This window comes from Mirounga angustirostris, unplaced genomic scaffold (assembly GCF_029215605.1).
Source record: "Mirounga angustirostris isolate CCGP_5_RB_7025 unplaced genomic scaffold, mMirAng1.0.hap1 SCAF_15, whole genome shotgun sequence".
NCBI classification, from domain to species: domain Eukaryota; kingdom Metazoa; phylum Chordata; class Mammalia; order Carnivora; family Phocidae; genus Mirounga; species Mirounga angustirostris.
Genome location: NW_026991723.1, coordinates 46,542,766 through 46,613,663, shown reverse-complemented (window position 1 = coordinate 46,613,663; position 70,898 = coordinate 46,542,766). Strand labels below are relative to the sequence as shown.

The 70,898-nt window shown below is 43.7% G+C and overlaps 7 protein-coding genes and 2 pseudogenes across 7 annotated transcripts; all 9 read right to left on the bottom strand.

Annotated features, from left to right (window-relative positions):
• Window positions 1–1,619: 1,619 nt before the first annotated feature.
• LOC123842457 (interferon alpha-like) lies at window positions 1,620–2,183 on the bottom strand. Its single transcript, XM_045871774.2, has one exon. It carries the CDS (start codon window positions 2,181–2,183, stop codon window positions 1,620–1,622), a length of 564 nt encoding a protein of 187 aa, XP_045727730.1.
• A 7,933-nt stretch (window positions 2,184–10,116) lies between these two features.
• Window positions 10,117–10,680, bottom strand: LOC135362644 (interferon alpha-1/2-like). Its single transcript, XM_064579013.1, has one exon. The coding sequence runs from the start codon at window positions 10,678–10,680 to the stop codon at window positions 10,117–10,119; it is 564 nt and encodes a 187-aa protein (XP_064435083.1).
• Window positions 10,681–16,047: 5,367 nt separating this feature from the next.
• Window positions 16,048–16,610, bottom strand: LOC123841998 (interferon alpha-1/2-like; annotated as a pseudogene).
• Window positions 16,611–23,864: 7,254 nt separating this feature from the next.
• LOC123842455 (interferon alpha-1/2-like) lies at window positions 23,865–24,428 on the bottom strand. Its single transcript, XM_045871773.2, has one exon. It carries the CDS (start codon window positions 24,426–24,428, stop codon window positions 23,865–23,867), a length of 564 nt encoding a protein of 187 aa, XP_045727729.2.
• Window positions 24,429–29,571: 5,143 nt separating this feature from the next.
• Window positions 29,572–30,135, bottom strand: LOC123842052 (interferon alpha-1/2-like). The gene has a single exon (XM_045871487.2). It carries the CDS (start codon window positions 30,133–30,135, stop codon window positions 29,572–29,574), a length of 564 nt encoding a protein of 187 aa, XP_045727443.1.
• Window positions 30,136–38,048: 7,913 nt separating this feature from the next.
• On the bottom strand, window positions 38,049–38,612 carry LOC123842597 (interferon alpha-1/2-like). The gene has a single exon (XM_045871870.1). The coding sequence runs from the start codon at window positions 38,610–38,612 to the stop codon at window positions 38,049–38,051; it is 564 nt and encodes a 187-aa protein (XP_045727826.1).
• A 5,360-nt stretch (window positions 38,613–43,972) lies between these two features.
• Window positions 43,973–44,536, bottom strand: LOC123842585 (interferon alpha-1/2-like; annotated as a pseudogene).
• Window positions 44,537–48,235: 3,699 nt separating this feature from the next.
• LOC123842164 (interferon alpha-1/2-like) lies at window positions 48,236–48,799 on the bottom strand. The gene has a single exon (XM_045871563.2). It carries the CDS (start codon window positions 48,797–48,799, stop codon window positions 48,236–48,238), a length of 564 nt encoding a protein of 187 aa, XP_045727519.1.
• Window positions 48,800–65,756: 16,957 nt separating this feature from the next.
• LOC123849361 (interferon alpha-1/2-like) lies at window positions 65,757–66,320 on the bottom strand. The gene has a single exon (XM_045881958.1). The coding sequence runs from the start codon at window positions 66,318–66,320 to the stop codon at window positions 65,757–65,759; it is 564 nt and encodes a 187-aa protein (XP_045737914.1).
• Between the last annotated feature and the right edge of the window lie 4,578 nt (window positions 66,321–70,898).

Here is a 70,898-nt window from a genome sequence, read left to right as displayed (position 1 = left end):
GACCTGGAGGCGACCCACCATGTCCCAGAGGAGATGTCCCTCAGTCAGGGGAAAGGACAGACCCTCCTCCTCTGTGTCGGAAGCAACAAGTCCTCCTGTGTAGCCACCTGGGCCTGGAGGCAGGTCACAGCCCAGAGCTGAGAGACTGCCACAGGGAACCAGCCGGAGCCCCGCAGAGGGGCTGGCACAACACCTGAGGGCTTCTGGTGGCCTGGGGGAGCAGTGGGGGCCGCCGTGGCCCCCAGATCCTCTCCTGTTCTTTCTACTAGTGACTCTTAAATAGAACAGGGTAGTTTTCATTTGCAGAATATTCCTGTACATTTGCATGTCTTTAATTTTTGTTTGCTTTTTTATATTTGCTTTTCATACATTAGAAGAGATTAGAATATCTCATTCATATCAATTATTTTTTCATTTTTTTCATCAAAGTTTAATTTGCCCAAAAAAGGTAAATCTCTCAAAACTATTTCCTATCTATACTCCCTAGCTTCCCTTCTGTTCCTCACCTTTCCTCCTCGTCCAATATGGTTTTTGGTGATTAATTCAGTCAAACCAGCTTGCACCTGGGTCACACCCCCTCCACTTCCAGCCTTGGGGCACTTTCCATTCACCTTTTGCTATGATGCAATTCCTTGAAGCATTTTTTGGCTCTGAAATACACTCTTAACCAATATTCGCTCTTACCCTACTGCCTTAGGGCCATTCCTCCTTTGTTTGCAGTGTGGCTCTTTTCTCCCTTAACCACTGGACCTTTGAGGCAACACTTTTAAGTCCTTTTCTTATTCTACACTCTCTGCCCTCGGGACCACTTCCCTTGCTGGGCCTTAAATGAATGGAATGGCTTGCAAATGGCAGACTCAAGGATCCATTTATAAAGAATATTCACATTTAGATGTCTACCAGTCTAATGTGGAAGTTATATAGCCCTTTTGATTCTATGTCCTGACATGTATATTTCCTCGTCTGCTTCGAGAATTCATATTTTCCCTTCTTCTCATTCTACCCTTTAACTTAACTGGTATTACTCCCCTAAGACTATCGTTTGGAGGTTGGTTTTCCTACAAAACTCAAAGATACAGACAGAGCATTGGATTTGTTATGTCCGCCTTTATCCTGATGACACCATACAAACTGTCTTCAGGGAAGTCTATGGTTTTACTTCTAATGTGAATCATTAAATAATGAGTCAATGAGTTCTACAATGCATTTCTTTCATCAGGTTGTAATTGGACTTGTTTCATCTTTCAATAAGAAACAAATGCAAGAATTTTTCTATACAAACATTTAATGAACAAAAAATAAAAATTGTAATAAATGTAAAGCACATATTTTTCTATTAACCACAAAAGGAAGGAACACCTATTATTTTACAATAAAAAATAATTTAAATCTTATAAATAGTGAAATACATATATAGTTAAATAGGTAGATCAGCATGGTCATCTGGAAGCGACAGGCATTTGTAGAGTTACCTTGATGTGCTTAATACTCCTGAGAACATGTAACAAATTCAGTCTATTCATGTCACCAGGACAGCAGAAGTGACAGTTTGACATGGCCGAACTCTGAGAGTGTGATATTATTAGTCAGAGGGAATCATTTCCATGTTGAACCGGGTCTCACTTCTTGCTCCTTAATCTTTTTTGCAAGGTTGTTGATGAATACAAGGCTTTCATGATTTCTGCTCTGACAATCTCCCAGGCACAAGGGCTGTATTGCTTCTCTTGCAGATAGAGGGAGATTCTTTGGAAGTAGTTCCTTAGGATGGAGTCCACCTTCGTGAGGGGAGTCTCTGCCCCCGCCGCCTTCTGCATGGTACAGGCGTCCAGGTCGGTGAGCTGCTCAGAAAGTCCAGAGCAGAATTCCTCTAGGAGGTTCTCATTCCAAGCAGCAGATGAGGCCTCTGTGCAGAAGAGGTGGAAGATCTTCTGGTTCATCACATGGATGACAGAGAGGGCTTGAGCCTTTTGTAACTGCTTGCCATCAAGCACCGCCTGGGGGAAGGCAAAGTCACTTGTGGGCTTGTCACAAAAGCTAGCAGACATTCTCCTCATTTGTCCCAGGAGCGTCAAGGCCCTCCAGGCGAACAGGCCATGGCTCTGAGGCAGGTCACATCCCACAGAGCAGAGGGAGCCACAGCTGAGCACCACGAGGGCCACCATGAAGGAAAAGGGCAGGGCCATTGGGGATCCTGCAGATGCTGCTGGCCTGGCTGGGGTGGGCAAGTCTGGGAACCGTGGCCCTGGGTTCTCTGAACATCTTCCCTTGTGTGTGTGGCTTAAGTAGAGGACATAGGAGTTTTCAATTTCTGAAACTTTGCCCTTACTTTCTACTTCTCTTTTTGCTTTCCTTTCTGCACTTTCTCCTTGGGTTTAGAACATGGTTTTCTCAACCATTTCTTATTTTTTCCAGTATTATGCCCTGCCTCCAGAGTCTTTTTCGATGTTTTTTAATTGAGCCTTTCAAGAAACCTTAATAGCATGGATACACCTTATATATAGTTACATATTGTATTTATATCCGTGCTTTATAGGTAAAAAAGAAAGTGTAAAGTTTCTCCACTTCAGGGTTAAGAATGGCTAAAAATTTTAAGCTAAAAGTTAAATTTTAAAGCTCTTGATGCATAAGTATAAAAGTAAATGTGCTGAGTGACTTGTAATTTACTTACATACATAAACTGTAATATGTAACATACATATGCAAATTAACAATTTCTAAAAAGACATAATGATTTTGGTGTACTTAAACAGGTAAAATCATTCCAAATTGCTAAAAGCAAATGAAAAATTAAATTATTATTAACATCTGTTTTTAGTATACTGAACTTTAATGTTGCCTCATATGACAGAATCATGTTTAACTTCATCTGCTACTACATACTCTTGAAGGCATTGTCAAAATATGTTTTCTGTTTAGCACTAGATAATTACTGATGTGTTGAATAAGTGTTGTACAACTAAATCATAAAACATAATCTCTTTGTATTTTATTACAAAGCCTGCATCACGTCAAGGCTCAGACAAGCAATATCCACAAGACATCGGATGGCAGCTCACAAGTAAGCACAGATCCCCCCTCCAGGTCAGACTTTGAGAGGTAGGAAATGATGGAGAGAAAAGTCCTCCAATCCTAAATTATTCCTCTTATTCCTAGGATTGTCGTCCTCATCTTGCAGACCGTTTGGGTATTTTCCAAGAATTCTATGTCATGGTTTCTTGTGTCATACCGAAGACAACCCAATTAGAGACAATAAATACTAAGGTTTTGTTAGACCGCTTCAACACTGTGCCAGTGTCCCCAACAGGAAGCCTGGTTCTTGTCTGGATGTGGAGGTGTGAAGGTTCTAATTCCTGGTAAATGGATTTTCCAAGCCACACCTCTCTGACAAGGTACTTATCACCTCTACTAACATTTTTCCTCTGGAGTGACTGACTGTCTTCCACCCAAGCTCTCCTGGACTCACTCCCTGAGGGCAGGCTCAGCATGTCCTGAGGACTTTAGATGCCCCTACTGTGCAGGGGCTGGTTTCCTTGTCAGCAAAGCAATGACTGGCCCTGGATCCTTGCCCTTGCCCCTGGAGTGTTTGTGCTGGGGACCCTAGCTCTTGGTGCTGACCTCCTCCTCTCCTGACCAGGTATCAAAAGTGTCAACAGCCCTCAGATACTGAGGGTGAACGTTTGTTTTCTCCACGTAGAGGAAATACCCCACTGTAATCCTTTTACCTTGAGTAAGGGAATACATTAATTTTGCCACCACCTTCCTTACTTTTCCATTTTGAAAATTTTTTTAAGTAGGATCCACACACAAGGTAGAGCCCAACATGGGGCTTGAACTCACAGTGTGAGATCAAGACCTGAGGTGACAGTATAAGAATCAGATCCTCAACGGCCTCAGCCACTCAGGCTCCCCTAGTGTGCTAATTGTACTTAAACTACGGTACACTACTTTGCCTCAAAATTTCCGGACTGGGCACGGGGGATTCACTGATTGTGTCTCTCAGGAGAAACTTCCAGCACAGAAAGTAATGACTTTCAGTAGTTCATTCAGGCTGCGTATTTCTATTAGGCATCTTAGTCTGGTCATCTGTCTGGTGCTCAGAGTGCAGGGGGGTGAGGCCCAGGCTATGATGTCAGGGAGAAACAGCCTTCTTGCCTTTCCTTATTCATGATATTGCATTTTCAGTTTAAATAACAACAACAAAAAGAATTTGAATATGTTCATTTTTCCACAGTGCGTTGCTGGACACACTCCGAATTGCTGCTCCCGCATCATGTTCTACATCATCGTGAAGATCACACAAAGGGAAGTATCAGAAAGGTCAAGGGGCTGCACCGGCTTTCTCTATCATGTTCAAGACATCAGTTTTCTGTATCTCATTTCAACTTTCCTAGAAAGCAAAACATGACAGTGGTGTATGGGGCTGGAGGGGAAGACGAATGTTACATCTGAATGTCAGAATGTGAAAGACTGGCCTCTGCTGAGAAAAATGACAGAGTGTACATCAGCAAAATTGAATGCAAGAACACTGGGGACCAGCAGCTCTGGCAGAGGGGGAGAATGAAGGCTGTACTGAATTACCCCAAGTCAGGACAGTGGCTGCCTCTGCCAGAAGCTCACACAAGACCAACTCCTGGGTCCCGAGCAGCCCTCAGATTTGCAAGACCAGCCACCTGAATTTTCTTTCATTCAATCCACATATGCTCAGCTCTGAAGAGAGATGGGGGGGGGGGCACATCAACCAGCTCACAAGAGAATGGTGAGCAGAACCCCAGCTGCTCACCCTCTGAGGAAGGAGAGGGGATACTCGCCCTGCCTGAGTGCTCTACCTAGTTGATAAATCCACTCAGGCCAGGAAAAGATTGCCTTGAGAAATCCAATATTAAGACAGAGGACACTGGATGATCCTAAAAGATTCTGCTCTTCATCTGGATAAGAATAATGATGATGATGTTTTATGATGATAACACCCAAAGCTGAATTCAGGCTAACTCTTCGGAGATCCTTGAAATCATTAACTCAATCCTCTCGATATCCCCATTTGCATTCCACTTATTTATACAGCTGTTTGGAGAGAAATAGAAAACCGGAGGGATGAATTATTCTGCAGCTACCAAAGATCCAAGGTTGAACATGAGCAGTTGTGAAATACTGGCTTGTCTGGAAGCTCCTGTTAAAAGGGGTGAAAGATAGAAATGGAGAGAGGTTTTAAGAACCAGGAGAGGCCATGGCATGAAATCAGTCAGGAGGGGAGGGTGAAGGATCAAGAAGTCCAGATTCCACTTCAAATGTAAAGTGCTGTGGATCTGGATGGCAACAGGGGGTGAGGAGTGAGTCCACTGAACTGATGGACTTGAAGTTCTCAGAAAAGTTGACAGAATCCCTTTTAAATACAAATAAGGCAGGAGACTTTTCTGCCAACGAAAGAGAACCTGCAGCTGGTACTGGAGTAACCCTCCTCCTTGCAATACGCTGCAGGCTGCTGTCGCGTCAGCGTCACCCATGCTTGGGACACTGCTGTGGGCCACGTCTGCGTAGGAGAACGCTGTGCTCACAGGGTCCACTTGAATCATCTCAGTCTCGGGAAGGATATGGACAGACAGTTGACTCAGTGCTGCCCATTCCTACTGTTCCAGCTCGTGAGGACGAGTCGCTGATCCAGTGGACACTTCCCCATTTCTCTTCTCCATCCAGGTTCCCAAGTTGTTGCTGACCTTCCACACCTTCAAGTTTCCAGATGTGCAGCTGTGGTTTTTTGAGCAAAGGAGCATCCTGCTCTTAGTTTGATCAGAGCATAGGAGACCTCAAGCACAGGAATGGCTGAGCTCCTAGATTTCTTGTATGTAGACCTGTGGGCAGGGTTCCCAGTATTTAGTGTATTTCTGTGCAGGACTGGATGTCCGGGGGACCTTCAGCTCCGCCGCGCACGAGTCAGCTGGCAGGCAGGGTGGAGGGAGGCCGTGCATGTTCCTTTGTCCTGAAGCTGCCAAACCTTGGCTGCTTGTGGCCGGTAAACTGCACGGTGATCTCTCGCAGCCCATCAGTGGGCACCTGGCCCCGAGGCCTGCCTCCCCCACATCCCCTGACAGGTTGACCAGAAGCACCTGCGGATGGAAAGTTGATGGTGGTGCTCACTCCCCTCACCCTTGCCCCTGGCCCTGCCAATTGGTTCTCCAACACTTTCCGGTATTTAATAATCCATAATACGGAGATTGAAACTGAAGGTGGCTGTAGGGTTTTTAGGACAAGACTTACTCTTTATCACAGACAGAGTAAGGAAACAGATTTATGGCAGCATTAGAATCTCTGCTTGTCAACAAGTAGCCTTTTTGTAGCTGAAAGGGACATCCTCAGGAAGAGGTCCCATTTCTGCAGCTATCCCAAGCCTGGCCTCCATCTTGGTCGCCACCGTGGTCACACATGGCACCAGCGGGCAGTCCTCCTGGAGAACAGCTTCATTAGTCCACCCTTCAACCTGATCCTGCTTTCTGTTTCCTTTTAGCCACAGCTGCTATTACATCACATTGGATGGAAATCAGAGTGAAGCCTGTCTTGCAAGTGGTTCTACAAAACCTAGAGACGTCATTTCAGTTTTGCATTCTACTTGCAATGTGCTGCTCTCCTGGGAAACCTTTAAGCTGAGACCACAACAGAACAGAAACCTGTTGTGTGAGGAAATGACAGATGTTGGCGAGGATGCGGAGAAAGGGGAACTCTCCTACACTGTTGGTGGCATTGCGAGCTGGTATAGCCACTCTGGAAAACAGTATATAGGATCCTCAAAAAGTTGAAAATACAACTACCTTACGACCCAGCAATTGCACAACTGGGTATTTACCCCAAAGATACAAATGTAGGGATCCGAAGGGGTAGGTGCACCCCAATGTTTATAGCAGCAATGTCCACAATAGCCAAACTATGGAAAGAGCCAAGATGTCCATCAACAGATGAATCGATAAAGAACATGTGTTATGTATATATATATATATATATATATATATATATATATATATATACACAATGGAAAATTATGCAGACATCAAAACAACAACAACAACAACAACAACTAAATCTTGCCATTTGCAACGACGTGGAAGGAACTAGAGGGTATTATGCTGATCAAATAAGTCAATCAGAGAAAGACATGTATCATATTATCTCACTGATATGTGGAATTCTTAATCTCAGGAAACAAACTGAGGTTTGCCGGAGTGGGGGGTGGGAGGGTTGGGGTGGCTGGGTGATAGACATTGGTGAGGGTATGTGCTATGGTGAGTGCTGTGAATTGTGAAAGACTGTTGAATCACAGATATGTACCTCTGAAACAAATAATACATTATATGTTAAAAAAAAAACAAAGAAGATAGCAGGAAGGGAAAAATGAAGGGGGGAAATCAGATGTGGAAACGAACCGTGAGAGACTATGGACTCTGAGAAACAAACCGAGGTTTCTAGAGGGGAGGGGAGTGGGAGGATGGCTTAGCCTGGTGATGGGTATTAAAGAGGGCACGTATTGAATGGAGCACTGGGTGTTATACGCAAACAATGAATCATGGAACACTACCTTAAAAACTAATGATGTAATATATGCTGATTAACATAATATAATAAAATTAGATTTAAAAAAAAAAGAAAGCTGTTGCGTGAACAGGCTGACAGGCCAAGAGATTGAATGCCAAGGATACTTTCGGGACGTCTGCCTTAGGAAGGAAACTGTTAGGAGGGCAATGTGTCCTAGAATGAGGAGGGGGAGGGCAGGGGCAGGGGCCAGAAGGTTAAAGAAATAGCATGTTCTTCTGCACTTCTGCCTAGATTTTGTTATCAACTCTCAGATATTCATACAAACCACCCTTTCATCACTGAATATAAATAAAAACCCTTCTTGGCAATGGGGAATGAATTGGTCAGCCTTCTCTAGAATTCACGATAGAATTCCGGTTGTGGAGGCTGCCCCCTTTGGAAGTCAGTTACTGAAGCATAGGACACACTGTTCCCAAGAATTTTGTAGAAAGACACAAACAGTATTCTCATATGTAGCTGTCAGAATTAAAACAAGAGCATATGTACCATATTTAAGTCGTTCCTTTATGGAAAATACAATGCTGGGTGCCTTTAAGTGCATGAGTTCTGTTAATCTTCACAATATCCTGTTACAATTGTGAATCATATCAAACACTGGAGAAAAAGAAATGGGGTATACTGCTGCTGTAGTAAACAGGGTCACAATGAGGAGTGAAGGAACCTAATTAATAAAGCCAGTCATTCCAGGAAACATTGTTTTATCAGTAGTAATACACTATTTGATGAAGGATTGAATGAGTTATCTATTCTTGAGCAGTGAATTTTTGAAGCTGAGCAGCTCGCTGATATACAAGGTAGTAAGAACCAAGACAGGATGGGCACCTGGGTGGCTCAGTCGTTAAGCGTGTGCCTTCAGCTCAGGTCATGAACCCAGGGTCCTGGGATCGAGTCCCGCATCGGGCTCCCTGCTCGGCGGGAAGCCGGCTTCTCCCTCTCCCACTCCCCCTGCTTGTGTTCCTGCTCTCGCTCTCTCTCTCTCTGTGAAAATAAACAAAATCTTAGAATAAAAAAAAAACAAGACAGGATAAGCCATTGTCAGTAATTAAGTCATGATTTAAAATAATACAGTATTAAACCCATTAATAAGATTTGCCAAAACATCAATTCCATGAAATCACTCCAGAAGAAACATACGGCATAAAAGGACAAAATATGCACAGAAAAACGAACCCCATTATTCCCAGATCCCATGCTATATTCTTCTCGACTTCAGACACACACTTCTCTTATTTATGCTCCCATTGGCTCCAGTGTGGTCTCTGCTTCTGATTCCACCCAACCGACTCTCATGAGGTCAGCAAAGGCATCTAGTTTTCTGACACGCCAGGCAGTTTCAATCCACATCTTCCAGGAATCCACTGATGGTCTTCGAAGCACATTTATGTCCTTAAATATACTCATTGGCATCCTCTCTTATTATCCATGTACTGTATGGCCATGAGTCCACTGTCTCCTTGTGGCTCTTCTCTCCCCTCCCTTCAATGGTTGGAGAGCCTCAGAATCAAGTTTATGTCTATCACACTACACGGTCTCCCCACATGAACACCTCTGTCTCTGGCATTCCCTGTAGATATGGACCTCAGCCATGGCATTTCTTGTCAAACGCAAGATCACCTCTCCCCTGACACTGGACATTTGTGCCTCCATGTCTACCAGTCACCTGTCGAGGGGTCCCCAGCTTTTATGTGTACTTCCTGACCTTCTCCATTCCAGCATCAGGTGAGAGAATTCACTTCCTTCCCTTCTTCATTATAACACTAAGTCTGAGGATTATTTTTAGATTCCTATCCCAACGACAACCAAACATGTACACATCGGGACCTGTATTTGTCATGCCTTCTAGCCCAAGTGCAATGTACAAGTTCTCTTAGAAAAAGTCAGTTGTTGCTTCAGATGAACATAATCTGATGGGTAAATGCATTCTGCTGAACACTTTCTTTTTTTTTTTTTTTTAGATTTTATTTATTTACTTGAGAGAGAAAGAGAGAGCATGAGAAGGGGAGAGAGTTAGAGGGAGTAGCAGACTCCCCGCCGAGCAGATTTCCCGACTCAGGACTCAATCCTGGGACTCCAGAATCATGACCTGAGCCAAAAGCACTCACTCGACCAAATAAGTCACCCAGGTGCTGCACTGCTGATCATTTTCAACCAGGCTGCAATTAGACTTGGAGTTACTCTTTGAACACTTTCCGTAGTAAAAGTTCAATAAAAAAAAAAAGATAAACTGATTAAATATCATGAGTACATTTTATTATATTGCTGATATATACAGCTGCATATAATAATATATTAAAATATAAATCCTATAAACATTTACATAAATAAATATTTAAATAGATAAATAGACATGAGCACGGTCAACTATAAGCGACGACTGCTTGTGGAGTTGACATGTCGCTTAATACTTCTGAAAACATTTAACAAATGCATTCTGTTGATGTCACCATAACAGCAGAAATGAGAGTCTTTGACACAGAAGAACAAGGGAAAGTGTGATATTATTAGTCAGAGGGAATCATTTCCATCTTGAACCGGGTCTCACTTCTTGCTCCTTAATCTTTCTTGCAAGATCGTTGATGAAAACAAGGAGCTCGTGATTTCTGCTCTGACAATCTCCCAGGCACAAGGACTGTATTGCTTCTCTTGCAGATAGAGGGAGATTCTTTGGAAGTAGTTCCTCAGGATGGAGTCCACATTCATGAGGGGAGTCTCTGCCCCCTCCGCCTCCTGCATGGGACAGGCTTCCAGGTCGGTCAGCTGCCTAGAAAGTCCCGAGCAGAACTCCTCTAGGAGGGTCTTGTTCCAAGCAGCAGATGAAGCCTCTGTGCAGAAGAGGTGGAAGATCTTCTGGTTCATCACATGGACGACAGAGAGGGCTTGAGCCTTCTGCAACTGCTTGCCATCGAGCAACTCCTGGGGGAAGGCAAAGTCACTTGTGTACTTGTCACAAGAGCCAGCAGACATTTTCCTCATTTGTCCCAGGAGCGTCAAGGCCCTCCAGGCGAACAGGCCATGGCTCTGAGGCAGGTCACATCCCAGAGAGCTGAGGGAGCTGCAGCTGAGCACCACCAGGGCCACCAAGAAGGAAAAGGGCAGGGCCATTGGGGGTCCTGCAGATGCTGCTGGCCTGGCTGGGGTGGGCAAGTCTGGGAACCGTGGCTCTAGGTTCTCTGACCATCTTCCCTTGGGTGTGTGGCTTAAGTAGGGGACATTGGAGTTTTCAATTTCTGAACGTTTCCCTTATTTTCTACTTCTCTTTTTGCTTTCCATTATGCACTTTCTACTTGGGTTTGGAGCACGGGTTTCTCAACCGATTCTTTTTCTTATTGCCCCCTCCCTTTACAGTCTTTTCAATGTTTATGTAATTGAACCTTCCAAGAAAGCTCGGTAACACGGACCTGCAGTCTATATAGATTTGGATGTATACTCTGCTTTATAGTTAAAAAAGAAAGTGTCCATTTTACTCTGTTTATTTTATTCAGGGTGAAGAATGACTAGAAAGCTCAAATAAAGCTCAATTTTAAAGCTCCTGAACCTTCACTGGATAACTAAATTTGATTAGTGACATCGAAGTTTTTACTTATTTCAATGGCAATATAAAAGTAAAATGTAAGTTAAGAATTTCTAGAAAGACATAATAATGATATCAATGTACTTAAATATTTAGAATCATTCCAAATTGCTAACAGCCAATGACAAATTAAATCATTTATTGGACATTTGTTCTTAGTGTACTGTATTTATGTGGCCTCAATGAGAAAATAATTTTTAACTTCACTTGCTGCTTGATACTCATCAAGTTATTCTCAAAATATTTTTTTCTAATTAGCACTAGATAGAATTACCGATATGTTGAAATAGTTTTGCCGAATAAAGTCAAAAGTATAATCTATTTGTATTTCTTTCAAAGCGTGATTCACAACAAGGCTCAAACATCAGCAGTGTCCACAAGATAGTCAATGGCAGCTCACGAGTAAGCAAAGATCACCTCTCCAGGTAAGACATCGATTTCCAGGAAATGATGGAGAAAAGTTCTCCAATCCCAGATTATTCCTGTTATTCCTAGGTGGACACTATCTTGCATGCATTTCGTGTATCTTCCACAAATTACATGTCCATGCTTCTTGTGTGATACCGAAGAAAACCCAATGACAGACAATAAATACTGAGGATAAGGTTTTGTGAGACTGCTCCAAGGCTGAGCTTTGGCATACCACACACCTTGGAATATTGAAGACTTGTTCCCAACCCTAAGAACTACTGGGTACATTGTTGGAAGCTACCGTAACAACTCTTCCCTCTGCTGCGGGGATGCTGGTGATGGGAGAGACTATGCACCTACAGAGCAGGGAGGATGGGAAAAAACTCAGGACCTTCTACTCACTTTGGCTGTGAACATAACTGCTCTTTTTTAGAAAAAAAAAAAGTATATTTTTGTAGAAGTTCATAAAAAGCCATGGAAATTGACTTATTCCACTCGCAGAGTCAGTTCATTCCAGGAAAGAGCCTTTTTTGCCCCGTAAGAAGCTATCCCACCAGGGACAGCCTTCTACACACAAGACAAGCCCAGTTTCCAGACTTGGTCACTGTCTAGCTCACCTTGCCCACTCGCTGGCAGCCCCCCTTCCCCTGGAGAGACTGCGACGGGCCACCGAACAGCAACCTTCCACTCCTGTTTCCCCTTTGCTACTGCCACTGTTACATCACTGCAGTGGGAACATTCCCTTGGGTCCAGAAATAGTCACCAGGAGAAAGGAAGAGAGTTTCAGAAAAGCCTAGAAACTTCAGACAACATTTGCTCTTCCTTGGTGGCCTTGTAATAGGAAGTAAAACGGCCAGACAGAAACCACAAAGGAAAAGGAAGCAGCTGTATGAATGGGCAGGAGAGGCTCCTGAGGAGGGAGGGAGGAGGGCAGAGCTCACTGGGGGTTTCTACCCTGAGGGAGAGGGAAACACTGTGATTTGGGAGTGAAACGATGGGGTCTGGGGAAGCAGGGAGGAAGGGGAAATGGGCTCTAACAGAATGTCTAGAGTATGTGTATGTCCATACAGTGTATATGGATACATATGATATTATTGTGTCTATAATTACATTCCATTCATGGGCCACCTGTTCCCGGTTTGGTATTTTAGAGAATCAACAGTTTGTAGTCAGTTACAGAGAGGCTAGGAGAAGATCACTTTGCTCTTAGAATTGTCATTGAAAAAATTAATAGTCATCATTTGTTAAACTCTCACTCAGTGGAAGATACTAGATACATTTAAAAGTGCTATTCCATTATTACAGCAACTCTAGGAATATTTCCACCCCACTTCACATTTGGGAAAACTGACCTTCAGAGTTCTCAAATGAGTTTCTCAGGGTCAAACACCTAGATCACAAGCAGTTGCTAGAAGAAGTGCATAGTCCTAGAGTCCATGTGATATATTACTACCAAAGGTTCATCTTGGGAAATTCTGAAGCCTCTCTTCTTCCAAACTTTCTGGAGATCATTCTTCCCTGGTTCTGTCCCACCTGCACTGGCTGCCCCATCTCTGTGCCCTTTGCAGGCTCCCCTTCTCTTTCTCAGCCTTAAAATTTAAAGGTGCTCCGAAGCCTTAGGGCATTTTCTCCTTCCACACTCATTCAGAGAGAGGGACTTTCAATAGTGAGCCTCGATTTCCAAATATGTAACAAACAACTGGGATTGAATGTCTCCAGGACGTGAAATGTTGGAGATTCCAGATTCACATATGCATCTACCAGGGGGAAGTCAGCTTTCCCCTCTTCTCGACATCCCTCCTTCAAGATCCTGGGGACACAATCCCTTGTCCTCTACTTCTCTGAAGAGGGAGACTCAGACTATTTTAGAAGTTTCCTTTCCCCCTCCCTCTGTTGGAAAAGCCAGCAGATTTTCCTCTGATCTTCACAGGGAGAGCCTAGTGGGATTCTGAAGGTAAAACTCACAAACCTGTGGGCTCCAGTAACTAGGGAGCCCTGGAGTTGGTCCCTCTCCAGTGTAAGCACACAGAGCCTCAAGCAATGCTTCAATTACAGCTCGTGTTCCTCCCAATCCCTGCTCCTGGTAAGGTGTGATTGTCTGCATGCTCCTTTTTCTCTGGTTGCCAGTGCTGAGGCTGGCCCTGGGACTTCAGTTGTGGATGGATCCAAGAAGTGTTGTTGTTTTCAATTGTCTTGCGATTTGTGGTTGTTTGTGTTGTTGTTGCTCCTGCTGTGAGGTCAGGAAAAAGTTCCAAGTGGTTCAGTGTTGGACAGGAAACCAAGGATCCTGCAGTACACGAACCCGTGAACAACTTCAGTATAGCTCTCACCTACAGAGGGATGCCCTTAGAGATACTCATGTTCACACACACATTTTAACCCCAATTTTCAATAATTTAACTCAATGCATTCTATGACTGAAGCAGAAAGAAGTGTCCTTAGAAAGATGGAACACGTGGGCAAGTGACTTAAAGTTGGAAGTGAAGAATATCATTTCCGGGTGCTTTTCCTGCTTTCTTTTTTGTTTTATTTTCCCTTTCCTTATTTCTTCATTTGAATATGAAGAGATGGGTCTCCTGATTTTGACTCAGAGTGTGAAGGTCTGCTGGAGCATCTCGTGAAGGACAGAGATGGGCCAGGCCTCCTGGACCTGGAGGCCACCCACCATGTCCCAGAGGAGATGTCCCTCAGTCAGGGGAAGGGATAGACCCTCCTCCTCTGTGTCAGAAGCAACAAGTCCTCCTGTGTAGCCGCCCAGGGCCTGGAGGCAGGTCACAGCCCAGAGCTGAGAGCCTGCTACAGGGAACCAGCCAGAGCCCTGCAGAGGGACTAGGCACTGCACCTGAGAGCTTCTGGTGGCCTGGGGGATCAGTGCGGGTCGCTGTGACCCCCCAGATCCTCTCCCATTCTTTCTACTCGTGACTCTTAAATACAACAGGGTAGTTTTCATTTGCAGAATGTTCCTGTACACTTGCATGTCTTTAATTTTTGTTTGCTTTTTTATATTTGCTTTTCATTCATTAGAAGAGATGAGAATACATCATTCATATCAATTATTTTTTCATTTTTTCATCAAAGTTTAATTTGCCCAAAAGATTTAAATCTCCCGGGCGCCTGGGTGGCTCAGTTGGTTAAGCGACTGCCTTCGGCTCAGGTCATGATCCTGGAGACCCTGGATCGAGTCCCGCATTGGGCTCCCTGCTCAGCAGGGGGTCTGCTTCTCCCTCCGCCCTCTTCCCTCTCGTGCTCTCTGTCTCTCATTCTCTCTCTCTCAAATAAATAAATAAATAAATAAATAAATAAATAAATAAATAAAGTTAAATCTCCCAAAACTATTTCCTATCTATACTCACTAGCTTCCCTTCTGTTCCTCACCCATCCGCCTCATCCATTATGGTTTTTCGAGATTAATTCAGTCAAACCATCTCCCACCTGGGTCACACCCCTCTACTTCCAGCCTTGGGACACTTCCCATTCACCTTTTGCTATGATGCAATTCCTTGAAGCCTTTTTCTGCTTTGAAATAGACTCCTAACCAACATTCGCTCTTACCCTACTGCCTTAGGGCCATTCCTCCTTTGTTTGCAGTGTGGCTCTTTTCTCCCTTAACCACTGGACCTTTGAGGCATCACTTTTAAGTCCTTTTCTCATTCTACATCTCTTCCCCTTGGTTCACTTCCTTGGCGGGGCTTTAAGTGAATGGAATGGCTTATAAATGGCAGACTCAAGAATCCACTTTGTAAAGAATATTCACTCTTGGATGTCTACCAGTCTAATGTGGACGGTATCTAGCACTTTTGATTCTATATCCTGACGTGTGTGTTTTTCCTCGCCTGCTTCTAGAATTCATATTTTCCCTTCTTCTCATTCTACCCTTTAATTTAACTGATATTACTTCCCTATGATTATCGTTTGGAGGTTGGTTTCTGAACAAACCTCAAGATACAGACGGCATTGATTTGTTATGTCCGCCTTTATCCTGATGACAACATACAAACTGGCTTCAAGGAAGTCTATGGTTTTACTTCTAATGTGAATCACTAAATAATGGGTCAATGAGTTCTACAAAGCATTTCTTTCATCAGGTTGTAATTGGACTTGTTTCCTCTTTCAATAAGAAACAAATACAAGAATTTTTCCCTACAAACATTTAATGAACAAAAAAATAAAAAATGTAATAAATGTAAAGCATATATATTTCTATTAACCACAAAGTGAAGGTACACCTAATATTATACAGTATAAAATAATTTAAATCTTATAAATAGTGAAATACATATATAGTTAAATAGGTAGATCAGCATGGTCATCTGGAAGCGACAGGTGTTTGTAGAGTTACCTTGATGTGCTTAATACTCCTGAGAACATGTAACAAATTGAGTCTATTCATGTCACCAGGACAGCAGAAGTGACAGTTTGACATGGCCGAACTCCGAGGAGTGTGATATTATTAGTCCGAGGGAATCATTTCCATGCTGAACCGGTTCTCACTTCTTGCTCCTTAATCTTTTTTGCAAGGTTGTTGATGAATACAAGGCTTTCATGATTTCCGCTCTGACAATCTCCCAGGCACAAGGGCTGTATTGCTTCTCTTGCAGATAGAGGGAGATTCTTTGGAAGTAGTTCCTTAGGATGGAGTCCACCTTCGTGCGGGGAGTCTCTGCCCCCGCCGCCTTCTGCATGGTACTGGCGTCCAGGTCGGTGAGCTGCTCAGAAAGTCCGAGCAGAATTCCTCTAGGAGGGTCTCATTCCAACCAGCAGATGAAGCCTCTGTGCAGAAGAGGTGGAAGATCTTCTGGTTCATCACATGGACGACAGAGAGGGCTTGAGCCTTCTGCAACTGCTTGCCATCGAGCACCTCCTGGGGGAAGGCAAAGTCACTTGTGTACTTGTCACAAGAGCCAGCAGACATTCTCCTCATTTGTCCCAGGAGCGTCAAGGCCCTCCAGGCGAACAGGCCATGGCTCTGAGGCAGGTCACATCCCAGAGAGCTGAGGGAGCTGCAGCTGAGCACCACCAGGGCCACCAGGAAGGAAAAGGGCAGGGCCATTGGGGATCCTGCAGAGGCTGCTGGCCTGGCTGGGGTGGGCAAGTCTGAGAACCGTGGCTCTAGGCTCTCTGTCCATCTTTCCTTGTGTGTGTGGCTTAGTAGGGGACATGCAAGTTTTCAACTTCTGAACATTTCCCTTACTTTCTACTTCTTTCTTGCTTTCCTTTCTGCAGTTTCCTTGGATTTAGAGCATGGGTTTCTCAAACATTTATTATTTTTTCCAATATTATCTGTTGCCTCCAGAGTCTTTGTTGATGTTTTTAATTGGACCTTCCAAGAGAACTTAATAGCATGGATAACAGTATATATAGTTACATATTGTATTTATTTCTGTTCTTTATAGGTAAAAAAGAACGTATAAAGTTTATCCACTTCAGGGTTAAGAATGACTAAAAATTTTAAGCTAAAAGTTAAATTTTAAAGCTATTGATGCTTAAGTATATAAGTAAATTTGATGATTGTAATTTACTTACATATATAAATTGTAATACATAAAGTACATATGCAAATTAACAATGTCTTAAAAGACATAATAGGGCGCCTGGGTGGCTCAGACGGTTAAGCGTCTGCCTTCGGCTCAGGTCATGATCTCAGGGTCCTGGGATCGAGTCCCGCATCGGGCTCCCTGCTTCTTGGGAGCCTGCTTCTCCCTCTGCCTCTCTCTCTCCCTCTCTCTCTCTCTCTCATGAATAAAAAAAAAAAAAGCTTTAAAAAAAGACATAATAATTTTAGTGTACTTAAACAGATAAAATCATTCCAAATTGCTAAAGCAAGTGAAAAAATAAATTAATATTATTTTTTAAAGATTTTATTTATTTATTTGAGACAGACAAAATGATAGAGAGCACATGAGAGGGGTTAGGGTCAGAGGCAGAAGGAGACTCCCTGCTGAGCAGGGAGCCCGATGCGGAACTCGATCCAGAGACTCCAGGATCATGACCTGAGCCAAAGGCAGTCGCTTAACCAACTGAGTCACCGAGGTACCCAGTTAAATTATAATTAACATCTGTTTTTAGTGTACTGAATTTTAATGTTGCCTTACATGACAAAATCATTTTTAACTTCATCTGCTACTACATACTCTTGAAGACATGGTCAAAATATGTTTTCTGTTTAGCACTAGGTAATTACTGATGTTTTGAATAAGTGTTGTACAACTAAATCGTAAAATATAATGTTTGTATTTTATTTTCAAAGCCTGTATCATATCAAGGCTCAGACAAGCAACATCCATAAGACATCGGATGGCAGCTCACAAGTAAGCACAGATCATCTCTCCAGGTCAGACTTTGAGATGTAGGAAATGATGGAGAGAAAAGTCCTCCAATCCTAAATTATTCCTCTTATTCCTAGGTTTGTCGTCCTCATCTTGCAGACCGTTTGGGTATCTTCCAAGAATTCTATGTCATGGTTTCTTGTCTCATACCGAAGACAACCCAATTAGAGAAAATAAATACTAAGGTTTTGTTAGACCGCTTCAACACTGTGCCAGTGTCCCCAACAGGAAGCCTGGTTCTTGTCTGGATGTGGAGGTGTGAAGGTTCTAATTCCTGGTAAATGGATTTTCCCAGCCACACCTCCCTGACAAGGTAGTTATCACCTCTACTAACATTTTTCCTCTGGAGTGACTGAGTGTCTTCCACCCAAGCTCTCCTGGACTCACTCCCTGAGGGCAGGCTCAGCATGTCCTGAGGACTTTAGATGCCCCTACTGTGCAGGGGCTGGTTTCCTTGTCAGCAAAGCAATGACTGGCCCTGGATCCTTGCCCTTGCCCCTGGAGTGTTTGTGCTGGGGACCCTAGCTCTCGGTGCTGACCTCCTCCTCTCCTGACCAGGTATCTAAAGTGTCAACAGCCCTCAGATACTGAGGGTGAACGTTTCTTTTCTCCACGTAGAGTAAAGACCTCTCACGTAATCCTTTTACCTTGAGTAAGGGAATACATTAATTTTGCCACCACAGTCCTTACTTTTCCATTTTGAAATTTTTTTTAAGTAGGCTCCACACACAAGGTAGAGCCCAACATGGGGCTTGAACTCACAGTGTGAGATCAAGACCTGAGGTGACAGTATAAGAATCAGATCCTCAACGGCCTCAGCCACTCAGGCTCCCCTAGTGTGCTAATTGTACTTAAACTACGGTACACTTCCTTGCCTCAAAATTTCCAGACTGGGCACAGGGGATTCACTGATTGTGTCTCTCAGGAGAAACTTCCAGCACAGAAAGTAATGACTTTCACTAGTTCATTCAGGCTGCGTATTTCTATTAGGCATCTTAGTCTGGTCATCTGTCTGGTGCTCAGAGTGCAGGGGGGTGAGGCCCAGGCTATGATGTCAGGGAGAAACAGCCTTCTTGCCTTTCCTTATTCATGATATTGCATTTTCAGTTTCAATAACAACAAAAAGAATTTGAATATCTTCAATTTTCCACAGTGCGTTACTGGACACACTCCGAGCTGATGCTCCTGCATCATGTTCTACATCATCATGAGGATCATACAAAGGGAAGTAAAAGAAAGGTCTAGGGGCTGCCTTGGGTTTCTCTATCGTTTTCAAGACATCAGTTTTCTGTTTCTCATTTCAACTTTCCTAGAAAGCAAAACATGACAGTGGTGTATGGGGCAGGAGGGGAAGACAAATGTTACATCTGAATGTCAGAATGTGAAAGACTGGCCTCTGCTGAGAAAAATGACAGAGTGTACATCAGCAAAATTCAATGCAGCAACACTGGGGACCAGCAGCCCTGGCAGAGGGGGAGAATGAAGGCTGTACTGAATTACCCCAAGTCAGGACAGTGGCTGCCCCGGCCAGAGGCTCACACAAGAGCAACTCCGGGGTCCCGAGCAGCCCTCAGCTTTGCAAGACCAGCCACCTGATTTTTCTTTCATTCAATCCACATATGCTCAGCTCTGAGGAGAGATGAGAGGAGTCACACCAACCAGATCACAAGACAGTGGCGACCAGAACACCAGCTGCTCACCCTCTGAGGAAGGAGAGGGGATACTCGCCCTGCCTGAGCGCTCTACCTAGTTGATAAATCCTCTCAGGCCAGGAAAAGATTGCCTTGAGAAATCCAATATTAAGACAGAGGGCACTGGATGATCCTAAAAGATTCTGCTCTTCATCTGGATAAGAATAATGATGATGATGTTTTATGATGGTAACACCTAAAGCTGAATTCAGGCTAACTCTTCGGAGATCCTTGAAATCATTAACTTAGTCCTATCAATATCTCCATTTGGATTCCACTTATTTATACAAATGTTTGGAGAGAATTAGAAACCCAGAGGAATGAATTATTCTGAAGATACCAAAGATCCAAAAAACATGAGCAGTTGAGAGATACTGGCTTCTCTGGAAGCACCTGTTGAAAGGGGTGAAGGATAGAAATGGAGAGAGGATTTAAGAACCAGGAGAGGCCATGGCATGAAATCAGTCAGGAGGGGAGGGTGAGGGATCAAGGAGTCCAGATTCCACTTCAAATGTAAAGTGCTATGGTTCTGGATGGCAACAGAGGGTGTGGTGTGAGTCCACTGAACAGATGGACTTGAAGTTCTCAGAAAAGTTGACAGACTCCCTTTTAAATACTCATAAGGCAGGAGACGTTTCTGCCAACAGAAGAGAACTTGCAGCTGGTACTGGAGTAACCCTCCTCCTTGCAATACGCTGCAGGCTGCTGTCGCGTCAGCGTCACCCATGCTGGGGACACTGCTGTGGGCCACGTCTGCGTAGGAGAACGCTGTGCTCACAGGGTCCACTTGAATCATCTCAGTCTCGGGAAGGATATGGAGAGACAGTAGACTCAGTGCTGCCCATTCCTACTGTTCCAACTCGTGAGGACAAGTCGCTGATCCAGTGGACACTTCCCCATTTCTCTTCTCCATCCAGGTTCCCAAGTTGCTGCTGACCTTCCACACCTTCAAGTTTCCAGATGTGCAGCTGTGGTTTTTTTGAGCAAAGGAGCATCCTGCTCCTAGTTTGATCAGAGCATAGGAGACCTCAAGCACAGGCATGGCTGAGCTCCTGGATTTCTTGGGTGTAGACGTGTGGGCAGGAATCCCTGTATTTAGTGTATTTCTGTGCAGGACTGGATGTCTGGGGGACCTTCAGCTCCGCAGTGCACGAGTCAGCTGGCAGGCAGGGTGGAGAGAGGTCACGCATGTTCCTTTGTCCTGAAGCTGCCAAACCTTGGCTGCTTGTGCCCGGAAAACTGCATGGTGATCTCTTGCAGCCCATCAGTGGGCACCTGGCCCTGAGGCCTGCCTCCCCCACATCCCCTGACAGGTTGACCAGAGCACCTGCGGATGGAAAGTTGATGGTGGTGCTCACTCCCATCGCCTTTGCCCCTGGCCCTGCCAGTTGGTTCTCCAACACTTTCCAGTACTTAATAATCCATAATACTGAGATTGAAACTGAAGGTGTGTATAGGGATTTTCAGGACAAGACTTATTCTTTGTCATAGACAAAGTAAGGAAACAGATTTATGACAGCATTAGAATCTCTGGTTGTCAACAAGTAGGCTTTTGTAGCCTGCAGGGACATCCTCAGGAAGAGGTCCCATTTCTGCAGCTATCCCAAGCCTGGCCTCCATCTTGGTCGCCACCGTGGTCACACGTGGCACCAGCGGGCAGTCCTCCTGGAGAGGAACTTCAGTAGCACACCCTTCACGCTCCCTGCTGTTTCCTTTTAGCCACAGCTGCTATTACATTGCATTAGATGGAAATCAGAACAAAGCCTCTCTTGCAGGTGGTTCAGGAAAACCTATAGCTTTGATTTCAGTTTTGCGTTCTACTTGCGATGTGCAAGGGAAACCTTTAAGCTGAGACCACAACAGAACGGAAAGTTGTGTGAACAGGCTGAGGGGTCAAGAGAGTGAATGCCAAGGGTGCTGTCAGGACTTCTGCCTTGGACAGGAAGGAAACTGTTAGGAGGGAAATGTGTCCTGGAAAGTGGAAGGGCAGGACAGGGGCAGGTTCCAGAAGGTTAAAGAAATAGCATGTTCTTCTACACTTCCACCTAGATATTTATTCTCAACTCTCCGATATTCATACAAGCCACCCTTTCATCACTGAATATAAATAAAAACCCCTTTGGAAGTCAGTTACTGAAGCATAGGACACACTGTTCCCAAGAATTTTGTAGAAAGACACAAACAGTATTCTCATATGTAGCTGTCAGAATTAAAACAAGAGCATATGTACCATATTTAAGTCGTTCCTTTATGGAAAATACAATGCTGGGTGCCTTTAAGTGCATGAGTTCTGTTAATCTTCACAATATCCTGTTACAATTGTGAATCATATCAAACACTGGAGAAAAAGAAATGGGGGATACAGCTGCTGTAGTAAACAGGGTCACAATGAGGAGTGAAGGAACCTAATTAATAAAGCCAGTCATTCCAGGAAACATTGTTTTATCAGTAGTAATAGACAATTTGATGAAGGATTGAATGAGTTATCTATTCTTGAGTAGTGAATTTTTGAAGCTGAGCAGCTCGCTGATATACAAGGTAGTAAGAACCAAGACAGGATGGGCACCTGGGTGGCTCAGTCGTTAAGCGTGTGCCTTCAGCTCAGGTCATGAACCCAGGGTCCTGGGATCGAGTCCCACATCGGGCTCCCTGCTCGGCAGGAAGCCTGCTTCTCCCTCTCCCACTCCCCCTGCTTGTGTTCCTGCTCTCTCTATCTCTCTCTCTGTCAAATAAATAAAATCTTAAAAAAAAAACAAGACAGGATAAGCCATTGTCAGTAATTAAGTCATGATTCAAAATAATACAGTATTAAACCCATTAATAAGATTTGCCAGATTATCAATTCCATGAAATCACTCCAGAAGAAACATACGGCATAAAAGGACAAACTATGCACAGAAAAACGAACCTCATTATTCCCAGATCCCATGCCATATTCTTCTCCACTTCAGACGCACTGAAGGCCTCCAAAACAGTAATTCTATTTATGCTCCCATCGGCTCCAGTGTGGTCTCTGCTTATGATTCCACCCAACCGACTGTCAAGAGGTCAGCAAAGGCATCTAGTTTTCTGACACGCCAGGCAGTTTCAATCCACATCTTCCAGGAATCCACTGATGGTCTTCAAAGCACATTTATGTCCTTAAATATACTCATCGGCATCCTCTCTTATTATCCATGTACTGTGTGGCAATGAGTCCACTGTCTCCTTGTGGCTCTTCTCTCCCCTCCCTTCAATGGTTGGAGAGCCTCAGAATCAAGTTTATGTCTGTTTCTCACACTACACGGTCCCCGCATGAACACCTCTGTCTCTGGCATTCCCTGCTAGATATGGACCTCAGCCATGGCATTTCTTGTCAAACGCAAGATCACCTCTCCCCTGACACTGGACATTTGTGCCTCCATGTCTACCAGTCACCTGTCGAGGGGTCCCCAGCTTTTATGTGTACTTCCTGACCTTCTCCATTCCAGCATCAGGTGAGAGAATTCACTTCCTTCCCTTCTTCATTATAACACTAAGTCTGAGGATTATTTATAGATTCCTATCCCAACGAAAACCAAACATGTAGACATCGGGACCTGTATTTGTCATGCTTTCTAGCCCAAGTGCAATATACAAGTTGTCTTAGAAAAAGTCAGTTGTTGCTTCAGATGAACATAATCTGATGGGTAAATGCATTCTGCTGAACATTTTCTTTTTTTTTTTTTTTTAGATTTTATTTATTTACTTGAGAGAGAGAGAGAGAGCATGAGATGGGGAGAGAGTTAGAGGGAGTAGCAGACTCCCCGCCGAGCAGATTTCCCGACTCAGGACTCAATCCTGGGACTCCAGAATCATGACCTGAGCCAAAAGCACTCACTCGACCAAATAAGTCACCCAGGTGCCGCACTGCTGATCATTTTCAACCAGGCTGCAATTAGACTTTGTGTTACTCTTTGAACACTTTCCGTAGTAAAAGTTCAATAAAAAAAAAAAGATAAACTGATTACATACCATGAGTACATTTTATTATATTGCTGATATATACAGGTGCATATAATAATATATAAAAATATAAATCCTTTACATAAATAAATATTTAAATAGATAAATAGACATGAGCACGGTCAACTATAAGCGACAACTGCTTGTAGAGTTGACATGCCGCTTAATACTTCTGAAAACCTTTAACAAATGGATTCTGTTGATGTCACCATAACAGCAGAAATGAGAGTCTTTGACACGGAAGAATGAGGGAAAGTGTGATATTATTAGTCAGAAGTAATCATTTCCATCTTGAACCGGGTCTCACTTCTTGCTCCTTAATCTTTCTTGCAAGATCGTTGATGAAAACAAGGAGCTCGAGACTTCTGCTCTGACAATCTCCCAGGCACAAGGGCTGTATTGCTTCTCTTGCAGATAGAGGGAGATCCTTTGGAAGTAGTTCCTCAGGATGGAGTCCACATTCATGAGGGGAGTCTCTGCCCCCTCCGCCTCCTGCATGGGACAGGCTTCCAGGTCGGTCAGCTGCCTAGAAAGTCCCGAGCAGAACTCCTCTAGGAGGGTTTCGTTCCAAGCAGCAGATGAAGCCTCTATGCAGAAGAGGTGGAAGATCTTCTGGTTCATCACATGGACGACAGAGAGGGCTTGAGCCTTCTGCAACTGCTTGCCATCGAGCAACTCCTGGGGGAAGGCAAAGTCACTTGTGTACTTGTCACAAGAGCCAGCAGACATTCTCCTCATTTGTCCCAGGAGCGTCAAGGCCCTCCAGGCGAACAGGCCATGGCTGTGAGGCAGGTCACATCCCAGAGAGCTGAGGGAGCTGCAGCTGAGCACCACCAGGGCTACCAGGAAGGAAAAGGGCAGGGCCATTGGGGATCCTGCAGATGCTGCTGGCTTGGCTGGGATGGGCAAGTCTGGGAACCGTGGCTCTGGGTTCTCTGACCATCTTCCCTTGGGTGTGTGGCTTAAGTAAGGGACATTGGAGTTTTCAATTTCTGAACGTTTCCCTTATTTTCTACTTCTCTTTTTGCTTTCCATTATGCACTTTCTACTTGGGTTTGGAGCACGGGTTTCTCAACCGATTCTTTTTCTTATTGCCCCCTCCCTTTACAGTCTTTTCAATGTTTATGTAATTGAACCTCCCAAGAAAACTCGGTAACACCGACCTGCAGTCTATATAGATTTGGATGTACACTCTGCTTTATAGATAAAAAAGAAAGTGTCCATTTTACTCTGTTTATTTTATTCAGGGTGAAGAATGACTAGAAAGCTCAAATAAAGCTCAATTTTAAAGCTCCTGAACCTTCACTGGATAACTAAATTTGATTAGTGACATCGAAGTTTTTACTTATTTCAATGGCAATATAAAAGTAAAATGTAAGTTAAAAATTTCTAGAAAGACATAATAATGATATCAATGTACTTAAATATTTAGAATCATTCCAAATTGCTAACAGCCAATGACAAATTAAATCATTTATTGGACATTTGTTCTTAGTGTACTGTATTTATGTGGCCTCAATGAGAAAATAATTTTTAACTTCACTTGCTGCTTGATACTCATCAAGTTATTCTCAAAATATTTTTTTCTAATTAGCACTAGATAGAATTACCGATATGTTGAAATAGTTTTGCCGAATAAAGTCATAAAGTATAATCTATTTGTATTTCTTTCAAAGCGTGATTCACAACAAGGCTCAAACATCAGCAATGTCCACCAGATAGTCAATGGCAGCTCACGAGTAAGCAAAGATCACCTCTCCAGGTAAGACATCGATTTCCAGGAAATGATGGAGAAAAGTTCTCCAATCCCAGATTATTCCTGTTATTCCTAGGTGGACACTATCTTGCATGCATTTCGTGTATCTTCCACAAATTCCATGTCCATGCTTCTTGTGTGATACGGAAGAAAACCCAATGACAGACAATAAATACTGAGGATAAGGTTTTGTGAGACCGCTCCAAGGCTGAGCTTTGGCATACCACACACCTTGGAATATTGAAGACTTGTTCCCAACCCTAAGAACTACTTGGTACATTGTTGGAAGCAACTGTAACACCTGTTCCCTCTGGTGGGGGGATGCTGGTGATGGGAGAGACTGCAGCTACAGAGCAGGGAGGATGGGAAAAAACTCAGGACCTTCTACTAAATTTGGCTGTGAACCTAACTGCTCTTTCTTAGAAAAAAAACAGTATATTATTGTAAAAGTTCATAAAAAGCCATGGAAATTGGCTTATTCCACTCGCAGAGTCAGTTCATTCCACGAAAGAGCCTTTTTTCCCCGGAAGAAGATATCCCACCAGGGACAGACTTCTACATACAAGACAAGCCCAGTGTCCAGACTTGGTCACTGTCTAGCTCACCTTGCTCACTCGCTGGCAGCACCCCCTCCCCCGGAAAGATTGTGACGGGCCACCGAACAGCAACCTTCCACTCCTGTTTCCCCTTTGCTACAGCCACTGTTACATCACTGCAGTGGGGACATTCCCTTGGGTCCAGAAATAGTCACCAGGAGAAAGGAAGAGAGTTTCAGAAAAGCCTAGAAACTTCAGACAACATTTGCTCTTCCTTGGTGGCCTTGTAATAGGAAGTAAAATGGCCAGACAGAAACCACAAAGGAAAAGGAAGCAGCTGTATGAATGGGCAGGAGAGGCTCCTGAGGAGGGAGGGAGGAGGGCAGAGCTCACTGGGGGTTTCTACCCTGAGGGAGAGGGAAACACTGTGATTTGGGAGTGAAACGATGAGGTCTGGGGAAGCAGGGAGGAAGGGGAAATGGGCTCTAACAGAATGTCTAGAGTATGTGTATGTCCATACAGTGTATATGGATACATATGATATTATTGTGTCTATAATTACATTCCATTCATGGGCCACCTGTTCCCGGTTTGGTATTTTAGAGAATCAAGAGTTTGCAGTCAGTTACAGAGAGGCTAGGAGAAGATCACTTTGCTCTTAGAATTGTCATTGAAAAAATTAATAGTCATCATTTGTTAAACTCTCACTCAGTGGAAGATACTAGATACATTTAAATGTGCTATTCCATTATTACAACAACTCTAGGAATATTTCCACCCCACTTCACATTTGGGAAAACTGAACTTCAGAGAACTCAAGTGAGTTTTTCAGGGTCAAACAACTAGATCACAAGCAGTAGCTAGAAGAAGTGCATAGTCCTAGAGTCCATGTGATATATTACTACCAAAGGTTCATCTTGGGAAAATCTGAAGCCTCTCTTCTTCCAAACTTTCTGGAGATCATTCTTCCCTGGTTGTGTCCCACCTGCACTGGCTGCCCCATCTCTGTGGCCTTTGCAGGCTCCCCTTCTCTTTCTCAGCCTTAAAAGTTAAAGGTACTCGGAAGCCTTACGGCATTTTCTCCTTCCACACTCATTCAGACAGAAGGACTTTCAATAGCGAGCCTCGATTTCCAAATATGCAACAAACAATTGGGATTGAATGTCTCCAGGACGTGAAATGTTGGAGATTCCAAAATCACATACGCATCTACCAGTGGGAAGTCAGCTTTCCCCTCTTCTCGACATCCCTCCTTCAAGATCCTGGGGACACAATCTCTTGTCCTCTACTTCTCTGAAGAGGGAGACTCAGACTATTTTAGAAGGATTCCTTTCCCCCTCCCTCTGCTGGAAAAGCCAGCAGATTTTCCTCTGATCTTCACAGAGAGAGCCTAGTGAGGATTCTGAAGGTAAAACTCACAAACCTGTGGGCTCCAGTAACTAGGGAGCCCTGGAATTGGTCCCTCTCCAGTGTAAGCACACAGAGCCTCAAGCAATGCTTCAATTACAGGTCGTTTTCCTCCCAATCCCTGCTCCTGGTAAGGTGTGATTGTCTGCATGCTCCTTTTTCTCTGGTTGCCAGTGCTGAGGCTGGCCCTGGGACCTCAGTTGTGAATGGATCTCAGAAGAGTTGTTGTTTTCAATTGTCTTGCATTTTGTGGTTGTTTCTGTTGTTGTTGCTCCTGCTGTGGGGTCCGGAAAAAGTTCCAAGTGGTTCAGTGTTGGACAGGAAACCAAGGATCCTGCAATACACGAACACGCGAACAACTTCAGTATACCTCTCACCTACGGAGGGATGCCCTTAGAGATACTCATGTTCACAGACACATTTAAACCCCAATTTCGAATAATTTAACTCAATGAATTCTATGACTGAAGCAGAAAGAAGAGTCCTTGGAAAGACGGAGCACGTGGGCATGTGATTTAATGTTGGAGGTGAAGAATATCATTTCCGGGTCCCTTTCCTGCTTTCTTTTTTATTTTAATTTCCCTTTCCTTATTTCTTCATTTGAATATGAAGAGATGGGTCTCCTGATTTTGACTCAGAGGGTGAAGGTCTGCTGGAGCACCTCATGAAGGACAGAGATGGCCCAGGCCTCTGGACCTGGAGGCGACTCACCATGTCCCAGAGGAGATGTCCCTCAGTCAGAGGAAAGGACAGACCCTCCTCCTCTGTGTCAGAAGCAACAAGTCCTCCTGTGTAGCCACCCAAGGCCTGGAGACAGGTCACAGCCAAGAGCCTAGAGGCTGCCACAGGGAACCAGCTGGAGCCCCACAGAGGGGCTGGGCATAGCACCTGAGGGCTTCTGGTGGCCTGGGGGACCAGTGGGGGCCGCTGTGGCCCTCAGATCCTCTCCCGTTCTTTCTACTCGTGACTCTTAAGAGAACAGGGTAGTTTTCATTTGCAGAATGTTCCTGTACACTTGCATGTCTTTAATTTTTGTTTGCTTTTTATATTTGGTTTTCATACATTAGAAGAGATTAGAATACCTCATTCATATCAATTATTTTTTCATTTTTTTATCAAAGTTTAATTTGCCCAAAAAAGGTAAATCTCTCAAAACTATTTCCTATCTATACTCACTAGCTCCCCTTCTGTTCCTCAACTTTCCTCCTCGTCCAGTATGTTTTTTGGTGATTAATTCAGTCAAACCAGCTTATACCTGGGTCACACCCCCTCCACTTCCAGCCTTGGGGCACGTTCCATTCACCTTTTGCTATGATGCAATTCCTTGAAGCATTTTTTGGCTTTGAAATACACTCTTAACCAATATTCGCTCTTACCCTAATGCCTAAGGGCCATTCCTCCTTTGTTTGCAGTGTGGCTCTTTTCTCCCTTATCCACTGGACCTTTGAGGCATCACTTTTAAGTCCTTTTCTTATTCTACACTCTCTGCCCTCGGACCACTTCCCTTGCTGGGCCTTAAATGAATGGAATGGCTTGTAAATGGCAGACTCAAGGATCCATTTATAAAGAATATTCACACTTGGATGTCTACCAGTCTAATCTGGAAGCTATCTAGCGCTTTTGATTCTATGTCCTGACATGTATGTTTCCTCGTCTGCTTCTAGAATTCATATTTTCCCTTCTTCTCATTCTACCCTTTAACTTAAATGGTACTACTTCCCTGTGACTATCGTTTGGAGGTTGGTTTTCCTACAAAACTCAAAGATACAGACAGAGCATTGGATTTGTTATGTTCGCCTTTATCCTGATGACACCATACGAACTGGCTTCAAGGAAGTCTATGGTTTTACTTCTAATGTGAATCATTAAATAATGAGTCAATGAGTTCTACAATGCATTTCTTTCATCAGGTTGTAATTGGACTTGTTTCTTCTTTCAATAAGAAACAAATACAAGAATTTTTCTACACAAACATTTAATGAACAAAAAATAAAAAATGTAATAAATGTAAAGCACATATATTTCTATTAAACACAAAAGGAAGGTACACCTATTATTATACATTAAAGAATAATTTAAATCCTATAAATAGTGAAATACATATATAGTTAAATAGGTAGATCAGCATGGTCAATTGGAAGCGACAGGCATTTGTAGAGTTACCTTGATGTGCTTAATACTCCTGAGAACATGTAACAAATTGAGTCTATTCATGTCACCAGGACAGCAGAAGTGACAGTTTGACATGGCCGAACTCAAGAGAGTGTGATATTATTAGTTCGAGGGAATCATTTCCATGCTGAACCGGTTCTCACTTCTTGCTCCTTAATCTTTTTTGCAAGGTTGTTGATGAATACAAGGCTTTCATGATTTCCGCTCTGACAATCTCCCAGGCACAAGGGCTGTATTGCTTCTCTTGCAGATAGAGGGAGATTCTTTGGAAGTAGATCCTTAGGATGGAGTCCACCTTCGTGAGGGGAGTCTCTGCCCCTATCGTCTTCTGCATGGTACAGGCGTCCAGGTCGGTGAGCTGCTCAGAAAGTCCAGAGCAGAATTCCTCTAGGAGAATCTCATTCCAAGGAGCAGATGAGGGCTCTGTGCAGAAGAGGTGGAAGATCTTCTGGTTCATCACATGGACGACAGAGAGGGCTTGAGCCTTCTGCAACTGCTTGCCATCGAGCACCTCCTGGGGGAAGGCAAAGTCACTTGTGTACTTGTCACAAGAGCCAGCAGACATTCTCCTCATTTGTCCCAGGAGCGTCAAGGCCCTCCAGGCGAACAGGCCATGGCTCTGAGGCAGGTCACATCCCCGAGAGCTCAGGGAGCTGCAGCTGAGCACAACCAGGGCCACCAGGAAGGAAAAAGGCAGGGCCATTGGGGATCCTGCAGATGCTGCTGGCCTGGCTGGGGTGGGCAAGTCTGGGAACCGTGGCCCTGGCTTCTCTGAACATCTTCCCTTGTGTGTGTGGCTTAAGTAGAGGACATAGGAGTTTTCAATTTCTGAAACGTTTACCTTATTTTCTACTTCTCTTTTTGCTTTCCTTTCTGCACTTTCTCCTTGGGTTTAGAGCATGGTTTTCTCAACCATTTCTTATTTTTTCCAGTATTATCCCCTGCCTCCAGAGTCTTTTTCGATGTTTTTTAATTGAAACTTCCAAGAAACCTTAATAGCATGGATACACAGTATATATAGTTACATATTATATTTATATCCGTGCTTTATAGGTAAAAAAGAAAGTGTAAAGTTTCTCCACTTCAGGGTTAAGAATGGCTAAATATTTTAAGCTAAAAGTTAAATTTCAAAGCTATTGATGCATAAGTATAAAAGTAAGTGTGCTGAGTGACTTGTAATTTACTTACATACATAAACTGTAATATGTAACATACATATGCAAATTAACAATTTCTAAAAAGACATAATGATTTTGGTGTACTTAAACAGGTAAAATCATTCCAAATTACTAAAAGCAACTGAAAAATTAAATTATTATTAACATCTGTTTTTAGTGTACTGAACTTTAATGTTGCCTCATGTGACAAAATCATGTTTACCTACATCTGCTACTACATACTCTTGAAGGCATTGTCAAAATATGTTTTCTGTTTAGTGCTAGATAATTACTGATGTGTTGAATAAGTGTTGTACAACTAAATCATAAAACATAACCTCTTTGTATTTTATTACAAAGCCTGCATCACGTCAAGGCTCAGACAAGCAGCATCCACAAGACATCGGATGGCAGCTCACAAGTAAGCACAGATCATCTCTCCAGGTCAGACTTTGAGATGTAGGAAATGATGGAGAGAAAAGTCCTCCAATCCTAAATTATTCCTCTTATTCCTAGGTTTGTCGTCCTCATCTTGCAGACCGTTCGGGTATCTTCCAAGAATTCTATGTCATGGTTTCTTGTGTCATACCGAAGACAACCCAATTAGAGACAATAAATACTAAGGTTTTGTTAGACCGCTTCAAGACTGTGCCAGTGTCCCCAACAGGAAACCTGGTTCTTGTCTCGATGTGGAGGTGTGAAGGTTCTAATTCCCGATAAATGGATTTTCCCAGCCACACCTCCCTGACAAGGTAGTTGTCACCTCTACTAACATTTTTCCTCTGGAGTGACTGAGTGTCTTCCACCCAAGCTCTCCTGGACTCACTCCCTGAGGGCAGGCTCAGCATGTCCTGAGGACTTTAGATGCCCCTACTGTGCAGGGGCTGGTTTCCTTGTCAGCAAAGCAATGACTGGCCCTGGATCCTTGCCCTTGCCCCTGGAGTGTTTGTGCTGGGGACCCTAGCTCTCGGTGCTGACCTCCTCCTCTCCTGACCAGGTATCAAAAGTGTCAACAGCCCTCAGATACTGAGGGTGAACGTTTCTTTTCTCCATGTAGAGGAAAGACCCCACTGTAATCATTTTACCTTGAGTAAGGGAATACATTAATTTTGCCACCACAGTCCTTACTTTTCCATTTTGAAATTTTTTTTAAGTAGGCTCCACACACAAGGTAGAGCCCAACATGGGGCTTGAACTCACAGTGTGAGATCAAGACCTGAGGTGACAGTATAAGAATCAGATCCTCAACGGCCTCAGCCACTCAGGCTCCCCTAGTGTGCTAATTGTACTTAAACTACGGTACACTTCTTTGCCTCAAAATTTCCGGACTGGGCACGGGGGATTCACTGATTGTGTCTCTCAGGAGAAACTTCCAGCACAGAAAGTAATGACTTTCAGTAGTTCATTCAGGCTGCGTATTTCTAATAGGCATATTAGTCTGGTCATCTGTCTGGTGCTCAGAATGCAGGGGGGTGAGGCCCAGGCTATGATGTCAGGGAGAAACAGCCTTCTTGCCTTTCCTTATTCATGATATTGCATTTTCAGTTTCAATAACAACAACAAAAAGAATTTGAATATGTTCATTTTTCCACAGTGCGTTGCTGGACACACTCCGAATTGCTGCTCCCGCATCCTGTTCTACATCATCGTGAAGATCACACAAAGGGAAGTAACAGAAAGGTCAAGGGGCTGCACCGGCTTTCTCTATCATTTTCAAGACATCAGTTTTCTGTATCTCATTTCAACTTTCCTAGAAAGCAAAACATGACAGTGGTGTATGGGGCAGGAGGGGAAGACAAATGTTACATCTGAATGTCACAAAAGTGAAAGACTGGCCTCTGCTGAGAAAAATGACAGAGTCTACATCAGCAAAATTCAATGCAGGAACACTGGGGACCAGCAGCTCTGGCAGAGGGGGAGAATGAAGGCTGTACTGAATTTCCCCAAGTCAGGACAGTGGCTGCCTCCGCCAGAAGCTCACACAAGACCAACTCCTGGGTCCCGAGCAGCCCTCAGCTTTGCAAGACCAGCCACCTGATTTTTCTTTCATTCAATCCACATATGCTCAGCTCTGAAGAGAGATGGGGGGGGGGCACATCAACCAGCTCACAAGAGAATGGTGAGCAGAACCCCAGCTGCTCACCCTCTGAGGAAGGAGAGGGGATACTCGCCCTGCCTGAGCGCTCTACCTAGTTGATAAATCCACTCAGGCCAGGAAAAGATTGCCTTGAGAAATCCAATATTAAGACAGAGGGCACTGGATGATCCTAAAAGATTCTGCTCTTCATCTGGATAAGAATAATGATGATGATGTTTTATGAGGGTAACACCCAAAGCTGAATTCAGGCTAACTCTTCGGAGATCCTTGAAATCATTAACTCAATCCTCTCGATATCCCCATTTGCATTCCACTTATTTATACAGCTGTTTGGAGAGAAATAGAAAACCGGAGGGATGAATTATTCTGCAGCTACCAAAGATCCAAGGTTGAACATGAGCAGTTGTGAGATACTGGCTTGTCTGGAAGCTCCTGTTAAAAGGGGTGAAAGATAGAAATGGAGAGAGGATTTAAGAACCAGGAGAGGCCAAGGCATGAAATCAGTCAGGAGGGGAGGGTGAAGGATCAAGAAGTCCAGATTCCACTTCACATGTAAAGTGCTGTGGTTCTGGATGGCAACAGGGGGTGTGGTGTGAGTCCACTGAACGGATGGACTTGAAGTTCTCAGAAAAGTTGACAGACTCCCTTTTAAATACTCATAAGGCAGGAGTCGTTTCTGCCAACGAAAGAGAACTTGCAGCTGGTACTGGAGTAACCCTCCTCCTTGCAATACGCTGCAGGCTGCTGTCGCGTCAGCGTCACCCATGCTGGGGACACTGCTGTGGGCCACGTCTGCGTAGGAGAACGCTGCCCTCACAGGGTCCACTTGAATTATCTCAGTCTCGGGAAGGATATGGAGAGACAGTTGACTCAGTGCTGCCCATTCCTACGGTTCCAACTCGTGAGGACAAGTCGCTGATCCAGTGGACACTTCCCCATTTCTCCTCTCCATCCAGGTTCCCAAGTTGCTGCTGACCTTCCACACCTTCAAGTTTCCAGATGTGCAGCTGTGGTTTTTTGAGCAAAGGAGCATCCTGCACCTAGTTTGATCACAGCATAGGAGACCTCAAGCACAGGCATGGCTGAGCTCCTGGATTTCTTCGGTGTAGACCTGTGGGCAGGGTTCCCAGTATTTAGTGTATTTCTGTGCAGGGCTGGATGTCCGGGGGACCTTCAGCTCCGCAGCGCACGAGTCAGCTGGCAGGCAGGGTGGAGGGAGGCCGCGCATGTTCCTTTGTCCTGAAGCTGCCAAACCTTGGCTGCTTGTGGCCGGTAAACTGCACGGTGATCTCTCGCAGCCCATCAGTGGGCACCTGGCCCCGAGACCTGCTCGCCCACATCCCCTGACCAGTTGACCAGAAGCACCTGCGGATGGAAAGTTGATGGTGGTGCTCACTCCCCTCACCCTTGCCCCTGGCCCTGCCAATTGGTTCTCCAACACTTTCCGGTATTTAATAATCCATAATACTGGGATCAAAACTGAAGGTGGCTGTAGGGATTTTCAGGACAAGACTTGCTCTTTATCACAGACAGAGTAAGGAAACAGATTTATGGCAGCATTAGAATCTCTGGTTGTCAACAAGTAGCCTTTTGTAGCTTAAAGGGACATCCTCAGGAAGAGGTCCCATTTCTGCAGCTATCCCAAGCCTGGCCTCCATCTTGGTCGCCACCGTGGTCACACGTGGCACCAGCGGGCAGTCCTCCTGGAGAACAGCTTCATTAGTCCACCCTTCAACCTGATCCTGCTTTCTGTTTCCTTTTAGCCACAGCTGCTATTACATCACATTGAATGGAAATCAGAGTGAAGCCTGTCTTGCAAGTGGTTCTACAAAACCTAGAGACGTCATTTCAGTTTTGCATTCTACTTGCGATGTGCTGCTCTCCTGGGAAACCTTTAAGCTGAGACCACAACAGAACAGAAAGCTGTTGTGTGAGGAAATGACAGACGTTGGCGAGGATGCGGAGAAAGGGGAACTCTCCTACACTGTTGGTGGGATTGCGAGCTGGTACAGCCACTCTGGAAAACAGTATATAGGATCCTCAAAAAGTTGAAAATACAACTACCTTACGACCCAGCAATTGCACTACCGGGTATTTACCCCAAAGATACAAATGTAGGGATCCGAAGGGGTAGGTGCACCCCAATGTTTATAGCAGCAATGTCCACAATAGCCAAACTATGGAAAGAGCCAAGATGTCCATCAACAGATGAATGGATAAAGAACATGTGGTATGTGTATATATATATATATGTATATATATATATAATGGAAAATTATGCAGACATCAAAACAACACCACCACCAACAACAACTAAATCTTGCCATTTGCAACGACGTGGAAGGAACTAGAGGGTATTATGCTGATCAAATAAGTCAATCAGAGAAAGACATGTATCATATGATCTCACTGATATGTGGAATTCTTAATCTCAGGAAACAAACTGAGGGTTGCTGGAGTGGGGGGGTGGGAGGGATGGGGTGGCTGGGTGATAGACATTGGGGAGGGTATGTGCTATGGTGAGTGCTGTGAATTGTGAAAGACTGTTGAATCACAGATATGTACCTCTGAAACAAATAATACATTATATGTTAAAAAAAAAAAAAGAAGATAGCAGGAAGGGAAAAATGAAGGGGGGAAATCAGATGTGGAAATGAACCGTGAGAGACTATGGACTCTGAGAAACAAACTGAGGGTTCTAGAGGGGAGGGGAGTGGGAGGATGGCTTAGCCTGGTGATGGGTATTAAAGAGGGCATGTACTGAATGGAGCACTGGGTGTTATACGCAAACAATGAATCATGGAACACTACCTTAAAAACTAATGATGTAATATATGCTGATTAACATAATATAATAAAATTAGATTTAAAAAAAAAAGAAAGCTGTTGCGTGAACAGGCTGACAGGCCAAGAGATTGAATGCCAAGGATACTTTCGGGACGTCTGCCTTAGGAAGGAAACTGTTAGGAGGGCAATGTGTCCTAGAATGAGGAGGGGGAGGGCAGGGGCAGGGGCCAGAAGGTTAAAGAAATAGCATGTTCTTCTGCACTTCTGCCTAGATTTTGTTATCAACTCTCAGATATTCATACAAACCACCCTTTCATCACTGAATATAAATAAAAACCCTTCTTGGCAATGGGGAATGAATTGGTCAGCCTTCTCTAGAATTCACGATAGAATTCCGGTTGTGGAGGCTGCCCCCTTTGGAAGTCAGTTACTGAAGCATAGGACACACTGTTCCCAAGAATTTTGTAGAAAGACACAAACAGTATTCTCATATGTAGCTGTCAGAATTAAAACAAGAGCATATGTACCATATTTAAGTCGTTCCTTTATGGAAAATACAATGCTGGGTGCCTTTAAGTGCATGAGTTCTGTTAATCTTCACAATATCCTGTTACAATTGTGAATCATATCAAACACTGGAGAAAAAGAAATGGGGGATACAGCTGCTGTAGTAAACAGGGTCACAATGAGGAGTGAAGGAACCTAATTAATAAAGCCAGTCATTCCAGGAAACATTGTTTTATCAGTAGTAATAGACAATTTGATGAAGGATTGAATGAGTTATCTATTCTTGAGTAGTGAATTTTTGAAGCTGAGCAGCTCGCTGATATACAAGGTAGTAAGAACCAAGACAGGATGGGCACCTGGGTGGCTCAGTCGTTAAGCGTGTGCCTTCAGCTCAGGTCATGAACCCAGGGTCCTGGGATCGAGTCCCACATCGGGCTCCCTCCTCGGCCGGAAGCCTGCTTCTCCCTCTCCCACTCCCCCTGCTTGTGTTCCTGCTCTCGCTCTCTCTCTCTCTGTGTCAAATAAATAAAATCTTAAAAAAAAAAAAAAAAAAAACAAGACAGGATAAGCCATTGTCAGTAATTAAGTCATGATTTAAAATAATACAGTATTAAACCCATTAATAAGATTTGCCAAAACATCAATTCCATGAAATCACTCCAGAAGAAACATATGGCATAAAAGGACAAACTATGCACAGAAAAACGAACCCCATTATTCCCAGATCCCATGCTATATTCTTCTCCACTTCAGACACACACTTCTCTTATTTATGATCCCATTGGCTCCAGTGTGGTCTCTGCTTATGATTCCACCCAACCGACTCTCATGAGGTCAGCAAAGACATCTAGTTTTCTGACACGCCGGGCAGTTTCAATCCACATCTTCCAGGAATCCACTGATGGTCTTCGAAGCACATTTATGGCCTTAAATATACTCATTGGCATCCTCTCTTATTATCCATGTACTGTATGGCCATGAGTCCACTGTCTCCTTGTGGCTCTTCTCTCCCCTCCCTTCAATGGTTGGAGAGCCTCAGAATCAAGTTTATGTCTATCACACTACACGGTCTCCCCACATGAACACCTCTGTTTCTGGCATTCCCTGTAGATATGGACCTCAGCCATGGCATTTTTTGTCAAACGCAAGATCACCTCTCCCCTGACACTGGACATTTGTGCCTCCATGTCTACCAGTCACCTGTCGAGGGGTCCCCAGCTTTTATGTGTACTTCCTGACCTTCTCCATTCCAGCATCAGGTGAGAGGATTCACTTCCTTCCCTTCTTCATTATAACACTAAGTCTGAGGATTATTTTTAGATTCCTATCCCAACGACAACCAAACATGTAGACATCAGGACCTGTATTTGACATGTCCTATAGCCTAAGGGCAACGTACAACTTGTCTTAGAGGAAGTCAATTGTTGCTTCAGATGTTCGTAATCTGATGGGTAATGCATTCTGCTGACCATTACCTTTTTTTTAAGATTTTATTTATTTACTTGACAAAGAGAGAGAGCATGAGAGGGGGGAAGGGTTAAAGGGAGTAGCAGACTCCTCGCCGAGCAGGGATCCTGACTCAGGACTCAATCTTGGGACTACGGGGTCATGACCTGAGCCGAACGCAGTCGCTCAGCCAACTAAGCCGCCCAGGTGGCCCACTGCCCTACATTTTTCAACCAAGCTGCAATTAGACCTGGTGTTACTCTTTGAACACTTCCCCTAGTGAAAGTTCAATTAAAAAAAAAAAGATAAACCAAATAAATATCAAGAGTACATTTTATTATTTTAATGACATGTACAGCTACATATAATATATGAAAAATATAAATTTATACACATTTACATAAATAAATATTTAAATAGATAAATGGACATGAGCACGGTCAACTATAAGCGACGACTGCTTGTAGAGTTGACATGTCGCTTAATGCTTCTGAAAACCTTTAACAAATGGATTCTCTTGCTGTCACCATATCAGCAGAAATGAGAGTCTTTGACATGGAAGAACAAGGGAAAGTGTGATATAATTAGTCAGAGGGAATCATTTCCATCTTGAACCGGGTCTCACTTCTTGCTCCTTAATCTTTCTTGCAAGATCGTTGATGAAAACAAGGAGCTCGTGACTTCTGCTCTGACAATCTCCCAGGCACAAGGGCTGTATTGCTTCTCTTGCAGATAGAGGGAGATTCTTTGGAAGTAGTTCCTCAGGATGGAGTCCACATTCATGAGGGGAGTCTCTCCCAACCCAGCCTCCTGCATGGGACAGGCTTCCAGGTCGGTCAGCTGCCTAGAAAGTCCGGAGCAGAACTCCTCTAGGAGGGTCTCGTTCCAAGCAGCAGATGGGGCCTCTGTGCAGAAGAGCTGGAAGATCATCTCGTTCATCACATGGACGACAGAGAGGGCTTGAGCCTTCTGCAACTGCTTGCCATCGAGCACCGCCTTGGGGAAGGCAAAGTCACTTGTGTACTTGTCACAAGAGCTAGCAGACATTCTCCTCATTTGTCCCAGGAGCGTCAAGGCCCTCCAGGTGAACAGGCCATGGCTCTGAGGCAGGTCACATCCCAGAGAGCAGAGGGAGCTGCAGCTGAGCACCACCAGGGCCACCAGGAAGGAAAAGGGCAGGGCCATTGGGGATCCTGCAGATGCTGCTGGCCTGGCTGGGGTGGGCAAGTCTGGGAACCGTGGCTCTAGGTTCTCTGAACATCTTCTCTTGTGTGTGTGGCTTAAGTAGGGGACATGGGAGTTTTCAATTTCTGAACGTTGCCCTTACTTTCTACTTCTCTTTTAGCTTTCCATTATGCACTTTCTACTTGGGTTTGGAGCATGGGTTTCTCAACCGTTTCTTTTTCTTATTGCCCCCCACCCCCGTTTACAGTGTTTTAAATATTTATGTAATTGAAATTTCCAAGAAAACTCACTAACGCAAATCTGCAGTCTATACTTTTGTGTATATATAACCCTGCTTTATAGATAAAAAGAAAGTGTCCATTTACTCTGTTTATTTATTTCAGGGTGAAGAATTACTAAAAATTTCAAACTGAAAGCTAAATTTTAAAGCTCCTGATCCCTCACTGGATAACTAATACTGATTTTGACTTCTAATTTTTTACTTATTGAAATGGAAATATAGGAGCACAATGCAAATTAAGAATTTCTAGAAAGACATAATAATGATATTAATGTGCTTAAATATTTAGAATCACTCCAAATTGCTAACAGCTAATGAAAAATTAAATCATTTGTTGGACATTTGTTTTTAGTGTACTGTATTTAAGTGGTCTCAATGAGAAAATAATTTTTAAATGCACTTGCTTCTTGATACTCATCAAGGTATTCTCAAATATTTTTTCGATTTAGCACTAGATAGAATTACTGATGTGTTAATTAACTTTTGCAGAATTAAATCATAAAGTATAATCTATTTATATTTATTTCCAGAGTCTGATTCACAACAAGGCTCAAACATCTGCATTGTCCACCAGGTAGACAATGGCAGCTCACAAGTAAGCAAAGATCACCTCTCCGGGTAAGACACTGAGATCCAGGAAATGATGGACAGAAAGTCCTCCAATCCCAGATTATTCCTCTTATTCCTAGTGGGGCACTATCTTGCAGGCATTTCGTGTGTCTTCCACAAATTCCATGTTCATGCTTCTTGTGTGATACCGAAGAAAACCCAATGACAGACAATAAATACTGAGGATAAGGTTTTTAAGACCATTCCAAGGCTGAGCTTTGGCATACCACACACCTTGGAATACTGAAGACTTGTTCCCAACCCTAAGAACTACTTGGTACATTGTTGGAAGCAACTGTAACACCTGTTCCCTCTGGTGTGGGGATACTGGTGATGGGAGAGGTTGTAGAGCTACAGAGCAAGGAAGATGGGAAAAAACTCAGGACCTTCTACTCACTTTGGCTGTGAACATAACTGCTCATTTTAAAAAAATATATATTTTTGTATAAGTTCATAAAAAGCCATGGAAATTGGCATCTTCCCCTCACAGAGTCAGTTCATTCCAGGAAAGAGCCTTTTTTTGGCCCGGAGGAAACTCTCGCACCAGGGACAGACTTCTACACACAAGACAAGCCCAGTCTCCAGACTTGGTCACTGTCTAGCTCACCTTGCCCACTCGCTGGCAGCCCGCCCTCCCCGGGAAAGATTGTGACGGGCCACCGAACACCAACCCTCCACTCCTGTTTCCCTTTTGCTACAGCCACTGTTACATCACTGCAGTGGGGACATTCCCTTGGGTCCAGAAATAGTCACCAGGAGAAAGGAAGAGAGTTTCAAAAAAACTTAGAAACTTCAAACAACATTTGCTCTTCCTTGGTGGCCTTGTAATAGGAAGTAAAACGGCCAGACAGAAACCACAAAGGAAAAGGAAGCAGCTGTATGAATGGGCAGGAGAGGCTCCTGAGGAGGGAGGGAGGAGGGCAGAGCTCACTGGGGGTTTCTACCCTGGGGGAGAGGGAAACACTGTGATTTGGGAGTGAAAGGATGGGGTCTGGAGAAGCAGGGAGGAAGGGGAAATGTGCTGTAGCACAATGTCTAGAGTATGTGTACGTCAGTAGAGTGTAGATGGATACATATGATATTATTGTGTCTATAATTACATTCCATTCATGGGCCACCTGTTCCCAGGTGGGTGTTTTAGAGGTTCAGCAGTTTGCAGTCAGTTAGAGAGAGAAGGCTAGGAGAAGATCACCTTTCGCTTAGAGATGTCTATGAAAAAAATAATAGTCATCATCTGTTAAACTCTCACTAGTGGAAGATACTAGATATATTTAAATGTGCTACTTCGTTATTACAACAACTCTAGGAATATTTCCACCCCACTTCACGTTTGGGAAAACTGAACTTCAGAGAGCTCAAATGAGTTTCTCAGGATCAAACAACTAGATCGAAAGCAGAAGCTAGAAGCAGTGGGTAGTCCTATAGCCCATGTGATAAATTACTACCAAAGGTTCACCTTGGGAAATTCTGAAGCCTCTCTTCTTCCAAACTTTCTGGAGATCATTCTTCCCTGGCAGTGTGTCCCCTGCACTGGCTGACCCATCTCTGTGCCCTTTGCAGGCTCCCCTTGTCCTTCTCAACCTTAAAAGTTAAAGGTGCTCCGAAGCCTTAGGGAATTTTCTCCTTCCACACTCATTTAGACAGAGGGACTTTCTTTTTTTTTTTTTTTTTTTTAAAGATTTTTTTTATTTGCAAGAGAGAGAATGAGAGACAGAGAGCATGAGAGGGAGGAGGGTCAGAGGGAGAAGCAGACTCCCTGCCGAGCAGGGAGCCCGATGTGGGACTCGATCCCGGGACTCCAGGATCATGACCTGAGCCGAAGGCAGTCGCTTAACCAACTGAGCCACCCAGGCGCCCAGACAGAGGGACTTTCAATAGCGAGGCTTGATTTCCAAATATGCAACAAACAACTGGAATTGAATGTCTCCAGGACGTGAAATGTTGGAGATTCCAAATTCACATATGCATCTAGCAGTGGGAAGTCAGCTGTCCCCTCTTCTCGACATCCCTCCTTCAAGATCCTGGTGACACAATCCCTTATCCTCTACTTCTCTGAAGAGGTAGACTCAGACTACTTTAGAGGGATTCCTTTCCCCCTCCCTCTGCTGGAAAAGCCAGCAGATTTTCCTCTGATCTTCACAGGGAGAGCCTACTGGGGATTCTGAAGGTAAAACTCACAAACCTGTGGGCTCCAGTAACTAGGGAGCCCTGGAGTTGGTCCCTCTCCAGTGTAAGCACACAGAGCCTCAAGCAATGCTTCAATTACAGGTCGTTTTCCTCCCAATCCCTGCTCCTGGTAAGGTGTGATTGTCTGCATGCTCCTTTTTCTCTGGTTGCCAGTGCTGAGGCTGGCCCTGGGACCTCAGTTGTGAATGGATCTCAGAAGAGTTGTTGTTTTCAATTGTCTTGCAATTTGTGGTTGTTTCTGTTGTTGTTGCTCCTGCTGTGAGGTCAGGAAAAAGTTCCAAGTGGTTCAGTGTTGGACAGGAAACCAAGGATCCTGCAGTACATGAACCCGTGAACAACTTCAGTATAGCTCTCACCTACAGAGGGATGCCCTTAGGGATACTCATGTTCACAGACACATATTAACCCCAATTTTCAATACTTTAACTCAATGCATTCTATGACTGAAGCAGAAAGAAGTGTCCTTAGAAAGATGGAACACGTGGGCAAGTGACTTAATGTTGGAGGTGAAGAATATCATTTCCGGGTCCTTTTCCTGCTTTCTTTTTTGTTTTATTTTCCCTTTCCTTATTTCTTCATTTGAATATGAAGAGATGGGTCTCCTGATTTTGACTCAGAGGGTGAAGGTCTGCTGGAGCACCTCATGAAGGACAGAGATGGCCCAGGCCTCCTGGACCTGGAGGCCACCCACCATGTCCCAGAGGAGATGTCCGTCAGTCAGGGGAAAGGACAGACCCTCCTCCTCTGTGTCAGAAGCAACAAGTCCTCCTGTGTAGCCACCTGGGCCTGGAGGCAGGTCACAGCCCAGAGCTGAGAGGCTGCCACAGGGAAGCAGCCAGAGCCCCACAGAGGGGCTGGGCAGAGCACCTGAGGTCTTCTGGTGGCCTGGGGGACCAGTGGGGGTTGCCGTGGCCCCCAGATCCTCTCCCATTCTACTTGTGACTCTTAATAGAACAGGGTAGTTTTCATTTGTAGTATGTTCCTGTACACTTGCATGTCTTTAATTTTTGTTTGCTTTTTTATATTTGCTTTTCATACATTACAAGAGATTAGAATACATCATTCATATCAATTATTTTTTCATTTTTTTATCAAAGTTTAATTTGCCCAAAAAAGGTAAATCTCTCAAAACTATTTCCTATCTATACTCACTAGCTTCCCTTCTGTTCCTCACCTTTCCTCCTCGTCCAGTATGGTTTTTGGTGATTGATTCAGTCAAACCAGCTTGCACCTGGGTCACAACCCCTCCACTTCCAGCCTTGGGGCACTTTCCATTCACCTTTTGCTATGATGCAATTCCTTGAAGCATTTTTTGGCTGTGAAACACACTCTTAACCAATATTTGCTCTTACCCTACTGCCTTAGGGCCATTCCTCCTTTGTTTGCAGTGTGGCTCTTTTCTCCCTTAACCACTGGACCTTTGAGGCATCACTTTTAAGTCCTTTTCTTATTCTACACTCTCTGTCCTCGGGACCACTTCCCTTGCTGGGCCTTAAATGAATGGAATGGCTTGCAAATGGCAGACTCAAGGATCCATTTATAAAGAATATTCACACTTGGATGTCTACCAGTCTACTGTGGAAGCTATCTAGCGCTTTTGATTCTATGTCCTGACGTGTGTGTTTCCTCGTCTGCTTCTAGAATTCATATTTTCCCTTCTTCTCATTCTACCCTTTAACTTAACTGGTATTACTTCCCTATCATTATCGTTTGGAGGCTGGTTTTTCTACAAACCTCAAGATACAGACAGGGCATCGATTTGTTATGTCTGCCTTTCTCCTGATGACAACATACAAACTGTCTTCAAGGAAGTCTATGGTATTACTTCTAATGTGAATCACGGAATAATGTGTCACTGAGTTCTACAATGCATCTTTCATCAGGTTATAATTAGACTTGTTTCCTCTATATAAGAAACAAATACAACAATTTTTCTATAGAAATATTTAATGAACAAAAAAATAAAAAATTTAATAAATGTAAAGCACATTTATTTTTATTAACCACAAAGTGAAGGTACACCTAATATTATATAATAAAAGATAATTTAAATCGTATAAATAATGAAATACATATATAGTTAAATAAGTATATCAGCATAGTCATCTGAAAGCGACGGCGTTTGTGGAGTTGACTTGATGTTGCTTAATACTCCTGAGAACATGTGACAAACTGATGTTTTTCATTTCACCATAATAGCAGAAATGAGAGTCTTTGACATGGCAGAACAAGGGAAAGTGTGATATTATTAGTCAGAGGGAATCATTTCCATGGTGAACCAGTCTCATTTCTTGCTCCTTAGTCTTTCTTGCAAAATCGTTGATGAAAACAAGGAGCTCGTGATTTCTGCTCTGACAATCTCCCAGGCACAAGGGCTGTATTGCTTCTCTTGCAGATAGAGGGAGATTCTTTGGAAGTAGTTCCTCAGGATGGAGTCCACATTCATGGGGGGAGTCTCTGCCCCCTCTGCCTCCTGCATGGGACAGGCTTCCAGGTCGGTCAGCTGCCTAGAAAGTCCGGAGCAGAACTCCTCTAGGAGGGTCTCGTTCCAAGCAGCAAATGAGGCCTCTGTGCAGAAGAGCTGGAAGATCATCTGGTTCATCACATGGACGACAGAGGGGGCTTGAGCCTTCTGCAATTGCTTGCCATCGAGCACCGCCTTGGGGAAGGCAAAGTCACTTGTGTACTTGTCACAAGAGCTAGCAGACATTCTCCTCATTTGTCCCAGGAGCGTCAAGGCCCTCCAGGCGAACAGGCCATGGCTCTGAGACAGGTCACATCCCAGAGAGCAGAGGAAGCTTCAGCTGAGCACCACCAGGGCCACCAAGAAGGAAAAGGGCAGGGCCATTGGGGATCCTGCAGATGCTGCTGGCCTGGCTGGGTTTGGCAAGTCTGGGAACCGTGGCTCTAGGTTCTCTGAACATCTTCCCTTGTGTGTGTGGCTTAAGTAGGGGACATGGGAGTTTTCAATTTCTGAACGTTTCCCTTACTTTCTACTTCTCTTTTTGCTTTCCTTTCTGCACTTTCTCTTTGGATTTAGAGCATGCGATTCTCAACCATTTGTTATTTTTTCCAATATTATCTCTTGCCCCCAGAGTCTTTGTCTTGGACCTTCCAAGAAAACTTAATAGCATGGATACACAGTATATATAGTTACATATTGTATTTATATCCGTGCTTTGTACGTAAAAAAGAAAGTATAAAGTTTATCCACTTCAGGTTTAAGAATGACTAAGAATTTTAAACTAAAAGTTAAATTTTAAAGCTATTGATGCATAAGTATATGAGTAAATTAGATGACTGACTGTAATTTACTTACATATAGAAATTGTAATATATAAATACATATGCAAATTAACAATTTCTAAAAAGACATAATGATTTTGGTGTACTTAAACAGGTAAAATCATTCCAAATTGCTAAAGCAAGTGAGAAATTAAATTATTATTAACATCTGGTTTTAGTGTACTGAATTTTAATGTTGCCTCATATGACAAAATCATTTTTAGCTTCACCTGCTACTACATACTCTTGAAGGTATTGTCAAAATATGTTTTCTGTTTAGCACTAGATAATTACTGATGTGTTGAATAAGTGTTGTACACCTAAATCGTAAAATATAATCTGTTTGTATTTTATTGTCAAAGCCTGCATCACATCAAGGCTCAGACAAGCAACATCCACAAGACATCCGATGGCAGCTCACAAGTAAGCACAGATCATCTCTCCAGGTCAGCCTTTGAGATGTAGGAAATGATGGAGACAAACTCCTTCAATCCTAAATTATTCCTCTTATTCCTAGGGTGTCGCACTGATCTTGCAGACCGTGGGTATCTTCCAAGAATTCTATGTCATGGTTTCTTGTGTCATACCGAAGACAACCCAGTTAGAGACAATAAATACTAAGGCTTTGTTAGACCGCTTCAAGACTGTGCCAGTGTCCCCAACAGGAAGCCTGGTTCTTGTCTGGATGTGGAGGTGTGAAGGTTCTAATTCCTGATAAATGGATTTTCCCAGCCACACCTCCCTGACAAGGTAGTTATCACCTCTACTAACATTTTCCTCTGGAGTGACTGAGTGTCTTCCACCCAAGCTCTCCTGGACTCACTCCCTGAGGGCAGGCTCAGCATGTCCTGAGGACTTTAGATGCTCCTGCTGTGCGGGGGCTGGTTTCCTTGTCAGCAAAGCAATGACTGGCCCTAGATCCTTGCCCTTGCCCCTGGAGTGTTTGTGCTGGGGACCCTAGCTCTCGGTGCTGACCTCCTCCTCTCCTGACCAGGTATCAAAAGTGTCAACAGCCCTCAGATACTGAGGGTGAACGTTTGTTTTCTCCAAGTAGAGGAAAGACCCCACTGTAATCATTTTACCTTGAGTAAAGGAATACATTTATTTTGCCACCACAATTCTTACCTTCAATTTTGAAATTTTTTTTAAGTAGGCTCCACACACAGGGTGGAGCCCAACGTGGGGCTTGAACTCACAGTGTGAGATCAAGACCTGAGGTGAGAGTAAGAATCAAATCCTCAATGGACTGAGCCACTCAGGCTCCCCTAGTGTTCTAATTTTACTTAAAGTACTCTACACTTCTTTGCCTCAGAATTTCTGGGCTGGGCATGGGGGATTCACTGATTGTGTCTCTCAGGAGAAACTTCACAGAAATTAATTACTTTCAGTAGTTCATTCAGTCTGTGTATTTCTTTTTTCTTTTATTTTTTTAAGATTTTATTTATTTATTTGAAAGAGGGAGACATAGCAAGAGAGGGAACACAAGCAGAGGGACCAGTAGAGGGAGAAGCAGGCTTTCTGTGGAGCAGGGAGCCCAATATGGGGCTCCATCCCAGGAACCTGGGATCATGACCTAAGCCTAAGGCAGATGCTTAACATGAGCCATTCAGGCACCCCCAGGCTGCATATTTCTATTAGGCATCTTAGTTTGGTCATCTGTCTGGTGCTCAGAATGCAGGAGGGTGAGGCTCAGGCTATGATGTCAGGGAGAAACTGCCTTCTTGCCTTTCCTTATTCATGATATTGCATTTTCAGTTTAAGTAACAACAACAAAAAGAATTTGAATATCTTCATTTTTCCACAGTGCTTTACTGGACACACTCTGAGTTGCTGCTCCTGCATCATGTTCTACATCATCGTGAGGATCATACAAAGGGAAATAAAAAAAAGGTCAAGGGGCTACAACCGGGTTTCTCTATCATTTCCAAGACATGTTTTCTGTTTCTCATTTCAGCCTTCCTAGAAAGCAAAACATGCAGTGGTATGTGGGGGAGGCAAGAGATTATATTGGAAAAAATAATAAATGGTTGCAAAACCCATGGCCTAATTAGTAAGTATTTTTTCATTTTTTTCATCAAAGTTTAATTTGCCCAAAAAGGTAAATCTCTCAAAACTATTTTCTATCTATACCACTAGCTTCTCTTCTGTTCCTCACCCTTCCTCCTAGTCCATTATGTTTCTGGTGAGTCAGTCAAACCAGCTCACACCCGAGTCACACCCCCTCTACTTCCCAGCCTTGGGGCACTTTCCATTCACCTTTTGCTATGATGCAATTCCTTGAAGCATTTTTTGGCTTTGAAATACACTCTTAACCAATATTCGCTCTTACCCTACTGCCTTAGGGCCATTCCTCCTTTGTTTGCAGTGTGGCTCTTTTCTCCCTTAACCACTGGACCTTTGAGGCATCACTTTTAAGTCCTTTTCTTATTCTACACTCTCTGCCCTCAGAACCACTTCCCCTGCTGGGCCTTAAATGAATGGAATGGCTTGTAAATGGCAGACTCAAGGATCCATTTATAAAGAATATTCGCACTTGGATGTCTACCAGTCTACTGTGGAAGCTATCTAGCGCTTTTGATTCTATGTCCTGACGTGTGTGTTTCCTCGTCTGCTTCTAGAATTCATATTTTCCCTTCTTCTCATTCTACCCTTTAACTTAACTGGTATTACTTGCCTATCATTATCGTTTGGAGGTTGGTTTTTCTACAAACCTCAAGATACAGACAGGGCATCTATTTGTTATGTCTGCCTTTATCCTGATGACAACATACAAACTGTCTTCAAGGTAGTCTATGGTATTACTTCCAATGTGAATCATGGAATAATGTGTCACTGAGTTCTACAATGCATCTTTCATCAGGTTATAATTAGACTTGTTTCCTCTATATAAGAAACAAATACAACAATTTTTCTATAGAAATATTTAATGAACAAAAAAATAAAAAATTTAATAAATGTAAAGCACATTTATTTTTATTAACCACAAAGTGAAGGTACACCTAATATTATATAATAAAAGATAATTTAAATCATATAAATAATGAAATACATATATAGTTAAATAAGTATATCAGCATGGTCATCTGAAAGCGACGGTGTTTGTGGAGTTGACTTGATATTGCTTAATACTCCTGAGAACATGTGACAAACGGATGTTGTTCATTTCACCATACTAGCAGAAATGAGAGTCTTTGACATGGCAGAACAAGGGAAAGTGTGATATTATTAGTCAGAGGGAATCATTTCCATGTTGAACTGGGTCTCACTTCTTGCTCCTTAATCTTTTTTGCAAGGTTGTTGATGAATACAAGGCTTTCATGATTTCCGCTCTGACAATCTCCCAGGCACAAGGGCTGTATTGCTTCTCTTGCAGATAGAGGGAGATTCTTTGGAAGTAGTTCCTCAGGATGGAGTCCACATTCATGAGGGGAGTCTCTGCCCCCGCCGCCTTCTGCATGGGGCAGGCTTCCAGGTCGGTCAGCTGCTCAGAAAGTCCCGAGCAGAATTCCTCTAGGAGGGTCTCGTTCCAAGGAGCAGATGAAGCCTCTGTGCAGAAGAGGTGGAAGATCTTCTGGTTCATCACATGGACGACAGAGAGGGCTTGAGCTTTCTGCAACTGCTTGCCATCAAGCATCGCCTGGGGGAAGGCAAAGTCACTTGTGTACTTGTCACAAGAGCCAGCAGACATTCTCCTCATTTGTCCCAGGAGCGTCAACGCCCTCCAGGCGAACAGGCCATGGCTCTGAGGCAGGTCACATCCCAGAGAGCAGAGGGAGCTGCAGCTGAGCACCACCAGGGCCACCAGGAAGGAAAAGGGCAGGGCCATTGGGGATCCTGCAGATGCTGCTGGCCTGGCTGGGGTGGGCAAGTCTGGGAATTGTGGCTCTAGGTTCTCTGAACATCATCCCTTGTGTGTGTGGCTTAAGTAGGGGACATGGGAGTTTTCAATTTCTGAACGTTTCCCTTACTTTCTACTTCTCTTTTTAGTTTCCTTTCTGCACTCTCTACTTGGTTTAGAGCACTGTTTCCCAACTCTATGTACATATTTTCATGATTGCCCTTGTCTCCAGGGTTTCCTTTGATGTTTTTTAATTGAACCTTCCAGAAAAGTTAATACCAGGGATACAATATGTATAGTTATGTACTGTACTTATATCTGAGCTTTGTACATACAAAAGAAAGTGTAAAGTTTACTCTTTGTATTCTTAGCTAAATGCAATGTTAAGAATGACTAACAATTTTAAGCTAGAAGTCAAATTTTTAAGTCATTGATCTGAAATTGTATGAGTATATTTGATGAGAGACCTACAATTTATTTACTTATATAATTTGTAATAGATAAAGCACATATGCAAATGAACAATTTCTACAAACACATAATAATGAATTCAACGTATTTGAATATATCATATCATTCCACGTTGCTAACAACAATTGAAAAGTGAGATTATTTAGTGGACAATTGTTTTTAGTGTACTGAATAGTAATTTAGTGTACTGAATTGCCCCACCTGGGAAAATAATTTTTAACCCCACCTGTGACTACATATTCATCAAGGTGTTGTCAACATATTTTTTCCTGTTTAGCACTATATATAATTAATGATGTGTTGACTAAGGTTTGAGGAATTAAATCATAAATTTAACCTATTTGTGTTTCATTCTAAAGCATGCATCACATGAGGCTCAAACAGAAGCAACATCCATAAGACAGCTGATGGCAGCTCACGAGTAAGCAAAGACCTCCTGTCCCAGTGTGACCTTGAGATCAAAGAGAGGATGGAGAGAAATGCTCCAATCAGAGCAATGTGTAGCCTTACGTCTGTCACACTATCTTGCAGACATTTTGTGTGTCTTCCACAAATTCCACGTCCATGCTTCTTGTGTGATACCCAAGAAAACCCAATGAGAGAAGACCAATCCTAAGGAAGAAGGTTTTGTTAGACTGCTCCAAGGTTGAGCTTTGGAGAGCCACAGACCATTGCAATATTGAAGACTTGTTCACAGCTCTAAGAACTACTTGTTACACCCTTGGAAGTATTGTAACAACTGTTCCATCTGGTGGGGAAATGTTGATTTTAGGGGACATTATGCAAATACAGAACCAGGGAATCTGTGAAAAGTCTTGGTATCTTGTACTCAATTTTGCTGTGAAACTCACTGTTCTTGGGGCATCTGGGTGGCTCAGTCATTAGGCGTCTGCCTTCGGCTCAGGTCATGATCCCAGGATCCTGGGTTTGAGCCCCGTATCAGGCTCCCTGCTCAGCGGGGAGTCTGCTTCTCCCCCTGCCTGCTCTGCCTGCCCCTTCTCCTATTTGTGCACGTGGTCTCTCTCTCTGACAAATACATAAATAAAATCTTTAAAAAAAAAAAAAAAGAAACTCACTGCTCTTTAGAAAAGTGTGTTTTTCCAGGGACACCTGGGTGGCTCAGTTGGTTAAGCTTACATCTCTGCTTTGGGTTCAGGTCATGATCTCCTAGGTCGTGGGACCGAGCCCCACCTAGAACCCTAAGTGGGGCTCCGCACTCAGCAGGGAGTCTGCTTGAAGATTCTCTCCCTCTGCCCCTCTCCCCAAGACTATGCCCTTCTCTATCTCTCCAAAATAAATACATCTTTTTTTTAAAGTATGTTTTCAAAAAATATATAAAGACTAGGGAAAGTGGCTTATTACACTAACAGAGTCAGTTCTTTCCTGGTTAGAGCATTTTTGTTTGTTGTTCACCTCCGGAGAAAAAATCACCTCCCAGGGATAGCCATATGCAGAGAACTCAAGTCAGGTCTCCAGACTTGGTCACTGTCTTAGTATGTCTTGGGCAGGAGGTGGCACTCTTCCTTTGTAAATAATTTGACAGGCCACAGAATAAAATAATCCTACTTTCTATTTCCATTTTGCTACAGCCACTGTTACATCATTGTAACAGGGACATTCCCTCATATCCAAAAATAGTCACCAGGAAAAAAAGAAGAAAACAAGGTCTCTTCTAGGAGTGTTTCCAAAAACCTCAAACTTTCACACAACTCTTGGTTTCAGTTGGTGGCTTTGTACTTGGAAGTACAAGTATCAGACAGAAACCATGACAGAGTCAATTGTAAGTTCTTTTCTATTCTACACTCTCTCCTCTTGTGACCACTTCCAATCCTGGGCTTTAATTTGATGGAATTGCTTGGAAATGGCAGACTTAAATATCCATTTTCTAAAGAATATTTGCCCTCGGATGTCTACCAGTCAACTGTGGGAGATATCTACTGCTTTTATTTTTATTTCTGACATTCTGCTTAAAGTGTCTGCTGAGAGATTCCATTTTTTGCCTTTTCTCACTATACCATTTAACGTAACTGATACTAAGTAAATGGGATTATTGCTTGGAAGATGGTTTTTTTTTTTTAAGATTTTATTTATTTATTTGTTAGAGAGAGTGAGCACAAGCAGGGGGAGTGGCAGGCAGAGGGAGAAGTAGGCTCGCCGCTGAGCAAGGAGCTGGATGTAGGACTCGATCCCAGGACTCTGGGATCATGATCCCCATCAAAGGCAGAGACTTAACCAACTGAACCACCGGAGATCTCGGAAGTTGGTTTTTTACAAAACTCAACAATGCAGACTAAGGATTGGATTTGTTATGTCCCCCTCTATCCTGACAACAACATGTACACTGGCTTGAAGAAAGTCTATTTTTTACTTAAAATATGAACAATGTAATAATGAGTGAGTTGTACAATCCATTTTTCATCTGATGATAATCAGACTTGATTCCTCTTTCACTAAGAAACAGACACAAGAAGTTTTCTATAGAAAAATTTAATTAACAAAAAATAAAAAATGGTATAGATATAAAGCATATATTTTCCCTGCTACTCACAAAGAGTTTTAGAGGGCTCAGCGAACAATGTCACTGATTAGAGAGCGTCCTGAGTATCACTTTCTCCTTTACTTGAGGGTTGTGAAAGGAGGAAAAGGCGCCTCTCCATTTCCACTCTGACAACCTCCCAGGCGCGGGGGCTGTATTTCTTTTCCTTCAGACAGAGACGGATGCTTTGGAAATCCTTCCGGACAGCAATTCCCAAACACAGACAGGCAGGATTGTCTTCTTTCCTGGGTTTCAGGTGTTCCAGGCTGCGATCAGGGATAGAGAGGAGGTTATCAAGGGCATCGTGGCTCCAAGCAGCCTGGCTGTGGTCTGTGCTGAAGAGGCTGAACATCTGCCGGAGCATCTGGCGGTAGAGACAGGTGCTTTGTGTCTTCTGGATTTGGGTGATAGTCCGTCTGAAGGAGGTTCTGCCCTTCAGGCCCGTGTGAGAGGGGACACTTTGCAGCTGTCTCACAGTACGAGGATGTCTGTGCACTCTGCGCTATGGATCCAAGGCCGGTGTCCAGCAAGGGAGCAGGCAGGGATGCCGCAGAGCGGGGCTCCTGCCACTAGCCAGGAGAGGTGGGCCAGGAGGAGTTCGGCGATTGTCCAGGCGGCCGCGAGGGGGCGCGCGGGGTCCTTTCCCGCCGCGGTTCGTGGCCCAAGGCTGACGTGGGTGCCGCAGGCGCCCCGCCCTGCGGCTTTCCTAGTCCTCGCAAACCCGGACATTCCTGCCGCCCTTTCCGCTGAGTATGCCGCTCTGTGGCTTTTCAGGCGGGGACATTTTCGGCCAGGAGGGTACCCTGCACCTTGCATTTTCTGGGCTTGGCCCTGAGTTCTGGGCTCCGCTTTCGCGCAGAAACTGCAGCCAGACCACTGTCACCAAAAACCGGTTTCCTGAAGGGACTTGAGACTCGGAGCGGGAGCGCGTTCCGTGGCGTTTACAGCTTCAGGGTCGTGTGTGCGCCCGATGCCGAGGCCACGACCGGCTCAGAGAGGGGTTGGGGGCGTGAAGGGGCAGGGGACACAGTGGGACAATGGGAGGATGGAGGGATGGGGCGAGGGGGGAACAGGGTGACGGGATAGTGGGATGATGGGGCAATAGGAGATGTAGTGATGGGACAGTGGGGCTTTGGGAAGACAGGATGATAGGATGATGGTTCATTGGGGTGATGGGGTGACAGCACCAGGGATGACGAGGAGACCTGAGGACAGGGCACCTGGATGATGGGTCAATGGGGCAACGGGGCGAGGGGGCGAGGGGAACAAATGGACTAAGAGACAATGGGGATTTGGGACAATGGGGCGATGTGAGGAGCGGCTGACAGGACAATGGGGCAATGACAGGAAGGAGTGATGGGACGATGGGGCGATGCGGCGACACCATAACAGAGGATGGGTCTACAGGGCGAAGGCACGGGGGCGATGGGACAATGAGAGATGAGATGAGGGGATAATGGTCGACGGGACGATGTGGCCGCAGGGCAAGGAGAGACCACGACAGGACGCACCTGGACCACAGTGAGGACGCAGTGGACAGAGCCGGTCACCAGCCAGCCTCATCTGCGTCATCGCTGGAAGGAAGTCGTGTGTCCACACCGCACTCCCCTGACTTCTAGGCAAATTTGTGGGCAGGACAGCGGGACAGCCAATGGATTACAAAGGAGGAACCTGGAAACTCTGAGGACGTCCCAGTCAACTTTGTCCACATGACATATTAGCAGATATTAAATGAAAATGTTGAACATAAAATATCAATATTTCTCATTTTGAAAATATTCAAGCTCATAATATTGTAGTCAACTTTTTCAACCAGATTGAAGCTCTATTTTATTTATATCAAAACAACAATTGAATATAGCTTGACTTTTCTACCATTGATAGAAACAACTCAACGATCTGTTGAAGATTACTTCTTTCCTTCTTTTCAGTTGAAAGATTTGTATGTTTAACAGTTTCTTTGGTCTCCCTGACTATTTAGTTACCTTTTTTTTTTAAGATTTTATTTATTTATTTGACAGAGAGAGACACAGCAAGAGAGGGAACACAAGCAGGGGGAGCAGGAGAGGGAGAAGCAGGCTTCCCGCTGAGCAGAGAGCCCAATGTGGGGCTCGATCCCAGGACCCTGGGATCACGACCTGAGCCGAAGACAGACGCTTAATGACTGAGCCACCAAGGTGCTCCTAATTACGTTTTTTTAACTTTTGGAAATTGAAATGCCTTTCATAGGACTTCATCTTGACTATATTGTTGACGAGAAAAGGTAGTGTGCACAAGCATTGAGGACACTTAGTAGATCAGATTGTCTGCACCTGTCCTGCAAACACCACGTCTGTCCCTCAGTGTGTCATTGTCCCCATGTGTCCTTCCAACTGCACTGGCCACTCTGCCACAGACTCTCCTCTGCCTGACCTTTAAATGTTGAGAGTCTGCAGAACTACATTTAGGACATCTTCTCATTGTCCTCTCTACATAGAAGCGACCACATCCACTCCCTTGCCCTCATTCCCAGATGCAATAAAGAATTTCACATGGGAGGCTAGGTCCGAGATGACAGAGGAGTAGGAGACCTAAATTTCGTCTGGTCCCGGGAATTCAGATAGATAGCTATTGAACCATTCTGAACACCTACGAACTCAAAGGAGATTGAAGAAAAGAATAGCAACAATTCTGAACAGAAAAGCGACCACTTTCTGGAAGGTAGGACATGGGGAGAAGTGAATCCGAGGCGATATTCGGGAGGATAGACGGCGGGGAGGGGGCCTCCATCAGCTGCTACTGAAAAGTGATAGAGCAGCAGAGCACAAAATCGGAACTTCTAGAAGTCGGCTCCGCTGAGGGACGTCGCTCCAGTGGCTAAACGGGGGGTGGAACCCTCACTGGGACAGTGTGGTCTCAGGACCCTTGGAGTCACAGAAAGACCGGGGGTGCCTGAGTGCGGCAGAGCTCCCAGGTGTCAGAGCAGGGAAGCTGGCTGCAGAGACGGAGCAGAGGAGCGGGCTCTCAATTCGGGGTTGCCAGAAACCATGATCCGAGGCACAGTGGGGCCACTGCTCTTCCAGCAGGGACCCAACAAACGGCAGATCCGGGGAAACTCCCCTTCCTCCCCTGGGAGGAGTGGCATGGGAGCGCACCACAGGGATCTGCTGGGTTTGGGGACTCCACACGGGGTCATGTGCCAGAGATAGAAATGCTTGGTCACAGGCTGGGTGAGCACAGAGTGCGGCCAGAGACTGGGGAGATGGTAGTGATTGACTTCTTTTCTCTGGGGGCTCACTGAGGAGTGGGGCCCCGAGTTCTCAGCTCCTCTGGGGCAGAGATTGGGAGGCCACCATTTTCACTCTTGTCCTCCAAAGCTGTGCGGAGAGCTCGCAGGGAACAAAAGCTCCCAAGAGCAAACCCGAGCAGATTACTTAGCCCAGACTGGCAGGGGCAGGGCAATTCCACCTCTGGCAAAGACATTTGGGAACCACGGCAACAGGCCCCTCCCCCAGAAGATCAGCAAGAACATCTGGCCAAGACCAAGTTCACCAATCAATGAGAATTGCAAAACTCCAGCACTAGGGAAATACTGCACATAGAATTCATGGCTTTTTTCTCATGATTCTTTAGTCTTTCAAAGGCAATTTTTTTTCATTTTCTTTATTTTTTTCTTTTTCTATTTCAAATTTTTCTTCTTTCCTTTTTCAACCAACTTCTTATCAGTTCCTTTTTTAGAATCTTTTTTAATATTCATTTTTACAGTCATATTCTATCCCTTCATTGTATTTAACCTTATTATTTGTATATACATAAGTTTTTCATTCTTTAAAATTTTGGGATGCAGTTTCTTCTAACAGACCAAAATATCCCCATAATCTAGTGTATGGCTCTGTTCTATTCACCCACCTGATCACATTCTCTTTTTTTTTTTTAATTTTTCTTTCTGTTTTCAACCAACTTATCAATTCCTTTTTTTAATCTTTTTTTAATTTTCATTTTTACAGTCATATTCCATCCTTTCATTATATTTAACCTTATTTTTGTATATACATAACTTTGTCTTTCTTTAAAATTTTGGGATGCACTTTCTTCTAACAGACCAAAATACACCCAAAATCTAGTGGATGGCTCTGTTCTATTCACCAGCCTGATCATATTCTTTTTTTTTTTTTTCCTCTTTTCTCCCTGGTTTAGGGTCTCTCCTGATTTGTTTAGTGTATACTTCTCTGGGGTCGTTGTTACCCTTTTAGTATTTTGTTCTCTCATTCATCTATTCTTCCCTGGATAAAATGACAAAATGGAAAAACTCACCTCAAAAAAAAGAACAAGAGGCAGTACTGACTGCCAGGGACCTAATCAATTCAAACATTAGTAAGGTGTCAGAACTAGAGTTCAGAATAACGATCATAAAGATACTAGCCGGGCTTGAAAAAAAGCATAGAATATACTAGAGAATCCATTTCTGGAGAAATAAAATCTAACCAAGTTGAAATCAAAAAAGGGTATTAATGAGATGCAATAAAAAATGGAGGCTCTAACTGCTAGGATAAATGAGGCAGATGAGAGAATTAGTGATATAGAGGACCAAATGATGGAGAATAAAGAAGCTTAGATAAAGAGAGAGAAACAACTACTGGATCATGAGGGGAGAATTCGAGAGATAAGTGATACCATAAGATAAAACAATATTAGAATAATTGGGATCCCAGAAAAAGAAGAAAGAGAGAGGGGGGCAGAAGGTATATTGGAGCAAATTATAGCAGAGAACTTCCCTAATTTGGTGAAGGAAACAGGCATCAAAATCCAAGAGGCACAGAGAACCCCCTCAAAATAAAAAAAAATACATCAACTCCTCGACATCTAATAGTAAAACTTACAAATCTCAGAGACAGAGAAAATCCTGAAAGCAGCTCAGGAGAAGAGATCTGTAATCTACAATGGTAGAAACATTAATTCGCAGCAGACCTATCCACAGAGGCCTGGCAGGCCAGAAAGGACTGGCATGATATATTCAGGGCACTAAATGAGAAAAATATGCAGCCAAGAATACTTCATCCAGCTAGGCTATCACTGAAAATAGAAGGAGAGATAAAAATCTTCCAGGACAAACAGAAACTAAAAGAATCTGCAATCACCAAACCACCCCTACAAGAAATACTGAAAGGGGTCCTCTAAGCAAAGAGAGAGCCCAAAACTAACATAGACCAGAAAGGAACAGAGACAATCTACATTAACAGTCACCTTACAGGCAATACAATGGCACTAAATTCATATCTTTCAATAGTTACCCTGGACGTAAATGGGCTAAATGCCCCAATCAAAAGACACAGGGTATCAGATTGGATAAAAAAGCAAGACCCATCAATATGCTGTCTGCAAGAGACTCATTTTCTACCCAAAGACACCACCAGATTTAAAGGGACAGGGTGGAAAACCATTTATCATGCCAATGCACATCAAAAGAAAATTGGGGTGGCAATCCTTATATCAGACAAATTAGATTTTAAACCAAAGACTGTAATAATAGATGAGGAAGGACACTATATCATACTTAAAGGGTCTATCCAACAAGAAGATCTAACAATTCTAAATATTTATGCCCCTAACATGGGAGCAGCCAATTATATAAGCCAATTAATAATGAAATCAAAGAATCACATTGACAATAATACAATAATAATAAGGGACTTTAACACCCCTCTCACTGAAATGGACAGATCATCTAAGCAAAAGATCAACAAGGAAATAAAGGGCTTTAAATGACACATTGACCAGACGGACTTCACAGATATACTCAGAACATTCCATCCCAAAGCAACAGAATACACATTCTTCTCTAGTGCCCATGAAACATTCACCAGAATAGATCACATCTTGGGTCACAAATCAGGTCTCAACTGGTACCAAAAGATTGGGATAATTCCCTGCATATTTTCAGACCACAATGCTTTGAAACTAGAACTCAATCACAAGAGGAAAGTCGGAAAGAACTCAAATACATGGAGGCTAAGGAGCATCCTACTAAAGAATGAATGGGTCAACCAGGAAATTAAAGAATTAAAAAAATACATGGAAACCAATGAAAATGAAAACACAGTCTTTGGGATGCAGCAAAGGCGGTCCTAAGAGGTCCTCCTAAGAGGTCCTAAGAAGAGCCTTTCTCAAGAAACAAGAAAGATCTCAAATACTCAACATAACCTTACACCTAAAGGAGCTGGAGAAAGAACAGCAAATAAAACCTAGGGCCAGCAGGAGAAGAGAAATAATAAAGATTAGAGCAGAAATCAATTAAATAGAAACCAAAAGAACAGTAGAACAGATCAGTGAAACTAGGAGCTGATTCTTTGAAAAATTTAATAAAATCAAAATCCTTGAGGAGGGGTGCCTGAGTGGCTCAGTCGGTTAAGCATCTGCCTTTGACTCAGGTCATGATCCCAGGGTCCTGGGATTGAGCAGGGAGCTTGCTTCTCACTCTCCCTCTGCCTGCCGCCCTCTCTCTCTCTCTCTGTCAAATAAATAAATAAAATCTTCAAAAAACAAAAATCCTTGAGGAGAACACAGGCAGCAACCTCTTCGACCTCAGCTGCAGCAACTTCTTCCTAGACACATCACCAAAGGCAAGGGAAGCAAGGGCAAAAATGAACTATTGGGACTTCATCAAGATAAAAAGCTTTTGCACAGCAGAGGAAACAATCAACAAAACCAAAAGACAACCTACAGAATGGGAGAAGATATTTGCAAATGACATATCAGATAAAGGGCTAGTATCCAAAATCTATAAAGAACTTAATCAAACTCAACATCCAAGGAACAAATAATCCAATCAAGCAATGGGCAGAAGCCATGAACAGACATTTCTACAAAGACATCCAAATGGCCAACAGACACATGAAAAAGTGCTCAACATCACTCGGCATCAGGGAAATACAGATCAAAACCACAATGAGATACCACCTCACACCAGTCAGAATGGCTAAAATTAATAAGTCAGATATTGGTGAGGTTGTGGAGAAAGGAGAACCCTCCTCCACTGTTGGTGGGAATGCAAGCTGGTGCAGCCACCCTGGAAAACAGTATGGAGGTTCCTCAAAATGTTGAAAGTAGAGCTACTCTATGAACCAGCAATTGCAGTACTCGGTATTTACCCCAAAGATACAAATGTAGTGATCCAAAGGGGCACATGCACCCCAATGTTTATAGCAGCAATGTCCACAATAGCTGAACTATGGAAAGAGCCCAGATGTCCATCTACAGATGAATGGATAAAGAAGATGTGGTATATATAAAATGGAATACTATGTAGCCATCAAAAAAATGAAATCTTATCAAAAACTAATGATGTAATGTATGGTGATTAACATAACATAATAAAATTTAAAAAATGTAAAAAAAAAAATGAAATCTTGCCATTTGCAATGACATGGATGGAACCTACAGGGTATTATGCTAAGCGAAATAAGTCAATCAGAGAAAGAATTATCATATTATCTCACTGATATGCAGAATTTAAGAAACAAGGCAGAGGATCATAGGGGAAGAGAGAAAAAAAAATGAAATAAGAGGAAACCAGAGAGGGAGACAAACCATAAGAGACTCTTAATCTTAGGAAACAAACTGAGGGTTGCTGGAGGGGAGGGGGGTGGGAGGATGGGGTGGCTGGGTGATGGACACTGGGGAGGGTGTGTGCTATGGTGAGCGCTGTGAACTGTGTAAGACTGATGAATCATGAATCACAGACCTGTATCCCTGAAACAGATAATACATTATATGTTAATTAAAAAAATGACAGGGTGTAAGTTAGGAAAATTCGATGCAGCAACACTGGGGACCAGCAGCTCTGGCAGAGGGGGAGAATGAAGGCTGTACTGAATTACCCCAAGTCAGGACAGTGGCTGCCTCCGCCAGAGGCTCACACAAGACCAACTCCTGGGTCCCCAGGCAGCCCTCAGCATTGCAAGACCAGCCACCTGATTTTTCTTTCATTCAATCCACATGTGCTCAGCTCTGAGAAGAGCCGAGAGGAGTCACACCAACCAGCTCACAAGAGAATGGCGACCAGAACCCCAGCTGCTCACCCTCTGAGGAAGGAGAGGGGATACTCGGCCTGCCTGAGCGCCCTACCTAGCTGATAAATCCACTCAGGCCAGGAAGATTGCTTTGTGAAATTCAATATTAAGACAAAGGGAACTGGATGATCCTAAAAGATTCTGCTCCTCATATGAATAAGAATAATGATGATGATGTTTTATGATAACACCCAAAGCTGATTGCAGGCTAATTCTTCTGAGATCCTTGAAATCATTAACTCAATCCTCTCAATATCCCCATTTGGATTCCACTTATTTATACAGCTGCTTGGAGAAAAATAGAAACCCGGAGGGATGATTTATTCTGAAGGTACCAAAGATCCAAAGTTGAACATGAGGAGTTGTGAGATACTGGCTTGTCTGGAAACACCTGTGAAAAGGGGTGAAGGATAGAAATGGACAGAGGATTTAAGAACCAGGAGAGGCCATGGCATGAAATCAAGAGGGGAGGTGAGGGATCAAGGATTCCAGATTCCACTTCAGATGCAAAGGGCTGTTGTCTGTGGTTGTGGATGGCAACAAGCGGTGTGGTGTGAGTCAAGTGAACTGACTGACTTGAAGTTCTTTTGTCTTTTTCAAAAGACCTGTATCTTTTTTTTTTCCAAGTTTTTATTTAAATTCCAGTTAGTTAATGATGTGGGAAACAAAGGCAAAAGAAAAATTAGATTTCCTTACTACCTATAGCCCACTGACAAGTCCTCCAAACAGGCCAAGTGACATTCCTCTAGGAACTCAGCTACCTCCCTGTTAAGACTTTGCTAAGGGCAAAAGGCAATCTTAGCCCAACCCCCAGGATCCTATAAGTCTATTTTAACAGATAAAATTCCTTTGGAAAATTCCTTTATCTCCACTCCCCAAGACATATGTTGTCCATCATCCCCCAAGCGTATTATGACCCACCGATATACATCTGAAGGGTCTCATGACTGAGTTTCTAAGACCTTTTCTTAACAATACCTGGCCCCCTCAACATCCTAGAAACCTTGTTTCCAAAATACCTGGGAAGTTTGTGATATCCCTAACCCCTTCCCAACTCTAAAGTATATCACTGCCACTCCTCATGACCCCAGTGCAGTTCTCTCTGCCCACAGGTCCTGTCCCTGTGCTTTAATAAAACCACCTTTTTGCACAGAAGACGTCTCAAGAACTCCCTCTTGGCTGTAGGCTCAAGACCACAACATCTTTCCTCCATGAGTTAACATACAGTGTAATATTTGTTTCTGATGTAGAATTTAATGATCCATCACTTACATACAACACCCAGTGCTCATCACTACAAGTGCCCTCTGTAATCTTCATCCCTTCAATGGATCATCCCGGCCACCTCCCCTCCAGTCACCTTCAGTTTGTTCTCTATAGTTAAGAGTCTATTTTCCTGTTTACGACTCTTTCTCTCTCTCTCTCTCTCGTTCTCTCTCTTTTTTTTCCATGTGTTCATCTGTTTTGTTTCTGAAATTCCACATATGAGTGAATGAAATCATATGGCATTTTTCTTTCTCTGACTTATTTTGCTTAGCATAATACTCTCTAGTTCCATGAACTGACTGACTATCGGTTCTAAGTCAAAGTTGACAGACTCCCTTTTAAATACTCAAAGGCAGGAGACTTTTCTGCCAACGAAAGAGAACTTGCAGCTGGTACTGGAGTAACCCTCCTCCTTGCAATACGCTGCAGGCTGCTGTCGCGTCAGCGTCACCCATGCTGGGGACACTGCTGTGGGCCACGTCTGCATAGGAGAACGCTGTGCTCACAGGGTCCACTTGAATCATCTCAGTCTCGGGAAGGATATGGAGAGACAGTTGACTCAGTGCTGCCCATTCCTACTGTTCCAACTCGTGAGGACAAGTCGCTGATCCAGTGGACACTTCCCCATTTCTCTTCTCCATCCAGGTTCCCAAGTTGCTGCTGACCTTCCACACCTTCAAGTTTCCAGATGTGCAGCTGTGGTTTTTTGAGCAAAGGAGCATCCAATGCCCTTGTTAATCAGAACATAGTGATGTAGGAAATGTTGGGGTTCAGAGCTGATGGCCAAGAAAGAATTCTTGAGACATCTTTGGCGCAAAAAGGGGGTTTTATAAAAGCATGGAGACAGGACCCGTGAGCAGAGAGAGCCGCACTGGCGTTGTGAGGAAGTGCTGATTATATGCTTTAGTTGGGGGGAGGTAAAGGTAAAGGGAAGTTTCCAAAAGGACTTTTATATGCCAAGGAAGACTCACAGGATCCTGGAAGCCTAGTATTGTCAAGACAAGTTTGTTTTTCTCTCTAGCAAGGCAGTAACATTAAGACAGTTGGGAGTTCCCTGGAGGAAGTATTTGTCAATGGGCTGGAGGTTATAAGGAAATTGAATTTTATCTACATTTCGTTTTTGCCTTTGTTCCCCACATCAATAGGAATGCCCAAACACTGGCAGAGATGAGCCTCTGTGATTGGATGTAGATGTGTGCACTGGGTTCCCTGTATTTAGTGTATTTCTGTGCAACACTGGATGTCTGGGGGACCTTCAGCTCTGCAGGGCACGAGTCAGCTGGCAGGGACGGTGGAGGGAGGCTGCGTATGTACCTTTGTCCTGAAGCTGCCAAACCTTGGCTGCTTGTGGCCAGTAAACTGCACAGTGATCTCTTGCTGCCCGTCAGTGGGTACCCAGTCACCAAGCCCTTCCATTGCCAACTCACCTGGCAGGTTGACCAGAAGCACCTGCAGATGAAAGTTGGAGGGCAATGCTCACGCCCATCGCCCCTGCTTCTGGCCCTGTGGCTTGGTTCTCCAACACTTTCTAATTATTAACAATCAATAACACTGGCATTGAAACCAAATGTGGCTATAAGGATTTTCAGGACAAGACTTATTCTTTGTCATAGACAGAATAAGGAAACAGGTTTATGACAGCATTAGAATCTCTGGTTGTCAACAAGTAGCCTTTTGTAGCCTGCAGGGACATCCTCAGGAAGAGGTCCCATTTCTGCAGAGATTCCAAGCCTGGCCTCCATCTTGGTCGCCACCGTGGTCACACGTGGCACCAGCGGGCAGTCCTCCTGAAGAAGAGCTTCATTAGTCCACCCTTCAACCTGATCCTGCTTTCTGTTTCCTTTTAGCCACAGCTGCTATTACATCACATTGGATGGAAATCAGAGTGAAGCCTGTCTTGCAAGTGGTTCTACAAAACCTAGAGACGTCATTTCAGTTTTGCTTTCTACTTGCTGTCTTGCAATGTGCTGCTCTTTTATTTTATTGTTATGTTAATCACCATACATTACGTCATTAGTTTTTGATGTAGTGTTCCATGATTCATTGTTTGCATATAACACCCAGTGCTCCATTCAGTACGTGCCCTCTTTAATACCCATCACCAGGCTAACCCATCTCCCCACCCCCCTCCCCTCTAGAACCCTCAGTTTGTTTCCCAGAGTCCATTGTCTCTCATGGTTCATCTCCTGCTCTTTAGGGAAACCTTTAAGCTGAGACCACAACAGAACAGAAAGCCGTTGTGTGAACAGGCTGAGAGGTCAAGAGAGTGAATGCCGAGAGTGCTGTCGGGACTTCTGCCTTAGAGAGGAAGGAAACTGTTAGGACAGGGGAATGTGTCCTAGAATGCAGACGGGGAGGGCAGGGGCGGGTGCCAGAAGGTTAAAGAAATAGCATGTTCTTCTGCACTTCTAACTTGATATTTATTCTCTACTCTCAGATGTTCATACAAGCCACCATTTCATCACTGAATATAAATAAGACCCTTCTTTGAAAGGGGAATGAATTCGTCAGGCTTCTCTAGAATTCTCAGCAGAATTCTGGTTTTGGAGGTTGCCTCCTTTGGAGGTCAGTTACTGAAGTGTAGGACACACAGGACCCAAGATTTTGTAGAAAGAGACAAACAATATTCTCATATATAGCCATCGGAAGAACAATAAGAGAATACATATGATATTTTAAGTGGTTTTGATGTAGCAAAGACATTAGGGTTTGAAGTCAATGGCCAAGAGAGAATTCTTGAGATGTATTTGGTGCAGAAAGGTGGTTTTATTAAAGCAAGGGGACAGGACCCGTGAGCAGAGAGAGCTGCACTAGGGTCATGAGGAGTGGCTGATTATATCCTTTCAAGTTTGGAGAGAGTAAGGATAGTGTAAGTCTCTTAGGAATTCTGGAAGCAAGGTTTCCAGGACTTTGAAGGGGCTAGCTATTGTTGGGGAAAAAATCATTTATTACTATCTAATAAAACCTTAGTCATGAGACCCTTCAGATGTATATTGGTGGGTCATATGCTTAAGGGATGATTGCCAACACTCATCAGCATCCTCTCTTGTTATCCATGTACTGTATGGCCATGAGTCCACTGTCTCCTTTGTGGCTCTTCTCTCCCCTCCCTTTAATGATTGCAGAGCCTTAGAATAAAGTTTATGTCTGTCTCACACTACATAGTCTCCCCACATGAACACCTCTGTTTCTGGCATTCCCTGCTAGATATGGACCTCAGCCATGGCATTTCTTGTCAAATGCAAGATCACCTCTCCCCTGACACTGGACATTTGTGCCTCCATGTCTACCAGTCACCTGTCGAGGGGTCCCCAGCTTTTATGTGTACTTCCTGACCTTCTCCATTCCAGCATCAGGTGAGAGGATTCACTTCCTTCCCTTCTTCATTATAACACTAAGTCTGACAATTGTTTTTAGATTTCTATCCCTACAACAACCAAAGATGTAGACATCAGGACCTGTATTTGTCATGTCCTATAGCCTAAGGACAACGTACAAGTTGTCTTAGAGGAAGTCCGTTGTTACTTCTGATGTTAATATAATATGAGGGGTAAATGCATTCTGCCATCCATTTTTCAATCAAGCTGCACAATTAGACTTAGTGTTACTCTTTAAAAAGAATGCCAGGGGACACCTGGGTGGCTCAGTTGGTTAAGCATCACCTTCGGGTCATGATCCCAGGGTCCTGATATCCAGTCCTGCATCGGGCTCCCTGCTTAGGGGGGAGTCTGCTTTTCCCTCTGCCTGCCGCTCCCCCTGCTTGTGCACTTGCTCTCTCTCTCTCTCTCTCTCAGACAAATATAAATAAAAATCTTAAAAAAAAAAAAAAAAGAATGCCAGTAGTAAAAGTTCAATAAAGAAGGACACCTGGGTGGATCAGTTGATTAAGTGTCTGCCTTTGGATCATGTCATGATCTCGGGGTCATGAGATAGAGTCCCACCTTGGGCTCCCTGCTCAGCAAGGAGTCTGCTCTTCCCTCTCCCTCTTCCCCTCCCCCCTGCTACTACTCTCTGTCTTTCTCTCACCCTCTCTCTCTTTCTCTCTCAAATGAATAAAATCTTTTTTAAAAAGATCAATAAAGTGGGCGCCTGGGTGGCTCAGTTGGTTAAGCGACTGCCTTCGGCTCAGGTCATGATCCTGGAGTCCCGGGATCGAGTCCCGCATCGGGCTCCCTGCTCGGCAGGGAGTCTGCTTCTCCCTCTGACCCTCCTCCCTCTCATGCTCTCTGTCTCTCATTCTCTCTGTCTCAAATAAATAAATAAAATCTTTAAAAAAAAAAAAAAGATCAATAAAGAAAAAAATTATAAACTGATTAAATATTAAATATTTATTATATTTATATTTATTATATTCTGCAACATTAGGGGCAAATAATAAGATATAAAAATCTGAATCTTATAAATATTTACATAAATAAATATTTAATAGATAAATAGACATCACCATGGTCATCTGTAAGCAACTATGCTTGTAGATAGAGTTGACATGTCCCTTAATACTTCTGGAAACACCTGACAAATTGATTCTGTCATGTCCCCAGGAAGGCAGAAATGAGTCTTTGACACGGCAGAACAAGGGAAACTGTGATAGTCAGAGGGAATCATTTCCATGTTGAACCGGGTCTCACTTCTTGCTCCTTAATCTTTTTTGCAAGGTTGTTGATGAATACAAGGCTTTCATGATTTCCGCTCTGACAATCTCCCAGGCACAAGGGCTGTATTGCTTCTCTTGCAGATAGAGGGAGATTCTTTGGAAGTAGTTCCTCAGGATGGAGTCCACATTCATGAGGGGAGTCTCTGCCCCCTCCGCCTTCTGCATGGGACAGGCGTCCAGGTCGGTGAGCTGCTCAGAAAGTCCGGAGCAGAATTCCTCTAGGAGGGTCTCATTCCAAGCAGCAGATGAGGCCTCTGTGCAGAAGAGGTGGAAGATCTTCTGGTTCATCACATGGACGACAGAGAGGGCTTGAGCCTTCTGCAACAGCTTGCCATCGAGCACCGCCTTGGGGAAGGCAAAGGCACTTGTGTACTTGTCACAAGAGCTAGCAGACATTCTCCTCATTTGTCCCAGGAGCGTCAAGGCCCTCCAGGCGAACAGGCCATGGCTCTGAGGCAGGTCACATCCCAGGGAGCAGAGGGAGCTGCAGCTGAGCACCACCAGGGCCACCAGGAAGGAAAAGGGCAGGGCCATTGGGGATCCTGCAGATGCTGCTGGCCTGGCTGGGGTGGGCAAGTCTGGGAACCGTGGCTCTAGGTTCTCTGAACATCTTCCCTTGTGTGTGTGGCTTAAGTACGGGACATGGGAGTTTTCAATTTCTGAACGTTTCCCTTACTTTCTACTTCTCTTTTTGCTTTCCTTTCTGCACTTTCTCCTTGGATTTAGAGCATTGGTTTCTCAACCATTTCCTTTTCTTATTGTCCCCTTCCTTCAGACTCCTTCAGAGTCTTTTGAATATTTATGTAATTGAACCTTCCAAGAAAATTCAGTTGCGGGGATCTACAGTATATAGAGAGTATGGGTACTTATGTACAGTGTATATGTATACATATATAGTTGTATTTATGTCTCTGCTTTATAGACAAAAAAGAAAGTGTACATTTTACTCTGTTTATTCAATTCAGGGTTAAAAAAGAGTAAAAAAAATTTTTTTTAGAGTTTTATTGGTTTATTTTAGAAAGAGAGACAGAGGGAGTGCTAGTGAGCCTGTGACGGGCAAAGATGAGAATCTTGAAGCAGACTCCCTGTGGAGTGGGAAGTTCAATGGAGGGCTTGATGCCTGGGTGGACCCCAGGACCCATGAGATCATGACCTGAGCTGAAAACAAGAGCCAGACGCTTAACCACTTAACCGACTGAGCCACCCAGGTGACCCAAATGAATAAAAATTTTAAGCTGAAAGTAAAATTTTAAAGCTATTGCTCCTTCACTGGATGACTAAATTTGATTAGCAACTTCTAATTTTTTCTTATACAAATTGAAATATATAAAATACATATGCAAAATAACAATTTCTAGAAAGACATAATAATGATATCAATGTATTAAAAATTTAGAATCATTCCAAATTGCTAACAGCCAATGACAAATTAAATCATTTATTGGACATTTGTTTTTAGTGAACTGTATTTACGTGGCCTCAATGAGAAAATAATTTTTAACTTCACTGGCTGCTTGATCATCATCAAGGTATTCTATTCTCAAAATATTTTTTCTATTTAGCACTAGATAGAATTACTGACATGTTGAATAAGTTTTGCAGAATTAAATCATAAAGTATTATCTATTTGTATTTATTTCCAAAGCCTGCACCACAACAAGGCTCACACATCAGCAATGCCAACCACATAGCCAATGGCAGCTCACAAGTGAGCAAAGATCACCTCTCCGGGTAAGACATCGATTTCCAGGAAATGATGGAGAAAAGTTCTCCAATCCCAGATTATTCCTGTTATTCCTAGGTGGAGCACTATCTTGCATGCATTTCGTGTATCTTCCACAAATTCCATGTCCATGCTTCTTGTGTGATACCGAAGAAAACCCATTGACAGACAAAAAATACTGAGGATAAGGTTTTGTGAGACCGCTCCAAGGCTGAGCTTTGGCATACCACACACCTTGGAATATTGAAGACTTGTTCCCAACCCTAAGAACTACTTGGTACATTGTTGGAAGCAACTGTAACAACTGTTCCGTCTGGTGCGGGGTTGCTGGTGATGGGAGAGGTTGTAGAGCTACAGAGCAGGGAGGATGGGAAAAAACTCAGGACCTTCTACTCACTTTTACTATGAACATAACTGTTCTTTTTAAAAAAGTATATTTTTCTAAAAGTTCCTAAAAAGCCAGGGAAATGGGCTTATTCCACTCGCAGAGTCAGTTCACTCCAGGAAAGAGCCATTTTTTGCCCCGGAGGAAGCTCTCGCACTAGGGACAGACTTCTACACACAAGACAAGCCCAGTCTCCAGACTTGGTCACTGTCTAGCTCACCTTGCCCACTTGCTGGCAGCCCCCCCTCCCCCGGAGAGACTGTGACGGGCCACTGAACAGTGGAGAAACCCTCCACTCCTGTTTCCCTTTTGCTACAGCCACTGTTACATCACTGCAGCGGGGACATTCCCTCGGGGCCAGAACTAGTCACCAGGAGAAAGGAAGAGAGTTTCAAAAAAAAAGTAGAAACTTCAAACAACATTTGCTCTTCCTTGGTGGCCTTGTAATAGGAAGTAAAATGGCCAGAGAGAAGCCACAAAGGAAAAGGAAGCCACTGTATGAATGGGCAGGAATGCTCCTGAGGAGGGAAGGAGGAGGGCAGAGCTCACTGGGGGTTTCTACCCTGGGGGAGAGGGAAACACTATGATTTGGGAGTGAAAGGATGGGGTCTGGGGAAGCAGGGAGGAAGGGGAAATGTGCTCTAACAGAATGTCTAGAGTATGTGTATGTCCGTACAGTGTATATGGATACATACGATATTATTGTGTCTATAATTACATTCCATTCATGGGCCACCTGTTCCCGGTTGGGTGTTTTAGAGGATCAGCAGTTTGCAGTCAGTTAGAGAGAGAAGACTAGGAGAAGATCACCTTTCGCTTAGAGACGTCTATGAAAAAAATAATAGTCACCGTCTGTTAAACTCTCACTCGTGGAAGATACTAGATACATTTAAATGTGCTATTCCGTTATTACAACAACTCTAGGAATATTTCCACCCCACTTCACATTTGGGAAAACTGAACTTCAGAGAGCTCAAGTGAGTTTCTCAGGATCAAACAAGTAGATCGAAAGCAGAAGCTAGAAGCTGTGGGTAGTCCTATAGCCCATGTGATAAATTCCTACCAAAGGTTCATCTTGGGAAATTCTAAAGCCTCTCTTCTTCCAAACTTTCTGGAGATCATTCTTCCCTGGCAGTGTGTTCCCTGCACTGGCTGCCCCATCTCTGTGCCCTTTGCAGGCTCCCCTTCGCTTTATCAGCCTTAGAAGTTAAAGGTGCTCCGAATCTTTAGGGGCATCTTCTCATTCCAAACTCCACTGAGACAGAAGGACTTTCAAATACCGTGCCTTGATTTCCAAAAATACAACAAACACTTGAGATTTAATATTTCCAGGACGTGAATTGTTGGAGATTCCAGATTCACCTATGCATCTACCGGTGGGAAGTCAGCTTTCCCCTCTTCTTGACATCCCTCCTACAAGTTCCCGGTGACAGAATCCCTTGTCCTCTACCTCTCATTGGACCATGAAACATAACTGGAATTCATTGAGCATGATGGCTGTTTTTATATCTCTTTCTGTTCCAAATGGAAAGATCCCAAAGAATAGGCTTTCAAACTCCTTTTTTCACCTCCATATTCTTGGAACTACAACACCCTAACTTAGAAATAGGCAGTTTTGGGGCGCCTGGGTGGCTCAGTCGTTAAGCGTCTGCCTTCAGCTCAGGTCATAATCCCAGGGTCCTGGGATCGAGTCCCACATCGGGCTCCCTGCTCAGCAGGAAGCCTGCTTCTCCCTCTCCCACTCCCCCTGCTTGTGTTCCTGCTCTCGCTCTCTCTCTGTCAAATAAATAAATAAAATCTTTAAAAAAAAAAAGAAAAGAAAAAGAAATAGGCAGTTTTTTTGTTTTTGTTTTGTTTTGTTTTGTTTTAAGATTTTACTTCTTTATTTGACAGAGAGAGACCAGGAGAGAGGGAACACAAGCAGGGGGAGTGGGAGAGCGAGAAGCAGGCTTCCCGTCGAGCAGGAAGCCCCATGCGGGGCTCCATCCCAGGACCCTGGGATCATGACCTGAGTCGAAGGCAGACGCTCAATGACTGAGCCACCCAGGCGCCCTAGAAATATGCAGTTTTGAAATATAACTGACGGCTAAAACTGAATGAGTAGGTTGAGTTCACCATGGATTCCTCACTATGGGTTGCACATTCAGGCTATTTCTTTTTTTAAGAATAAAGAAATCCAAATGTCTTCTACGGAAGAATTTCATAAAATAAAGAGGAAAATAATTTGATAAAAGTTAAAGGTGGAGAGGTGCCTGGGTGGCTCAGCCGGTTAAGGATCTGCCTTCTGCTCAGATCGTGATCTCAGGATCCTGGAATGGAGTCCTGCATTGGGCTCCCTGCTTTGCGGGGAACCAGCTTCTCCCTCTGCCTGCCGCTCCCCCTGCTTGTGCGCTCTCTCTCTCTCTGTCAAATAAATAAATAAAATCTTTAAAAAGAAAGAAAGAAAGAATAAGAAGGTGGACACAGTTTGTTATCTGAACATATTATCAAGGGGTCATAATATTATATGAACAAAATTATTTTATTTTTTAAACTACCTTAGATGTGCTACATAGTGCGGCCTAGATAAAGGCAAAGAAAGCATATTGAATACATTGACCCCCCAGCATAGTCATCATCGTTAAATTGAATTCCTGGTCTGATAATTCCAAAATCTCTAGTATACCTGAGTCTAGTTCCGTCATAGGCTCAGTCTCTCAAACTGTGTTTTTCACCTTTTTGTATGACGTGTCCGTTTTTGTGCACAGATGAACAGGATGTAGCGGGTAAAAGGAACTGCTGAAGATTGGCCTTTACGGTGAGGCTTTGTGTTTCTCTTGCTAGCACTTGGGCTGAGCTTACTGTTCGTGGCAGCCACAGCTGTCCGAGACTAAATTCCTCAGGTGTCCCTGCAGGTGTCTTCCCTAGGGACTTCCTCAGTAATGTCTGACACTTACCGTCCTTTTCAGTGGTAATCCCACTACCAGATGGGAATGCTGTTGATGTGCTGGTAGGTCTGGGGGAA

What these genes read in the sequence shown, in the direction of transcription:
- LOC123842457 (XM_045871774.2), bottom strand. Translation starts at nt 2,183, where the DNA reads ATGGCCCTGCCCTTTTCCTTCATGGTGGCCCTCGTGGTGCTCAGCTGT.
- LOC123842164 (XM_045871563.2), bottom strand. Translation starts at nt 48,799, where the DNA reads ATGGCCCTGCCCTTTTCCTTCCTGGTGGCCCTGGTGGTGCTCAGCTGC.
- LOC123842455 (XM_045871773.2), bottom strand. Translation starts at nt 24,428, where the DNA reads ATGGCCCTGCCCTTTTCCTTCCTGGTAGCCCTGGTGGTGCTCAGCTGC.
- LOC135362644 (XM_064579013.1), bottom strand. Translation starts at nt 10,680, where the DNA reads ATGGCCCTGCCCTTTTCCTTCTTGGTGGCCCTGGTGGTGCTCAGCTGC.
- LOC123842052 (XM_045871487.2), bottom strand. Translation starts at nt 30,135, where the DNA reads ATGGCCCTGCCTTTTTCCTTCCTGGTGGCCCTGGTTGTGCTCAGCTGC.
- LOC123849361 (XM_045881958.1), bottom strand. Translation starts at nt 66,320, where the DNA reads ATGGCCCTGCCCTTTTCCTTCCTGGTGGCCCTGGTGGTGCTCAGCTGC.
- LOC123842597 (XM_045871870.1), bottom strand. Translation starts at nt 38,612, where the DNA reads ATGGCCCTGCCCTTTTCCTTCCTGGTGGCCCTGGTGGTGCTCAGCTGC.